The 52,892-nt window shown below is 44.1% G+C and overlaps 2 protein-coding genes across 2 annotated transcripts; both read right to left on the reverse strand.

Moving 5' to 3' along the window:
- Positions 1-564: 564 nt before the first annotated feature.
- LOC119709400 (myosin-13) lies at positions 565-30,773 on the reverse strand. Its single transcript, XM_038157116.1, has 41 exons — positions 30,669-30,773; positions 30,065-30,100; positions 27,678-27,894; positions 27,440-27,583; positions 27,192-27,348; positions 26,621-26,648; positions 26,418-26,529; positions 23,001-23,093; positions 22,841-22,904; positions 22,652-22,750; positions 22,453-22,556; positions 22,093-22,231; positions 21,564-21,682; positions 21,314-21,463; positions 21,054-21,224; positions 20,502-20,811; positions 19,433-19,512; positions 18,806-18,893; positions 18,008-18,125; positions 17,262-17,385; positions 16,682-16,818; positions 15,742-15,997; positions 14,927-15,169; positions 14,062-14,238; positions 13,314-13,459; positions 13,137-13,227; positions 11,603-11,992; positions 11,387-11,513; positions 10,872-10,990; positions 10,118-10,314; positions 9,448-9,631; positions 8,412-8,577; positions 7,525-7,649; positions 5,707-6,015; positions 5,418-5,621; positions 4,908-5,033; positions 3,681-3,851; positions 2,456-2,560; positions 2,281-2,376; positions 1,770-1,904; positions 565-766 (listed from the first exon to the last, which is right to left on the reverse strand). The coding sequence occupies exons 3-41, from the start codon at positions 27,879-27,881 to the stop codon at positions 752-754; spliced, it is 5,823 nt and encodes a 1,940-aa protein (XP_038013044.1). The 5' UTR covers positions 27,882-27,894; positions 30,065-30,100; positions 30,669-30,773; the 3' UTR covers positions 565-751.
- Positions 30,774-37,044: 6,271 nt separating this feature from the next.
- LOC119709397 (myosin-1B) lies at positions 37,045-52,384 on the reverse strand. Its single transcript, XM_038157112.1, has 38 exons — positions 52,126-52,384; positions 51,895-52,038; positions 51,647-51,803; positions 51,302-51,329; positions 51,089-51,203; positions 50,917-51,009; positions 50,755-50,818; positions 50,564-50,662; positions 50,355-50,458; positions 50,130-50,268; positions 48,859-48,977; positions 48,609-48,758; positions 47,809-47,979; positions 47,257-47,566; positions 46,551-46,627; positions 46,165-46,252; positions 45,961-46,078; positions 45,618-45,741; positions 45,398-45,534; positions 44,382-44,637; positions 43,622-43,864; positions 43,351-43,527; positions 43,122-43,267; positions 42,944-43,034; positions 42,466-42,855; positions 41,970-42,096; positions 41,310-41,428; positions 40,790-40,986; positions 40,216-40,399; positions 39,964-40,129; positions 39,669-39,793; positions 39,198-39,506; positions 38,892-39,095; positions 38,352-38,477; positions 38,086-38,256; positions 37,890-37,994; positions 37,531-37,626; positions 37,045-37,343 (listed from the first exon to the last, which is right to left on the reverse strand). The coding sequence occupies exons 1-38, from the start codon at positions 52,327-52,329 to the stop codon at positions 37,191-37,193; spliced, it is 5,826 nt and encodes a 1,941-aa protein (XP_038013040.1). The 5' UTR covers positions 52,330-52,384; the 3' UTR covers positions 37,045-37,190.
- Positions 52,385-52,892: the final 508 nt, after the last annotated feature.

Consider the following 52,892-nt stretch of genomic DNA (forward strand, 5'->3'; position numbering starts at 1 on the left):
CGCCAGCCCGCGGGCACGGAGCGGGACACGGACACACGGACACACGGACACACGGACAGCGGGACAGACGGACACACGGACAGCGGGACACACGGACAGCGGGACACGGACACACGGACACACGGACACACGGACAGCAGGACACGGACACACGGACACACGGACAGCAGGACACGGACACACAGACACACGGACACACGGACACATGGACAGCGGGACACGGACACACGGACACACGGACACACGGACAGCAGGACACGGACACACGGACACACAGACAGACAGACTGAGACAGACACAGACAGACTGAAGGACACAGACAGGTGGACATGGGGGCACGGACAGACAGACACGGACAGACGGTCTGTGAGACAGGCGTGGACACACAGACAGGAACAGACAGACTGAGATACGGGCACGGATGCAGAGACACAGACAGACACAGGGACACACGGACACACACAGATACACAGACAGACTCTTGTCAACCTCATAGTGAATCAACAGTTCATATAGTCACTAAAGCATCACCCAGGTTTATTTTTATATTTTTATATATACATATATATATATATATATATATATATATATATATATATATGTAAGATTTCTCACAGCTTCACCTTAAGGCTGGCTAAATATATCAGTTACACACAAGCACACCGTGTTACTTGAAGAAAGTAATGGAAATCTGCTGGATGCACAGAAGTCTTTATCAGGAGGGAGCCTGCTGCAGCTCGGGTCAGGAACCTCATTTCTCTGATTTCTGAGTACAGAAAAAGGAAGGTAATGTAGAGGGTATTGGAGCAACTGAGTTATTTGTGGTCTTGTTTCAAGTCTGTGGCTGTTGCAATTGTTCTGCCATTTTATAATGAAGAAGTAATATCTCCCAATTGGGCAGAAAGACCTGGATTCTTAGAGTTGATTGTATTTGGTCTGGTTCCAAAAGAACTTGCAAAGTGCAGTGGTTTGAGAAAGTGACTGCCCCAGACTGCAAGGCAAGATGTATTCTATTTGCCACCTGCATGGCAGCTGTCTCCTGTTCAGTGGGCAGTTTTCCTTATCTCTTCCACACCCAATCCTCTCTCAGGGCAGACATCTGCTGATAACAGGCCATTGAATGTCACTGCAGGGCTGATAAGAACTGCAGCATCCCACTGGGAGATGTGAGCCCAGAGGGAGGAGCCAAGCATTCCTACCTGGATAGAATCTGAGCTTCTGGAACACCAGCACAGCTTCTCCACTGGATTTCCAGAGGAACAGCAGCTGCCTCTTCCACTGGATCTTCAGAAGAAGACTACACCTTTCTCCAGGATCCCTGCTCCAGCAGAACCAGCCCTGACACTCCAGGAGGGCTGCAGCCACAATTCCCATGGGACTGCTGCCAGCACCCTGACCCACAGGGTGTCAGGCTGTGTTCTGACTCTGTCAGTGCTGTTTTGGTTTACTGCATTGTTTATTTTATCCTTTTATTCTCTTCCCTCATAAAGAACTGTTATTCTTGCTCCCTTATTTTTGCCTGAGAGTCCCTTAATTTAAAATTTATAGCAATTCAGAGGGAGGGGGTTTACATTTTCCATTTCAGGGGAGGCTCCTGCCTTCCTTAGCAGGCACCTGTCTGTCCAAACCAAGACAGTGACAATTCCTGGCCTTTCTTTGGGAGGACACTCCAGTGAAAGAGTGGGAGAAACGCAGATGTGGCTGTTTGGGCAGTGACCTTTGTGCCACCACCTGCACAGGCACGTCCCTCTCTGCAGCCTGCAACTCACCTGGCCTTCCATGTCCCTGCTTTTGGCTCGCAGCTTGTTCACCTGCCCTTCAGCAATGTCAGCTCGTTCCTTCGCCTCCTCCAGCTCGTGCTGCGCCTTGCGGCACCGCGAGAGGTTGATGTTTGCCTGCTCCTCCTGAAAATCAGACAGCATGGGCACAAATGACACTGCTCTGCCACCACTGACCCCTGTGCTGGCCTCACAGGTACAGCCCTGCATTGCCAGTGCTCTGTTTGTACCCAGTACCATCCACAGCACGGCCACTCGGGGGGCAGAGCAATTGTCCCACTCTGTTCCAGGTGGGAAAATTGGCTTGTGTGGCTCCAAAAGTGCACCAGTTCCAGGATAGCTACAGCTACACCTGCTCTGTTGTGAGCCATAATTAAGAATATTCAAAGGCAGTGACCTTAGCTGCCCTGTCCAGCTCAATATTCAATTATTTTAATGATCTAGGGAGCCCACCTTTCAGACATCTCCACCCAGGCCCCACTGAAAAGAGTCCTCCACTCACAGCTTCCTCAGCCTGTTTCTTGTATGCTTTCACTTTTAACTGCAGCTTGTCCACCAGGTCCTGGAGCCGAAGAATATTTTTCTTGTCTTCTTCAGACTGTAGGAAGTGAAAATGGAGTCAGCCTTGGCAGATGAGCTGCGGTGACCCACGTAGGAGGGTGGAGGATGTGCAGTACCTGGTAAGTGAGCTCCTTCAGCCTCCGTTCGTACTTGCGAGCTCCTTTCAGGGATTCTATTCCTCGTTTCTGCTCAGAATGAAGCTCATTTTCCAACTCGTTAATCTGAAACACAGAATCATGGTGAAAATGGCAAGAATGGCTGCAGATCCTGCTGCCCTGCAGAGCAGGGCACTGTCCTGCACCTGCTTCTTGGGTCTAGACTAGCTAAAATATGCTTCCCATGTTATGTTGGTGAGGGCACAGTGTGTGAATCCCCAGTTGTTTATAAAAGGAACTTAGCTGTGCATACCTAGAGCATTTGTGGTCAAAATTAGACTTAAGTCTGTCAGTGAAGAGGAAACTGAAACAGTGAAGGGTGGCTTCTATGAATGTTCACGAGGTAAATGGGAAAAATCTCTTTTACTTTTTGTCTTTCATTTGTTATCTTTGGGAGTGGCAGTGGCAAATACAGTTTAGGGACAGCATGGAAACCTGGCTGCTGTCTATTCCCTTTCCACTTGTCCAGCTTCCACAGACATTGAACTAGAGATGTAAGGTGGCATATCCTGTGTCCCTCTGTAAACCTGCTGATTTCTACTCCCTTTTTGAACCTTTTACCAGCTGCCTCTGCAGCCTTCCATGGTGGCAGGTTTCCAAATTTCACTGCCCACTCTGCAAAGCATTTCTTTTTACTTATTTTAAAGGTGAAGATGGGCTGGTCTCTTCCAATGGTAGAGTCCTAGCCTTGTTTGTCAATACTTATAAAGCTTTATCTTGCAGATCCTTCTTGAGCTGCAGAGACCAGAACTGTGTGTTATACTTAATATAGGGGCAAGAATGTGTTGCCATACAGCTCTCTCATGTTCTCAGTGTCTTTCCTAATGAAGCCCACATTTTTTTCTGTTTTAGGTTTTCATTTCTATTGCACATTCAACAGCTTCTGAAGTGTGTCCATTACCAGTTCCAATTTCATCTCCAAGTAAATACAACTTATTTTTCCCTAGACAAAATCACCATCTATGTCTCCCTGATGTCCATCTGCCCCCATTTTTGCCCACTCAGTTTTTTTGAGGTTGCTCTCAGGTTCATCACCCACAGTGCAATATTTGGCTACTCAGCACAGCTCTCATCAAACCTGCCGGGAATACCTGGGGCCCTCTCTGTTTTCAGCCTCCCAAGAGGTTCCAGCAACCAAGGGCCCAGTCAGAAACTTAACATCAATCTACCCAAATCTTCACCATACCCTGGCCTCCAGCTTCTGGAGTTGTTTCTTCCCTCCCTTCAGTGCCAGCTGCTCGGCCTCATCCAGACGAAGCTGCAGGTCCTTCACTGTCTGTTCCAGGTTCTTCTTCATCCTCTCCAGGTGGGCACTGGTGTCCTGCTCCTTCTTCAGCTCCTCTGCCATCATGGCTGCCTGGTTGTGGTCACAGCTATGTTACAAATGTCCCCATCCCAGCAGTTCTGGGTGCCTGAGAAAAACCCCCAGCTTCACATTGCCTCTGCACATTCTCAGTGCCCATAGCTGTGCCAAGGCTCTGTCACACAAACAGGATCACTCTTTCTCAAAGTCTGTGTTTCTAGAACTGCTTCACCTCAGAGAACAGACAGGGTTGACGTAAAGAAAAAAATAATCAAGGAGTGCAAATGGATTGGTACCAAAATTCTATGTTTTAAGTCAGTCAAAATTAAGGTATTACCAGCTAGCACTCTGCATCTCTGGGCTTTCTCATGACTTTGAGTATCTGGCTATCTGAAATTTGCCAGAGTCAGACTTCTTAGTTTCTACCAGTGAGATGGCCCTGAGTACCTCAAACTGCACCGAAAAGCTTTTGCCTGCTGAGGTGCTCAGAAGCTGGATTGATAGCTGTCACCAACGTGGCACAGCAGAGAGGTCAGGGATCCTGCAGCACTGCTGCTGGTGGGCAGGCAGGACCAAACACTGGAGCACCAGGACTTGATGCAATAGAGTCACCATTCTCTGTTTAATTTTTCTGTGCCTTTCGTAGATGGTCCCAGGTGTTGTTATTTCTGATGATGTGGAACCTGTAGCCTCATTTAAATGAACCATTTATATTCTCTCTTTTTCTTCCTTACATGTCTAGCATTTGTATAGAATTGTGTATGATTTTAGCCTTAATTTCTGCTTTTCTGTGCTGTGTCTACACAGGTTTTTGTTTCAAACTACTCTTTTTCTATTACAATTTTGCCACCATCTGTTCTATCTGGAAGCAAAAGTGAATGTGTATGGAGAAGGGGAGAGAGAATTCCTCTTCCATACAGACAGCTAGCAGGACATGAGGACCCTTTCTGGAGAGGTCTTCTGTGACAAGTGCTGGGGCAATGGCTGCATGAGGCCCACGTGGCACAGATATTTTCTGTTGGAGAATTGGTTCTCCTCCATCTGGCTGCTGCCTTTCTCAAGTGGGAAAGTGACTGTGGTAGTACAAAAAGGAAGAGCAAGAGGACTCACATCTGTGATTGCTTTCTTTGCTTTCTCCTCTGCATTTCTGGCTTCCTGAATGCTGTCCTCAACCTCAGTCTGTAAATGAGTTATGTCCACTTCCAGTCTCTTCTTGGTGTTGAGGAGGCTCGTGTTCTGTGGGGGCAGTCAGCAGACAGGTCATGCCCACCCCGTTTGCACTAATTACTGTAGGACGAGCTGCTGCCTGAAAATTCAGGATTCTAGAATATTCAATTGATCCTAGTCCCTGTGAATTCCACATTTGAGGAACCAGAAGCAGAGAGCCACGTGAGCATGGCTCATACAGGGGCTGCATTTCTGGTACCCCCTGAGCCCAGAATGAGGGTGGTAGCCCCGCCAGGCACCTGCTGGTCCCTGACCCAGCTGATCCAGCCCCACCTCACCCTCCAGCTCCCCACCCAGCCCCAGCTCCCACTGTCCTCACACAGCAGGTGAGTGTGTTTGTGCCACTCCCACAGGCCTGTAGTAATCTCTGTGGTGCCAGGAGATGCCAAATACCTGTGAGTGGAGCAGCTGCACCCTCTCGCTGGCGTCTGTCAGCTCCTGCTCAGACACCCTGCGGGCTCGCTCGGTCTGCTCCATGGCAGCTCTCATCTCCTCCATCTCTGTTGTCATCAGACCATTCCTGCGCTCTACTATAGCCAGCTGCTCTTTCAGGTCATCGTTCTCCCTCAAGGCATCGTCTAAATGGAGCTGGGAGTCCTTAAAAAAGGTGAGAGCAGCTGTTGTGGGAAGCGAGCAGAGGGAATGGCAAAGGTTCAGGGGACAGCAGCCTTGTGGTCCCTACCTTGAGCTGCCCTTGCACAGCTTTAAGGTGCTTCTGTGTCTCTGCTACCTGGCAGTTGGCATGGCTCAGCTGGATTTCCATGTCATTCAGGTCTCCTTCCATCTTCTTTTTCAGCCTCAGAGCATCATTTCTGCTTCTGACCTCGGCATCCAGCATGGTTTGCATAGACTCTAATACCCTCTGGTGATTTCTCTTCAGCTGTTGAATTTCCTCATCTTTCTCTGCAGTCCTTCTGTCAACATCTGACTTCACCTGGTTCAGCTCCAGCTGAACACGTAAGATTTTCCCCTCTTCGTGCTCTAAAGAGCCCTGTGAGGGTTGAAATATTACAATTTGTCTCTGTAGTGCCCGTCGCTGGGAAATGCCCATGCAGAAATGTGACCCTTGGCAACTGGGAGGGACCCTAACGTGGACCTTTAAAGACCAAGCACAGAAAAAGCTGACTGCTATCCCATACTCACTGTACCCCAGCTGGATATTCAATGGTGATTAAGCAATAATATTCCTTAGGAAAATGCCTCAGATACCACAAGGTCTGGGCACTGAAGGCTGTGGTGACACTGGAGTGACAACAGATCATGTGGAAATATAAAATAGGACAGCCAAGCCTCCTGCTCAGAAGCAGCTTGCCTCCTCTTGAATCTCCGTGCTGATTTCTGCTTTGTCCCACCCCAGAGACTGTGTGGGCAAGTTGCCCTTCCACACAACCTTTCCCTCTGGTACTCATTTCCTTCCCTCTGGTGTCATCCAGCTCCAGCTGTTGTAGCAGTGAAAAGCCTGAGGCTGGGTCATTCCACCCACTGGACAGAAATGAGCACATGCAGAGAATAAAGCAGTTGAGGCAGCCCTGGCATCCCTTTTAAGAACATATTTTGCAGAGATGCCTGATTCTCCTTTTGGATTCTCGAATGAGCCTATGGTGACTAATTGAGGATTGGACTGATGATATTTAGATGCATAAATTGGAGGAGATGGATTACATGACCACAATAACTCTTGCTCCTACTGCCCACTCATTTAGTGAGATCTAGAGATTGTTTTATACTACTTTTTCTACCTAAGAGGAGTTAAAGAGAAAATAAAGTGAAGTTCTTCTTGGTGGTGGACAACAAAAAGACAAAAGGTCTTTTAAAAGTCAATACAAGGGAAATCCTGGCTGCACAAAGGGATAAAAATGTTTAACCCTGAGAATGATGTTGTACTGGAAAAGATTGTCCAGCAATACTCTGAAACCTCCATCCCTGAAAATTATAAAAACCAATTAGACAAGGCTTTGAGCAACCTAATGTAAGTTCAGAGTTGGCCCTTCCTTGACCAGGAAGTTGACTAAAGACTTCCAGGGATCTTGTACAAGCCAGGTTAACTCTGTGTCTCTCTGTTTGAGGTGTGCTCTAGGTACATCATGGGCAGCTCGTGAAGTGCTCACAAAGACATTTTGTGGAGAATCAGATGTGGTTATACAGAAGGAATAAAATATTTTCCAAGAGGCAGTCAGGGAAGATACAGAACAGAAGGCTAGAAAGAAAACTGCTAGGAGTTTTGAAATGCTAGACTTTTCTTCAGCATTCCATGGCAGCAAATTCAAAGAGATGGTGCAAAATGAGCTCAGTTTCAGACTGGGACTGAAGGGGTTTTTTACATGATAGCACAGCAAGGAATGCCACACTGGTATGGCAGTCCCTGTGCTTTTTGGTCTGTCTGTGCTGCCCTACTGCACTTCTGGGACAATTTCAGGCTAAGCAGGAATATAAAATATATACCCAAATTTTCTCTGTTCTCCATTTCTCTAAAAGCAAGCCCCTGACTGAGGACACTTGCCTCTGCTTCTTCTAATGCTGCTTGTAGGTCACACTTTTCTTGCTCAATTTGCTTCCTTGCTTTCTCCAGCCCGTGATTTGCTTTTCCAGACTCAGCAATCTGTTCAGTCAGATCAGAAATTTCCTCTGCAACCAGAAAACACATACTCAGCTCCTCTCAGACAGTGTGATCAGTGGCACCTGCAATTGCTCTTTGGCAACAGGAGTGACAAAAGCGACTCTGGTGTAATGGGATGTAACACTGAGAAGAAATAATACATCTTGTCTTGTGTGCAATCTTTATTTCTGATAACCTGCACATCCCAGCTCAATTTGAAAATGAGAAGGACCGACTGAGGGAGCTCAGAAAATAATGTCAACTTCCTCTGGGTAGTGAAATTACATCTCCAGAGACAGTCATGTTTGATTGATCTCTTTATGCTCAGATAATTCCCAGTGATCATTCAGTTCACAAAAAGGATCTGAGTTGTATTTCCTTTCTATAATTAGTTTGCTTATTAAATGCCAACCCATTGTGCCACAGCTGCGTGATCCTCCAATAATCAGGACACAGATAACAGCCCACCAGATTTTTTTCTAGTAGCAATCTGGAAAAAACTGAGTATCATCATAATTTCTTTATATTCAGTTAACTTGGTCCTTATCCATGCATAGGATTACGGTGGTGTGAAGAAGGGGGAACATCCTGAGGGAGCAGGATGCTGTAGAGATGGAAGTGTGTGCTTGCAGGTGACTTTATGATCAGCTGAGCATGAAAGGAAGTCACCCCCTTTGTGGGAAAATCACAAAGAACAAAACCCTGGGAAGAAGCAGAGCTCCGGCAGTCCAGAAATGTGGGAGCATCTGAGGGCTCACAGTGAATCCAAGGTGACAGACACGGGAACTTACGCTGGAGGTTCTTGTTCTCCCGCCTGACAGTCTCGGCCTGGTCGAGCATTTCCTCGTAGGCATTCTTCATCCGGAAGATCTCGGTGCTGAGGGAGCGAGACTCCTTCTGGGCAGCCTCCAGCTCAGTCTGGCTCTCCTGGTACTTCTGCTTCCATTCAGCCAGGATCTGGAGTGACAGGAGAAGGATGACCCATGCTGACACACTCCATCTCTGCACCTTTATGTGACAAGAACCCAGGAGGCCTGGCCTATCTGAACGGTCTTTTGCTTTGGACTGCTCACTGCCTGTGACAATAACTCCCTGTGATGCATGCTCTGGTTGTTTTGCTGAGAACTACTTAAATTTGCCTCTTCAACCAACACTAGTTCATGCCCCAAGCTGTCAGGAGGGAGTTTGGCTTGACATCAACCGGAATATAATGTAGTTAGTCTGAAAAACGATGTGTGAGGCTTGATAGTGTTGCAGGAGCCAGTGGTTCTGGACTAAGCCCACCAAGAAAGGTGGGCTCATTCTCTCATTCTCTACCAATTCTCTCCTCACTTTGATACCACAGACCTGTAAGTTCCTCTTTTGGCACAGTGTTTTCACTCACACAAGGGTAAGCCAAGACACAGGGCTGTGCAGCATCACTTGGTCCAACAGCGCAGATTCTTCTAAATGTTAGTAAGGGCAGTGAAGGCTGGAACTTTCCATGAGTCTGAGGCTCTGCCTAACCCCAAGGTTAGGCTGGCAGAGTAGCACCAGGGCTTCTTAGCTTGCATGTGAGTACTGAGTCTGCTTGACTAGTCTCCCTTGTGAAGATTTCATGTTTTTTGAAATTATCAGAAGGCTGATTTACTATTTGCTGTGGTCACCTGGGGTTACTCACACAGTGACTTAACCAGATGTCCCACTATGGGGTCCTTACCATAATTTTGCTTTGGGTAAGATGCAATTTCTTTTACTGTGAGTGCAGAACTTTGATAATTTCAGAATCTGTCTTGTCCTATCAAACATCTGATGATGTTTAGATCTGGCCTGGCCTTTTGAACAAACCTTATCAAAATTCCTCTGCTTTTTATCGAATGCTGCACAGACTGCGTGTGACCTCTCCACGTCAATCATGAGATCATCCACTTCCCCCTGCAGCTTCTGCTTTGTCTTCTCCAGTGAAGCACACTTTGCATTGACAGCCTCAATCTGCTCCTCTGATTCCTGCAGGCGCTGGGCCAGCTTCTTCCTGCAGGATGGGACATTCAGCACCGAGAAAAAGAAAATTCTGACCTTCTCAGAAGATGGACGAGAAAGGAGTTTGGAATGGGGAAGATGGGCACAGGGAGCAATATATAATGCTGTGGTGCCAGGAGCCTGGGGGGCACAGCACTCCGAAGTGGTGCATAGACTGGGAGAGTATGCACCCAAGTATGAACTGTACCAATGTGGAGAGGGACCAAAAATATGCTTTCAATACTGACAGTGTAAAGAATGTGCTCTTTCAACTACTATGATTAACTCAATGCACTGGAATCTCCTTTATGTAGATACCCCTAAGCCTCCACCCTAACTTCTCCTTTAAATATCCACTCACCCCACTTTTCACTTCCAATACATTAAAAAGCACACTGCTCTGCATATTACCACTACAAATATATTCTGGTTTCCTTCAGCTCTACCCTCATTATGCTTAAATATCCCTCTACTTGCTCCAAGCCATCCCTCCACGTACTTGGCCTCCTCGAGCTCCTCCGTGCGCTGAATCGCGTCCGTCTCGTATTTGGTTCTCCACTGGGCCACTTCGCTGTTGGCCTTGGACAGGGCTCGCTGCAGCTCCCCCTTGGCCTCCTGCTCCTCCTCATATTGTTCCCGGAGCAAGTCACAGTCGTGGCGAGCGGACTGCAGGGCGTGGGCCAGGGCGTTCTTGGCCTTGGCAGTTAAAATGAAACAAGTTGTCAGAACGTGAATAATTTGACTGGTGACTGGATATTTTTCCTCTAGTCTGATAAAATATTCATCTTTCCCTCTCCATGTGCTGCAGTTGCTAGAGAAACAGAGGGAGCAAAATAACATTAAGGATTCTGTGTTTTGGGCTTGATGTTGTTAAACAGGGTTGGGTGCTTGCCCATCTTGTCTGGGAGGATAACACCTCTCGAACACATCTGCACCAGGTGTTTCAGGCAGAGGCAAAATAAATCCACCAACAGACAAAGTGGAAGTGCTCCTGCTCTATTTCCTTTTTTTGGCCTCCGCTATTTGCTTTGCCTATGGGCACAGAGCTGATTTCCTTCATTTCTCTCATTTTTTTGATCTTCAGAATGCATGATGAGAAGGGCTTAAACTGTCTTGCTTATTTAATTTTTAATGTCTCCTCTGCATATTGTATTCCAGGGCAAAGTTCAAAATTTTCCCTACTCTGATGTCCCTTCTCTGAGGAGAAATCTCATTTATTTTAAAATTGGTTGTTTCAAATGAAAGAAAGTCACCTTATTTTCTTCCTCTAGCTGTCTCTTCAGCTCTTCAGTCTGCTGAGTGAAAGTATGTTTGCCTCGAGTTAACTGAGAAATCAAGGCCTCCTTCTCCTCCAGTTGCCGAGTAAGTTCACCTAAGAGGAAAAAGTTGGGGTTTTTTTTGACAGAGATACGAAACATAAAACAAATGAATGAGAGCAGCCAGCCATGTGGAAAGTGATTGCAAGATATAACGGGGTAAATTGAAGGGAAGAGTAGTAATTGCATTCCCACTGATAGGAAAAGCTGTGCTGGCACCAAAGAAAAGATGAACTGACCACAAACTCACATTTTCATTTTGACTGACAGTACTCCTGGTTTGGTTTTGTGTTTCCCTGGGTTGGTTTCTATGACTGCCACCAAGAGGAGATTCTACATTCTGAATTTTGTTCAGATCCCCAAGTGATGAATATGTTACAAAACAAACGGGCATTCAGGCAGCATATTTAAGTAGTTGACACTGGAATATTACATTTCATCAAGGGACGTACCATTCTCAGTCTGTAGGCGTGTTTTCTGTGTGTTCAGATCATTAATGAGCCTCACATGTTCATCATCTTTGGCTCTGACTTCACTGAACTGGTCTTCAAGAGCTCGGCACATCTTCTCCAGATTACTCTGTGAAGAGGTAGAAAACAAACCCCTCAGCTCATCCAGTTGTTCAGAAGCACAACGCTAACAATGACAAATACTTCCTGTGCAGCGACCTTGGCTTTGGAGACAGACTCCATGTTGCTGGCCAAGTCGTCAATCTCCATCTTCAGCTCACTCTTCTCCTTCTCCAGCTTCTGCTTCACGCGTTGCAGGTTGTCGATCTGCTCGCCCAGCTCAGCTGTGCTGTCCGCGTGCTTCTTGCGCAGGGCGGCAGCCGTGGCTTCGTGCTGCAGCGTGGCCTCTTCTAGGTCACGGCGCATCTTCTGGAACTCTGCCTCACGCTTCTTGTTCATCTCCACCTGGGCTGCTGTGGCCCCTCCTGCTTCTTCCAGGCGCGCGCTGATCTCCTCCAGCTCCCTGGACAGGTCGACTCTCTGCTTTTCAGACTTGGCACGGATAGCACGTTCGGCCTCGATTTCCTCCTCCAGTTCCTCTATCCGAGCCTATGAGAGTAAATTGGTTAAAAGAGGACTTTTGGATGGACAGATGTAAAATTATCACTAAGGAATAAAGAGCAAACATTCACATCCATTAATACTTCTCTTTCTAAAGAGAAGTACTGTGGTTTTTTTTGGGGTTTCCCGTGGCAGGAAGGAAAGATGAATCTGACTCTATGTTGTTAGAAGATTAATTTATTATATTATGTTACTGTATTATATAAAAGAATGCTATACCAAAACTATACTAAAGAATAGAGAAAGGATGCAGACAGAAGGCTACAAAGAATGATCATGAAAACTCATGACCCTCTCCAGAGTCCCAACACAGCCTGACCATGATTGGTCATTAAGTCAAAACAATTCACATTTGGATAAACAATCTCCAATCACATTCCAAAGCAGCAAAACACAGGAGAAGCAAATGAGATAATATTGTTTTCCTTTTTCTCTGAGGCTTCTCAGCTTCCCAGGAGAAGAATCCTGAGCAAGGGGATTTTTCAAAAAATATGACAGTGAGAAAGTACTGCTATAAATTTCACTGTATTGTGTCCTGGGACAGGTAATACTCAGTTTTGGAATCTGATACTTTATGTTATAGCTCAGAATGGATTTATTATTTTCTGAAAGCTTTAGAATTGCATTTTCCTGAAGAAATTGAAGGGGTCTCACTGGAAAATGTAAAGAAATGTGAATTTCTTAGACATTTCCAAGAAGTCAGGTCAGAACAAAGCAGTGTCCTTTCTCCAGCAGCAAACAGGATGGAAGGAACTTCGACATGAACAATCACGGGATAAGAGCACTGAAGAGAGCTGTCTTCCTGGTTCTGCATTTAGAAGGTGATCTTTGTCCTGATCATGACATATTGAGTCACATCCTATTGTTTTCTTAGAAAAGTGATTCTCAGTGGCTGCACATCTGTGGCATTCTCAAAGCTGGCCATAATGTTCATGTAAGAAATTTCCTATGTAGTCATGTACAGAGTTTCTGTAAAAGTGCCATGAGATAGGAACAGCACCCAGAGTCCCATATCAGTGCTTTTATTCATGTGAGGGAAAATATTTTTGTAGAATGGTCTAAGAATAAATACGAATTAATTCTAAGAAATTTGTGCTTGCCACTAAAATTATTAATAACTCCTAGACTTTACCTGAATCTCCTTAATTTTCTTTTGCAGCTGAGAACTTTGAGCCTGCTCATCTTCAATTTTACTTTGTAACTGGCTAATTTCAAAATCCTTTCTATTAAAGAACAAGAAGGCAAATTCAGTGTGGTTAAGATAAAACATGAATTTCAGAATTCAGAGCATAATAAGTCAATGTAATACTTTTTTAGCCTTTCATCCATTTGTTGCTTATCATTTTCCAGATCCATGATGGAATCCTGAGACATTTTCAGATCACCCTCCAGTTTTCTCTTTGCTCTCTCAAGGTCCATTCTCAGCTTCTTTTCTTGTTCCAGAGATGCTTCAAGCTAAGACATATAAAACATACTTTGAAATACATAAATTGTACTTTGAAAGTAACTATTCTTGATTTAAAAATCTAACTAAGTTGGAAACTGATGAATAGAGAAAATATTCAGGGCATCTCCATGTGTGCTGCACTCTCACTATGAGAGAGGTGTCAACAACCTGACTGTGCACATATGAAATATGAAATATTGAAACACCAGTTTTTGAAAAAACAGAAATTAAATTTTTCCAGTAGCTGCAGTTTCTACCATATAGACTGCTAAATATACACAAATTACCAGTATTTACAACTTCCTGGAGTATATGTGCACACAAATAACTCTGCAGCAACCTTCAAAGTGTCACAGGTCTCCTGCTTCAGCTAACGGGTTAAATCAGATCACAAAAGTCTACAGTGCTGAAATACCCTGTGATGAACAGGAAAGATCTGCTGGATTCCACAATTTCCTGTAAATTAGCAGTGTTTTAGTGGCTGAAATTATTAGAGCTGGCTTGTCTGCTTTAGGTGTTGCTTATACTCCAAACTACAGACCTCTAGTCTATTGAGTCCATTGTAATCTGTCACAGTGTATATATACACAATCCAAAAACTTCTACTCACATCATCCACTTGCTGCTCCAGTTTGGTCTTGGCTTTGGTGAGGGTGCTGACTTTGTCCTCCTCAACTTGCAAATCATCCAGTGTCTGCTGGTGGGCTTCCTGGAGGGCCTTTTTCTCCTTGGTGAGTTTAGAAATGTTTTCATCCAGAGCTGCCATCTCTTCGGTGAGGTTCTTTACCTGTCAGACAGCCAGCATCCATCCCATGAGGGGATGCCTTGAGACATAGCAGACTGAGAGCACAGTGACTGCACCCTTGCAAAACCTTTCCTATCCTTGCAAACCCTCTCCCATCATCCTACTTGGATGAAGTCAAAATGCTCTCTGCAGAATGTTCCTATTGATTGCCATGAGGGCAGCAGCATATATCATACCTGAGAGTCTCATCCCTCTGCTTCTGCAGTGATAGGAATTCTTGCTTTAGTTGTTTTTGATCCCCACCCCTATCCTACTAAATTTTATAGTGAAACCTGCTAGATCTTCCCTTGCCTCTGAAGGTTTTTCCCATTGGGATTTACAAAAGCCCTCTGAGTTGCTCTTGCTCAAGGAATGTCTTTCCTGCATATAATTGCTGTGAAAACAGCTGTAATTTCTCAGCTAGTCATGTTCTTTAAAAAGAGATGATCAAGTGTTAAGCACAGCCAAAAATATGTTAGAAGTGAAACAAACCATGATAATATGACAAAGAAACTTAATAGAAAAAAAAATCTGTCAGCTGATTGATTAAGTGAAAATACTTCTCTCCTATGCATTGGATACATCTCACCTCTAATCATAGAACTTACAAGTGACTAGATTTTCCCACAAAACTGGCAAGCTGTATGGGAGCACAGTCTAGGAAAGAATACTTCCCTGATTCCTCTGTCACCTTATTCTCTGTTGCATGCTTCTCCTTTTCCACTTTGGCCAGAGTCATTTCAAGATCATCAATATCTTTTTTCAGCTCCGAGCACTCATCTTCAAGTTTCCTCTTCTTTGCTGTCAGTTCAGCATTTGTCTCCTCTTCATCCTCCAGTCTTTCGTTTAGTTCTTTAATTTTAGCTTCTAGCTGGATTTTACTCTTAATGAGTCCTTCACATCTCTCTTCAGCATCAGCTAGATTTTCACTCTCCTACCAGAACACATTGAAGGCATAATATATTTATCATAAAAATGACAAAATACAGTTAAGACCCTTGGTGAGTGAAATAATACGTGTTTTTTTTGAAACTGAACTGATTTGAAAGCACATGGCAACAAGTGACAAGTCCACTTGCACAAAACTGCTTTCGGCCATGCAATATTTTATTACCTTTTAGAACCTGACAAATGCAATTTCAGCCTCTGTTCAGCAGTATTCCAGGGAAAAGCAGTTTGTGTCCTGCCTCTGACAGAAAAGCTATAGTGGCAGCAGATGTGGAAACAGCCTATATTCCATCCAGACTCAGACACCACTGTGAGGAGCACAGTAGATACACTGTGGAATGTCTGATTCTTCCACTGGTGATAGCGTTGGAACCTCCTCTATTTTACTGGTGTTAGTGTTTGGTATATGCTTTGCACCTTGCTCAGGTGTAAGGGACAAGATCAGACAAAAGCTTTGTCCCCGTGACATGCCTGTTTATAGAGGACAATGGAAAAGAGGAGAAAAAGAGCAGCAGAGTAAGAGGAAGTGGAGTGAATCTGGAAAAGGAGGTTACTCACAGACTGGACCTGGAGCTGCAGGTCATTTTTCTCCTGCAACAGGGTCACCATCTTCTCCTCCAGCTCCTTCCGCTTTGCCTCAGACTTCGCAAGCTCCTCCTTGGTTTTCTCAAACTCTTCCTTCATGTTTGCCATTTCCTTCTCAGACTCTGCACTCTTCAGCAAGGGCTTGATTTTGAAGTACAGCTTCATCCATGGCCAGTGTTTGACATTCATGAATGCACGAATGTTGTACTGGATGATGTAGATAGATTCTCTGAAAACCCATGAAACCAGTCAATGAGGGTGGTGAGACTCAAGCTGGAAACATACTCTGGTTATTTTCCACACATCATCAGGATTTACCCCAAGAACTTTTGCATGAGACTTTTTCCACTCATCTCTCTTGCTTTAAAGAGTAATTTTGAGGCCCTTACTGCAGAATGGCTGGTTCAGTAGCTTGAATAATATCTGTTGTCTGAATATATGAGAAAAAATATTACAAAACAGACAGACTTCTCTGGAATATTGACTGGGGATCTCTGAGGCTTTCCTCAGTCTCAAGGAAAACACAAGTGCTCAGGTAAATACCAGAGTGAAAACTGATATTGAAGTACTGCTGCTAAGACTACAAATCTGGCAGTTCCTGTCAATTGTGGAAACAGCAGCTTGGTGCTCTTTGGGTCACTCAAAATAGCAAATACCGTATTAGAAATTTTTAAGACAGAAACTGAAAAAAAGTTTCTGAAAAATATGGAAACATTTTAATGGAATTGAATGCTAAACAGCTGCTGCCAGAATTTGTGAGACTGTCAGGAGGAAGCTGATTGTTTGTACTTGCTCTGCTCCCCAATAATTTCTAAGGTTCTTTCCCAAGGACAGCTTTTTGCCTGAGACAATATATTACATTGATGGACCTTTGGTCTGACACAGTACAATTGCTGGCATTTTCTTACACTACCTTCTTTCATTCATCTTTTTGAATTCAGTTCTCATGAGGTACCCTCTGCACATAGCTTGTGTATGAGTGATGAGGCTGACAAGCTTTTCATCCCTCATCTCTTCTAGGAGTCCCAGGAGACCTGCCTTGAAGAACACCTGGAACATAAAAAAGGGTCAAACAGCTTGAGGCTTGGGCAGATACATGGCCACTGACAGCTGATGCAGGGCAGTACAAGGGGGTTTAAGAAAAATGCCTGCAGGGGAAGGGTTTGAGAGATAGAGAAATTTTCTGTCAGCATTCAAACCCTCAATGTTCCTGTGATTCATGACAAGTCACTCTGTGTATGAGCTTCATATTATTGCAGTGTTTGATGTCTGCTCCACTGTAGTTTATAGAAAATTTAGCTCATCTCTGGAAGTGTCCAAGGCCAGGTTGGATGGGGCTTGGAGCAGCCTGGGATAGTGGAAGGTGTCCCTGCCCAGGGCAGAGTGGTTGGACTATTTATAATCATCATGAAGGCTAATTTAGTATGCAAGAAATACTTTCAACAAACAAAATATTTTGCTTAATTATACCTACTCTTCCACAAGGACTTTACCTTGGTGTGTCCAAATTTATACTGGTTGTGGTCAACATCAATGGAGGAAAGAAGCTTTTCTGAAGCCTTTTTGCTGTCAATGAATTGGCCTTCTGGAATGGCTGAGGCATTAAGGATCTTGTACCTGTGGTGAGACAGGTTGGAAGAACTGGTTGCAAAAAGGGTGAGGAAGATAGGATTAATTGTATATCATGGGTCAGTTTCACACCCGTGCAGCATGGAAGATGCTGTATTTAACTATAACAGCAGACAGTTTGATTTAGCACTCTGTGGCAACTGAGCCCCTGTGAACCAGTTTAGTTGTCTCCATTTTTAAGATGAGGAAAAGGCACACGATGCAGGCCACAGACAGAGCACTGTGAGGAGGCTCGTGTGGATTGACTTTGTATCTGAACTCTGGAAGACTTCAAGGAGTACTCTATAATGGCACCTTACTCCTTACACTGCAAGTGTTTTGCATCTCTTTGAATCATCAGGCATTGGCTTCAGTTTAGAACTTATCCTGGTTCTGATGTTTAGAGAAATCTCTGGTCTGCTCAGAGAGGGAAACCCTGGGGTAACCTAAAAACAGAATTAATGCCTTGGTTCCCTCCAATGCCACTAATCTGGTCTGGCTGGGAAAGTGTCACCAGACATGTCACCTGAGCTGTGTGCTTACTGGGAAAGTGTCACCAGACATGTCACCTGAGCTGTGTGCTTACTGAGGCCTTTTCCTAACAGAGAGTGAGTTATAACTGAGGACCTACCGTTGCTTAAAATCTGCATAAAGGATTCTGCTTGGAAAGCCCTTCCTGCAAATTCGGATGCCTTCCAGAACCCCATTGCACCGCAGCTGATGCATCACCAGGTAATGGTCCATTGCACCTTAAACAAAATACATCCATCATGATCCCGTTTTATGCCAAGAAATCGTCATGGGTATTAGCATTAGAGAATTATCTCCTTTTTTTTTTTCTTTTAAAATTCAAGCAGCTCTTGATTAAAGATGCAGGAAGAGCAGACAGAACTTGCCTTTAATTCATATAGGTTGTGGAGAGTTGCATCAGTGAGCTTTACTGAGAACACAAGGGCTAGCAGTGCTTGTGCAAAGGTATCAGGCCACATTTCTCAAAAAATGGCAGGATGGTGCTCTAGGAGACCAACTGAAAAATCTTCAACAGCATCAGCCTCCTCAGTGGATGTAGGCAAAGGTGGCACAGTGTAGTGCAGTGCCATCCAGACAAGGGATTTTCTAATGCTGTTACCCACAACAGGCAATTTTATCCACTGTAAGCAAACCCATTCTTTTCACCCTCAGTTCTGTACACACATTAAACAAAGATGCAGATACACACATAGGCAAAACTGAGCAACTGGGCCATGTAATGCTCAAATTTTTTCAGTCACAGTAGAAAACACAAAAAAAGCTCCCCTTGTTACTGTCTTGCAGGCCAACCCCCAAAAGGACTTCACATGCAGAAGGAGCTATTTGGGAAGCTGGTGTGGAAGCTTAACAGGCCAATTCCTGCCACTCCCATGTCTTCAGAAAAGAAGGGTGGGCTTACCAGGTGTCTTGGTCTCGTTAGGAATCAGACAACGCACAAAGTGAGGATGGGTGCTTCTCAGGTTAGTCATCAACTTGTTCAGGTTTTCCTGTGATAGAACGAAACCAGGGCTTCAGCTTCAAGCAACAAAGCTTTTGCATTCTTACTAAATTCAGGGAGTTATTTAAGTTCAGGGAATCGCAGAATGTTGGTTTGGAAGAGTCCTTCAAAGGTCATCAAGCCCAGCATTCCTGTCCCACTGTCCCAGGCTGCTCCAAGCCCCATCCAACCTGGCCATGAACACTTCCAGGGATGGGGAAACCACAGCTTCTCTGGGCACCCTGTGCCAGGGCTTCCCCACCCTCAGAGTGATTTTATTTTTTTTTTCTTATATCCAGTTTAAATCTACCCTCTTCCAGTTTAAAATCGTTGTCTTTTGTCCTGTCACTACAGACTCTGGTAAAAAGTATTTTTCTTTCTGATAAGCCCCCCTTTATATACTGAAAACCCAGAATAAGGTGTGCCAGGAATCTTCTCTTCCCCAGCCTGAGCAGCCCCAGCTCTCTCAGCTGTTTTTCCAGGTTAGCTGTTCCAGCCCTCAGATCATTTTGTGGAAGCATGGCTCATGTGAAAAAAAAATTCACATACCCTGAACACAGCAGACACTGTCTGGAAAGAGCCCCCCTTCTTCTTAGCACCCTTCTTGCCACCACCACCAGCACTATCACCTTGGAAGAAGATGGGAGGTGAACAGTTACAATATGCAGTACATTTTGGAGGATTCATCTTCCTTTAGCCATGGACTAATAAAATACTTCATTTTAAATACAGACACGCTGCTCCCTGAGAGTTTAGTGAACTGCTGCTAGGTACGTGTTGATCAGTGTGTGGGATATTTGATCTCAAATGCAAGATTTAGGTTGCTGGTATAGAACAGTGTGGCCTGACCTAAGTTTCCTAACAGTGTACTCTGTGCTTCTGGTCACATATTGCTTTCACTATTACACAAACCCCCATTTAAATGTTTTTTTTTTTTTTAATTAGGTGAAGACCTCAAAAATGTGACTCAGCACTGGGCATCCACTTAGTGCAGGGAGGTCTTCTATAGAAAAATCTCCTAATCCAATATTCCAGGTGAAGAATACAGTTCTATTCTGAGTTACAACAGGAAGCAAATTTTAGTCTCAGAAATGCAAGTCCAAGCAGCTCAGTATCTTTTCATAGTTGCTATACTGTGAAGCCAATTCAATGGAGACTTATAGAAGACTTCTAAATTTATTCTCTGTCTCTTTTTCCGTCACAACACCAGGACTGCTCAGCTGGGTATGAAATTGTCCCATGGTCTCCTTTCTGTTCTTCCAGTTCCCCTCAAGAAACAAAACTCTGTCTACAAAGACTGAAGTGCTTGCTCTTTGCACATTCATTTGGCCCCTGTCTAGTGGCTGAGTGAGCAAGCAGGTGATTCTCAGCACAGTCAGGAAACATACACCTCCTATCACTTGGGGTTGGACTTGCTGTGCTTTACTTCTCTGCAGCACATAAATGTGGTGTTTCCAACAGTTCTGCATGTTGGTGTCCTAGTTTTGGAACATCTGGATGCACACAAGAACAAGGTCACCTTAGGGGCTGGTAGCCTTGAGTAAACCACTGAGAGGAGAAGCAGAAGTAGGCTTTAGTTGATTTTTGCCTTATTTGCCACCACTGAAAAGGCACTTACCAGTTTCTGCACCAGCGTAGTTAGAAAAGAGGAAGGACAGCAGCTTCAAGGATGATTTCTGGTACAACCCCACGACAGTTTCATTCAGAGGGTCCTTGTTTTTGTCAAGCCAGCCAGAGATGTTGTAGTCCACTGTGCCAGCATAGTGCACCAGGGAGAAGTGGGCCTCAGCCTTGCCCTTGCCAGGCTTGGGCTTCTGGAAGCTGCTGCACTTGCCCAGGTGCTGGTCATAGAGCTTGTTCTTGAAAGAGGTGTCAGTTGCCTTGGGGAACATGCACTCCTCTTCCAGGATGGAGAAAATGCCCATGGGCTGGCAGAAGCACAAGGAAGGACAGGGAACAAGGTGAAAAGGCAGAAAGACTCAGAGATGAAATAATTTCCTGAGTGGGACAATATTACTGCTCTCAGGAATTCTTCTGTTTAGCAAATAAAAAAATAATACAAACTGATGTATCTGCAGTATCATATTTATCATTTCAAGCTGCATTTAAAAATATATATGAAAGGAATGCATTTCTGAAAATTTCCTCACATTGTGAATTACAGAAATACCTTCTCAATGAGCTCAATGCAGGCAGCCAGGTCCATGCCAAAGTCAATGAACTCCCATTCAATGCCCTCCTTCTTGTACTCCTCCTGCTCCAGCACGAACATGTGGTGGTTGAAGAACTGTTGCAGTTTCTCATTGGTGAAGTTGATGCACAGCTGCTCCAGGCTGTTGAACTGGAAATTCAAAATAAAAAAAAAAAAAAAAAAAAAGCCATTTATTTTCAAGCAGCCCTCAGTGGGCAAGCAGACCTCCAGTGACTCACATCAAAGATCTCAAAGCCAGCAATGTCCAGGACGCCAATGAAATGCTGCCTGGGCTGTTTTGTATCCAGCTGTTGGTTGATGCGAACAACCATCCACAGGAACATCTTCTCATAGACTGATTTAGCCAATGCCCCCACTGAATTGTACACCTGTAAGAAGCACAGCCATGGCAGTAACAAATGTTGAGTTAGGTTTAAATTTGAAAGAACATTCTGACGAAATTGAAAAGCTGATGGGCTGTTTATATACCTGTTGGACATTTTGTCCTTTGGTTACATATTCATTCCCAACTTTCACCCTGGGATAGCATAAAGCCTTGAGCAAATCAGCAGAATTCAGACCCATCAGGTAGCCAGCCTTGTCAGCCACTAGGATCAGAAACAGCAAATTAGTTCAGGAGGGACAAAGAGAAGTGTCCTGGTGCTCTGGGATGCCTCTGTTACAAGGAGCCTACTTTTGGCACAATTCAGATGCATGTGTTATCAAGAGAAGCTACTCTCTAATCCTATGGAGAATATTTCCCTTGCTCCAAAGGCAACATCTCAGCTGCAAGACAATCCTGTGTCCATGCCTGAAGGGGTGCAGCAATGCTTAAGTTGTATGCCTTTTTGTTTCCTTGTAGAGCAAAAATTAAAGACTTTGTGAGACTTAAAACTATCTTTATAAAAATTAATTTCTGGAAAGGAAAATAATTTTCAAAGTGTTGGGCACTCTGTGGGGTTGGGCTGCTGGCTCTCTGCTGGTGCTGTTCATAGGCAAACTCTGCAATCAGCCCTACCTTCTGTGCCATCAGGCTCCGCCTGCTCCTCCCGCTGCTTCTGCTTGAATTTCATGTTCCCATAGTGCATGACAGCCCCTGTCAGCTTGTATATCCCCACCTTCTCATCGGGGCTGAAGCCCAGGATGTCCACAGCATTCTGCAGGGGCAACAGGCAGGTTGGGAAAGCACAAAGGGTGAAGCACAAGGGGCAGGTGGGATTTCTGTCCCTGCTTGTGCTGTGTCCAGCACCATCCCAGTCCCATGGCACTGGGCCAGCAGTGCTGGGTCTGGCTGGCCAGGCCCCTCTGGAGCTCTCTGGCCCCCCAGCTACAGCTGGACTGGCTGCAGGGCTGCTCTGCTCTGCTCTGCTCTACTCACATCTGTCGCCAGCAGCTCCTCGCTGTCATCGATGCTGGCAACCGTGACTTCTCCTTGGCTCACGTAGAGGAAGTCATAGGGGTTGGTGGAGATCAGGAGGAGATCTGCAGGTATGTGTGTCACCCTTAGTGGCACTGGGGAGGTCACAGTGGGAAGAGAAAGCACTCACTGAGCCAAGCCCAGCACTGCTGGCACTCACCAATGAGCTCTGGCTTCTTGTTGGACATTATCTGGTAAAAAATGTGATAGCTCCTTTCGCTGGACAGCTGAAAAGTGACTCTGGATTTCTCCAGGAGATCTAACAAAAAAAAAAGGTGCTGTTACTCTCCTGATAAATTTGTGGTTGCAAATGCATAAATTCTGCTTGCACTGAGTTGCTCCCACTCACAGGTTTCAATGTCTGCTGAGGCCAGCTTGCCAGTTGGTCCAAAGTGAATCCGGATGAATTTTCCCTATCAAGCAGTGCAGATCAAACCATTGGTTATGACAATCAATGAATGAAACTTGCATTAAATTCCTTCTTTCCAACAGATCTGAAAAGAACTCACAAAGCGTGAGGAGTTGTCGTTCCTCACAGTCTTAGCATTGCCAAAAGCCTCCAGCAGTGGGTTGGCCTGGATGATCTGATCCTCCAGAGTTCCCTAGTCACAGAAGAAAATGCTTCTTTGTCACTTAACTACTTAGTAGTTAACAAATATTGCAAAAAGGATATTACAGATAATTTTTACATCTCACATGTGATTTAAACCTAAAAATCAACAGAGTTCTTACTCATCAGCCAACACTCATGGATATTGCCATGGGTTTCAAAGGGAAGGGTGCTGAAAGACAGATCTGTGTTTTGCTTGTTTCTTGTACCTGATACCACATGTTGGGTATCACACACAAAGTCACTGCAGTGCACCTCAGGGCTTTTGAAACTTGTGTGAGAAGTGTTTCTTCATTCCTGTTCACAAAAGTCTTGACAGCTAAAGAAAATGTGAGAAATCTGGAAAGTTTTTTGAAGGTTGCTCAAGCTCGACAAGTACAGACTTTGGTAGGAAACACCAGCCAATGGAGAATGTAAAATTTTGCAGTTGCATTCAAACAACAGCAGCCTTTCAGGATGCAGGAATACAACTCTTGACATTCTTTGAAAACTGAGACATGGACAAGTCTGACACTCAAATGCCAGACTTAGACAAGCACAGAACAGAGACTCTTCAATTTTACTTTTTTTTTCCCCTGTGCATTACTGCAGAAAGAATGATCAACATGTAAAGTTTTGATACTGCGCTGTATCTCTCTTGGTAAGTGCAAAAAAGGAAGGAAAGGAATGGAAGGAAAAAAGCTTCTGTGACATTATTCTCTCCTTTTTGGTGCAATACAGTCCAGGAAGCAGAGTCACTAGTGTGACTCTAGCAAACTCATGACTGGTCCTACATAACCTGGGCAGGAAAGTGTTGCCAGGGATAATTTCCAAGACAAATGGAAAACCAAGAATAAGAAAAAAAATGTTAAATTGGTTTATATCAGATGAAAGCTGAGCAGGACTGTTTCAGTTACTGCATCTCTGTGCATGCAGCAGTGCAGCCTTGAGCACAGGGCAGAGGCACTGCCGTTCCCAGCACTGTCTGCAGATGGCACAGCAGCTTTAAATTCATAAAAGAAGGACCTCTAAAATTAAAGCAACGTAGTACCATAGGAAGCTCTAAATATCTTTTTAAAATAAAATATCCTATCCATTGAATAATGTCCTCTCACATGTATGAGGAGAGGAGAGGAGAGGAGAGGAGAGGAGAGGAGAGGAGAGGAGAGGAGAGGAGAGGAGAGGAGAGGAGAGGAGAGGAGAGGAGAGGAGAGGAGAGGAGAGGAGAGGAGAGGAGAGGAGAGGAGAGGAGAGGAGAGGAGAGGAGAGGAGAGGAGAGGAGAGGAGAGGAGAGGAGAGGAGAGGAGAGGAGAGGAGAGGAGAGGAGAGGAGAGGAGAGGGATGTGTGTGTCAGTGCAGCTGACTACACCAACACCGAGCCTCTTTTGAATGCACAGCTGTAACCAGAGAACTAAAACAGGAACGTTGTGCATGGATAACAGTGTGGAAGAACATGGCAATTCTTTGCACAAGTTCATTTTGGAGTCCTGTTTACAGGCTGGGTGACAAAGTGCTGGAGGCCAAGACCATATTCTGGGGAAATGCTGTTACACACTTCCCTTATTCCTGTACCATTGTCTGGCATCTGACTTTAGCTTGTATCTGCCATTGAAAGCTGTGCTACACAGAACCATAACCTGTTTTATTTAATGTTCTTATAAAGAGGAGCATACTATTGTCACAGAGATTGGAATGCTAAAAATATGGAGTATTCTGTGAATACTCAGAAGAGGGCAGAACAGATTACTGTCAGTCTGAGAGCCAGGTGATTTTCCTTCTGTCACACATGATCTGCACATGTCTCAGCTGTCTTGAAGCTTTTCTGAATTCAGTCCGGGCATAGTGAGCAGCTGATGAAAGCTGAGCCCAGGAGATTCTAACATGGTGCTGATGGAAAGAGTGCCCGTGATGAACTTGCCTCGGCCATAACAACCCATCAATCACAGACACCTGCCTCTGAGTGAAAGAATATTCAGCCTTGGAATCTCCTTAAGCTCCACTATGCCCTTGGGTACTCAAATAACATGCTGACACATGTCACACGCTTTGATGAGCATCTCACAGGCTGTGGTGGCACACACTTGTGCCACAAGGGTGTTTGCTGCTTGCTCTGTGCTGGGGAATGAAGCCTGTGCCTTGCAAATGCACCAGTGGGCTCAGATTGCAACAGCTGTGCTGCTCAGCAAAGGGACATCGAGGCAGGCACTTTCTTTCCTGCAAGGATCCTTTCTGAGGTTACTTTCTGACTGTCTGGGAAGCAGTCCCAGCTGCCCCAAATCCAGCCCTTTTCTCATGCTGTCCCTCTGGGCTGTTCTATTGACCACAGACAGAAAAACCAGCCAGTGGAAGCTACTGCCTGATACAAGTGAAATGATGCTCAACTTCAGCAGAGCCATTCTGGAGTGCAGAGTTCCTGCACTTCCCTTGCCAACAGGAATGAGCCAAGGACCAGGAATGGCACAGCCATGTGCCAGGGGGAACAGACTGCTTGTCACAGCATGTGTTATAGTTGAGATGGCCACGATACACAGAGTGTCACCACACTGTTTCAGAAGGCTTTAAGCATTTGACCATACAGAGTAACATCAAATCATTTCAGAAGGCTTCAAGTATCTGCCCTTCTTGCTCTTTAGCTCAACCTTTTGCACCCCTCATGTCCATGCAGTGCCCCTGTGTGCCCTCTGCTCCCTTTGGTGGCTGCTCAGCACACCTGGGCACTCCATGGCTCACTGCTGTCAGTGCTGCTCACCTGCTTTGCACAGCTGCACCCACTGGGGATGAGGCTGGGCCACAGCCCCACTGCCAGGGACCCCAAACTGTGTGCCACACACAGCACCACTGCCAGGGACCCCAAACTGTGTGCCACACACAGCCCCAGTGACCCCAAACTGTGTGCCACACACAGCCCCAGTGACCCCAAACTGTGTGCCACACACTGCCCCAACCCCAATTCCCACAAATTGTGTGCCTACAACTGCTCTCTTTTCACTGCAGCACTCAGGTGCTGTGGATCTCAGAGGACACTGAAGAATAGGCATGTAGATGGACAACCAGCAGATAAAGCTGCTGTCTAACATTATCTCCCCCTCCCTGATAAAGACTCCCCTGTGTAAATGGAGGCTTTCCTACCCTGACAAAATGGTTTTATAAGAGTTCAGCAGATTTGAGCCTGGGCATCAGGGGTAGAGGAGCATAGGTGTGCTTGGGTTGTGCATCCTGACTGTCCTCTCAGCTGTGTAACACTTTCTGCCTTTAGATATCCCTGCACTCCCAAAATACACATTGGTACTTTCTCCTCAGTGTGGGCAAATGCTAGAAGGGGCAGCTGATGTCATACCTGCATTTTGCCGGGCTGTGGATCTTTCTTCTTCTCACCAGTGACTGCAATTGTTGCAAAGTACTGGATGACACGCTTGGTGTTCACAGTCTTCCCTGCCCCGGATTCTCCGCTGTTGAAACAAAAGTATTAATTATTGCAGGGAACAGGAAACATCATCAATTTTTCTGTCAGCTTTGTTCCTCATACCAAAACATACTCACGTGATAAGGATTGACTGGTTGTGACGATCTGAAAAGGAAATTACAGAAAGAGCTGTTCAAATGAGATGTGGAGGGTGTCAGTTCCTCAGACACAACTGACTTCAAGGGAAAGAACTGTGTTATATCAGTATTCATCACCTTCGCACAAGCTAAGGTAAGTGATGCATTAATACACATTAATTTGCATCTGGACTTTTTTTTTTTTATACAGACAGGGATGAAATAGCCCAAAATTTAACTTCAAGCAGTTATTCTTTACAAGGCTTCCCACTTACCGTTTGTTTTCTTTTATGTATAGATCTTGGCTTAAATACTGTCTAATTATAATCAGATTATTTGCTGTGTTTCTCCTTTAAATTCCTTACAAAGAGAGGAAGCATGAAGCTGGCACATACAGCCAGCTACTGCTTTTCCTTCATTATCTGACAGCCCACAGACCATCAAGATTTTCACGGTCTGATCTTGCCTTGTGCTGTAGGACTATGGGACCACTGAGTAGAACCTGAAATTCCCTGACCAAATATCCAGCCCTGCACATATCAGGGTTTTCCACTCTTGCCGGGTAACTCACCAGTCAGCATGAACTGATAGGCGTTGTCAGAGATGGAGAAGATGTGTGGCGGGGCCTCCTGGCGCTTCTTGCCTCGGTAGCCAGTCACCACCTCGGGGTTGTACACCGGCAGCCACTTGTAGGGGTTGACAGTGACGCAGAAGAGACCCGAGTAGGTCTGCAAGGAAGGGACACAGCACGTTGGCTCCCCCTGAGCCTGGCCCAGCAGCCCCTGAGGCTGCCCAGAGGAAGCTGCTGCTGCCACTTACGTAGATCATCCAGGCTGCGTAACGCTCTTTGAGGTTGTACAGCACAGCGGGTTCGTGCAGGTGGGTCATCATGGCCATGTCCTCGATTTTGTCAAATTTGGGAGGGTTCATGGGAAAGACTTCATCATCCTTTACAGTCACAGTCTAGCAAGAAAAAGAGAAGGGAACAACAGCAGAAATCTGAAACAGGGAACTGCCTGAACTGGATGATCCCATAGGAGTAACAGTGGTCACTTACTGTGTCATCATATTTTTTAACGGTGACTTTGTCACCTTCTTTGCTCTGTATGGTACCTTTCACATACATTTGCTTGTCATCTACCACAAAACAGGCTGTCTTAGCATCAAATGGGCGATTCTGGGCTTCAATTCTCTCCTTCTCTGGCTTCCGTAGGTAGGGAGCAGCTTCTCCAAAGATTGCCATCTCTGCATCTGAGCTCATGGCTGCAGTTGCTCTGGAGGAATGCAGAAAAAATGCAGAAAGTCTGTGCATTTGTAATTTACATTTATCCAGACAGTGGTCATGCTCAATGACTTACAGGAAGAGGAGGTCTAATCAGCCACTAAACTTCTGCCTCAGCTTTATTTACCCACTGAAGAAGTGCTAATAAAGAAAGTTCCTTTTGTAGCCAGATTGTCTTTGAAGACATCACCCTTAAATAGGCCTATGTGACCAAGTGAGGGCAGAGAAAATATCAAGCTAGAAGTCTTCAAAAGCTGGTCCTGCTCTATCTTCACCTTCTATTCACAGAGCTGCATAGCCACATCCTTCTCAAAGCCACATACACAAAGCCACTGAGTTTATGTGATTGGACATCTAAAAATTTAGACAAAGTAAGCTCTGTGAGTCATGTAGAGTGGCTCTCATATGTGATTTCCAGGTGGAGGTATGTTCAACACCCTCTGGTTTTGATATTTAATACCAAGAAGGGGAAGTTCAACTAGGTTCTGTCTACACCAAGCACTGGAACAAATTCTGAATGTCAGTCATGACTATCTTAAGCCAAACCTGATTATTGTGTGAACCAAATATAAAACATCTTTTCCAGTTATGTTGCAAAATTGGCCAATAAAGGAATATCATGTATTTTATAGGTAATAATTGAGAACATAGTATTAGCTAAATAACATAGTATTTAGGTAAATAAGTATGTGATATGACATCTCAAAGAATCTCAGTTATAGCTTGAACTTATTATATTAGTTGTGAATCATTAAAAGACAATTCATATTTACCAGAAATTTTTAAGGATTTTTCTAGTAGAAATATTTCAGAAAACTGATTTATGCTCAGTTTTAATTTGCATTTTTTTAAATATCAAGTGAAATTCTTCAACACATTTGTAATGATATTTCTGGATTTGTTGTTGGAGAGGTGCAGATCTCTCTCAGCAAAAGCTGTCTGCTATGGGATCTGCACCCTGCAGGACTTGGAGGGACTGCCTCATGCAAGAGCTTTTAACAGCCAGGAATTTCAAAAGCATAAAATCCAGAACCTTTAGCTTACTTTGAAAGTAGTATTCTGTGTATACAGAGCCCAGAGTTTGTGCCTATGTGATCTTGTGTCTGAGGAGCTCAAGAGAACCAACAGGAAAGAAAGAAAGAAAGAAAGAAAGAAAGAAAGAAAGAAAGAAAGAAAGAAAGAAAGAAAGAAAGAAAGAAAGAAAGAAAGAAAGAAAGAAAGAAAGAAAGAAAGAAAGAAAGAAAGAGAGAGAAAGAAAGAAAGAAAGAAAGAAAGAAAGAAAGAAAGAAAGAAAGAAAGAAAGAAAGAAAGAAAGAAAGAAAGAAAGAAAGAAGGTATTTCACAGCGTCCATGAAAAAATGAAATCAGAAAATGCCATCAGACAAGGCACATCAGAAAATTCCTCAAGGGGCACAGCCTGTTAAACTACTAAATATCTTTGATAGGAAATAGTGTAAAATTTAGACATTTACACATTCCTGAGCAGAGATGGTTACATCCTCTAGGAGAATAATCTCTGCTTCCATCCCTTTCAGCTGCGATTTCAGTGAGCACTTTTTGGTTTTAGGATAGAGGGCAGATGTGTGGAAGGTTCCTCCTGAGCTCTGCTGCACATTCCCAGTCAGTAAATCACTAACCTTCCCCAGAAAACCTGGAAGGGAGTGGTGCACACGAGTTCTCTGTAAAGGTTACTCTTTGGACATGAACAGATCTGCCTATCTGGCAGGAGACAAGATCATTCTGAACTTTTTCTGGGTTTCAGTGCCTGTGTGATAAACCAAAGTCAGTAAATAATTTTCTAGACTTTACCCCAGAGGAAACTAACACTTGAATGCTACTTTGAGCCTCCTCTCTGAACAGAGATGAATTTTAATAATCTACAAATCCCAGAATTCAAGGTTACACCACAAAAAGCCTTTACTGTCTCTGTCTATCATGCCCTCTTGACTAAGTTTGAGCATCTGTAACTTTTCTTTCCCAATACACGGAATATTCCTGCCAAGAACTGTGACTATTGCTCACGTTGATTAAAATACCATTTATCCTTTCCAGTGATCCTGGTTCTACTGTCTTTTGCACCTGCCCTTTCCATTGTCTGGGTGAGCTTTACTTATTGCTCAGGATCAAGTAGCAGAGGTATGTGTTATTGGTTAAACCCCTACCTTCAGAGATCCCACGAGGAAATCTGTTTTCAGAACCTGTGTGGAATGGTTAAAGAAAGGACAGAGAGAGTTACATCAAAACCAGTCCATTGTCCATCAAAACCAGTCCATTTTCCTAATCATATGCCACATCAAACATTCTTACACCCTGTGTAGCCTCTCCAGACATCTGAACTGCACACAGTGCCTTAAAACTCCTGACCTAGAGCAAAATTCCACAGAGAGTCTGGTGTTGCTTCCCACATTTCTGTGAGCTGCTTGAAACAAATCTAATGTCCTAAGGAAATAAGGAAAAATTAGCTGCTTTACATATTTAATCCCAGTCAATTCAACTGCTTTCAGAGTTAGTCTTCCCGTGCCTTCCACAGGACTTGGAGGTAGCAAAGTTGGTGGAAGGCCCTTCCAAGGACTGGCATGCTGTGACTCTCCTGCTTGTGCACCACTTTGGAGTGGTTTGGGTGGTATCACCTTGGCTCTGCATGTAAAGCATGACCTGGAATGTTAGAGGTGGGGAATGACAAGAAAACACCCCTTCATACTCCACCTTTCTGGGGATCTGTTGAGATGTCATGCTCAGAGCACGAAGCAAGTGGACGGCACTTACCGTGAGATGCTGAGGTTACAAATCACAAAGTTGCCTTCAGCTGCAGCTCTTTATACCTTACCTTCTGCCCACACAGCACTCCAGAGCTCTATTTTTGGTCAATAATAATTTACTCTTTAGTTGCAAACGTGTTGTAGCTCTGATCTCTCTGCTAATTACTGAGGGACAGGATTGGTTTAAGGTTGTATGGAGTCAGCTGCACTGACCTGTCCTTTTCACATTGATCTGTGCCAGGATGGAGGATGGAGGAACCCAAAGACACCTCTGATAAAGCCAAATAAGGCAACACTTGGCTCTGCACTGCAAGGGTTTGCCTTAGTCAGCAGGATGGGTTTTTGCTAATTGTGCACAATTCCTTTTTTAAGGGTATAATACTGATGGATGCCCTCCTATCCTCCCTGTTTGTCCACACATGCTGCTAGATAAGAAGAAAGATTTATTGAGGCAAATCTTTTATACCATTCTGTGGGGTGCTGGCAAGCCTGAAGCCAGCCTCTGTTCTGGGATAGAGCGAGCCAAGTGCCAGCTCATGGACCACAAGAGAGACTTGCATTCCTGACCTGTGGGTTTGCAAGGCATGCTCAAGGTCAGCCTGCAGAAAGGTGCCTGATTTTTGTGCCACTCCACCACCCTGCAGAGGCTGTCATGGAGCAGGCTGGATGTCAAACCACGACGACTGTAAGTTGCTCTGTAAAGGAAGGTGGAAGGGGATTGTCTGCTTCTTTCAGATTAGCTGCTTAAGGACTGGGTTTGACACTGCAAGGGGCAGTAAGAAAGGGAGGAATAATTGAGAACATGCTGGGACAAAACCCTGCCTGACAAACGGTAAGGGAGGAGGTGGTGTGAACCAAACCTGCTCAGCCACACTGCTTGCTGAAGGCATTTAAAAGTGTAAAAAGTAACAGCCTTGAGGGTCTCTCAGATCTTTGCAAAATACTCTTACCACAAGATGGTTTTGTGCGGTGGCAAAGTAGATTTGTCATCATTATCCCATTTTCATTTATTTTAAGGCAGAAGAAACGTTCATCAAAAAATTATTTAAACTTTGGAGGCCGTGAAATCTAACCACCTCTTTGTGGAATGACTCAGCTTCCTCTATGGGAAGAGATGGATTGTCAGAGGCATTGTTGTCATTGCTTCACATTGGCTCAGTCTGGGGAACATCCTTGGTGCATTTACACAGCTCCCCTTGGCCGTTTGTTTTGGATTATCCTCAGGGTGTCCATGATTTAGTTACATTGAGAACAAAAGGCATCTGTATTGGATTCTGCAATAGAAAATTGATTCCTGCAGAGTTGAGAGAAATCCTACTTAGGCCTTTTCTCTTGGATTTTTTTTTTTTTTTAGTCCTTTCTAAAATGTCTTTTAGTGGTTTTATTACTAATTTTTTACATCAGGGTCTTTTCCAGTCTGACCTGAAGTGTGAGCACAGAGGCTCTCTGAAAAGGCAATGACACCACGCAGATGTGGAGATAATATTATTATTGTATTTTTCTTCTGCCAATTGATGGGTATCAAACCTTTCAATTAGCTTTTAAATTTGGTTGCAACAGCAGAATTGCAGGCACTTTTTACATTTGAACAGTCTCAAGATCTGGTTTGGGTCCTCCACATTACAGCAATTTATCTGTCAAGGAAAGGACCACACATTTATTGTGTGAGTCTCTAAACATGTGTTTTACCAGCAGATTCTTCTGCATGGTTTCTGTAAATTGTTATTCCTGGAATTCTATAAACTCTCCTATTTGCTAATGTTGGTCAGTCACAAACATCTTCAGGAGCTCTCATAATTCTGGCTTTGTTAAACTGTGTGATACATAAAGGTCAGCCTGACTTGGGAGCTGGAAGGTCAGACAGCATGCCAAGCACAACCTGGCAGATTTGCTCTTTTGGTTATCTAAGGAATTCTTTGCTCTTTGTGGATGGCAGAGCGTTTGTTTTCTGGCAAGACTCGGGCTACACACCACACCTGTTCCAGCACTAAATAGCTCTGATCCTATGACAGTCACCCAGCAGTTTTTCCAGTGGATGCTCATGAAGAGATAATTTTCCCAGTACAGGTGGCTAGGAAAGCAAGGCCCAAACCACTGACAGATAAGCTGCTGTATCTGCAACTATCTGATACTTTGGGGACAGACAGACATTTTGGTCTAAACTAGTACGGCTATTCTCACATTTCATACCCAGCCCCCTTTCCCTGGGCCTTCAGGCACATATGTATTTCTTCCTGATACCATCACCTTTCAGACCTTTTATCACTTCATCTTGACAGGTTATTGTGTGGCTTTTGCTACAGCACACCAGGTAGACTGAAAGGGGAAGAGGGCCAACCATCTTCTTCTTGTCCCCCATCAATTCAAAAAGCTTTTGAAAATTAATTTTTTTTTGTGGATTTAGCCTCCATGTAGGAGCCTTCCATTACATCTGAGGCAAAGTTGCCTGGCCTTTAAAATCAATAATCTGCATTAGCAATTCTGTAAGTTTGGATTTTATCCTTCACTGTTCATGCAGGTCTCTGAAAACCACAAAAATACTTTATAATAAGCATTATCAGTGCTTATTCATGGGATAAAGCCTGTTCCTTGGGATTTAAATTATGTATTTGCAAAGTTGGAGGGGACTGGTTCTGGAGGAAAGGAGAAAATACACCATTCCCAAGACACATAACTGTCACATCAATCACTGAGATTTATTGCCATGGTAAATTTTTTTGGTGGTGTCCTGTTTTATTGAAAGCTTTTTGGTCTTCTGTCCAAAGGGACAAAGAGCAAGAATTCCTCCACAGCTCTTCTCAGGTTAGACATGATGACTTTCAGGCTCAAATGATCAGTGTTGCCAGAAAAACTGTATTTACACAGAGAGATGTTCACCTTCAAACAAACTTTTGTTTCAGCAAATGTTCCTGCATTTAATAGAAACAAATGTATTGAGGGTTGAGAAGATGTACTTTGATCTTTTGAGCCTCTCTCTAAATGATACTGTTTTCTACTGAAAGTAAAAAGATTAATTTATGTAAAGGGAACAGAAAAATAGCCCAAACTTGTCAAAAGAGTGTGATATTTCATGCTGATTTCTGCACCACTGAACATGGGTTTGGCACTGCACCAAGACCAAATAGAATTAATGACAATCTTTGAGGGATTCCTTTCTAAAAATATATTTGCAAGCTTTTTTTTTTTCACAGCTGTCACTTACCCCCAGCCTAGAAAAGCTTCTGTTATAATACTGGAACATGGGCACTGAAGATATCTTTCAGCTCACTACTGAACACTGCAAAATAACCAATTATATACTGTATATTTTAGGGGAAAGTGGATGTCTGTCTTAAATTTATCTTTTTTTCTTCCCCCAGCACAAACCAGTGGCATGATCACATCTTCAGTTTGTTTCAGCAGTTGCAAAGTTGGCAGCAATCCATATTCTGTGCAAGTTACTGACAAGAACTATTTATTACCCTGTGGATTTCAGGGCTATTTCACCTTAAATGACAGATCTTCTTCTTCCTTATTCCCTTTTGGAGGCAACCAAACTGAAAAAAAATATTACCAGGCTATTATTTGTACCTTGCCATTGTGAAGCTAACAAAACACTTCTTTTTTTTTAAATCCGAGCCATTCTGGTAGCAAAAACAGAAGTAGAGGCAGAAGCAATTAAAATAATACATATTGTTTGCTCCCACTTGCAGCTGATCTCATATCTGTACTGTCTCCCTGCACAAGAACAGATTATACTGCATATTTGGGATTTTATCTAGTAGCAGCAGAAAAAAACCTGTGTTGAGATAAAAATGGCTTGATTTCCATGCCAGAACTTTTCAGCTAATAAAAAGGTGAGGATTGTACCTCCTGCCAGTTGCCAAATGGACAACACAAATGGTCAGTTACAGGTGGCCAAGAGCAGAGGGTACTTGCCCAAGGTTCTCCTAAAAGCATGGGGATGTAACATCTGGGCTATTGGCTGTAGTGTGTGAGCTCTTGCTAAAGCTGCCTTGCTCTTGGAGATGTGGAATCTCCAAAAATTCTGATTTTTTGGAGAAAGAAATAGTAAAATTCTGATTTTTTAAAAGTGTTTCAGGGAATGGTGGCCCAGTGGACCTAATGCATATTCTAGGAAAAGTAAAAGCTAATAATGATTGGAATTTGAGGACATAGTGATAAATAAACATTGAGCAAAACAGCATTTGTAAAGGGAAGTATTCCACAAACATAGTGGAGAATCAAAGATACGTGGACAGGTGGGAGAAGCAGATGGTACTCTCTTAATGAATATCTATGAGCCATGTGAGAAGGTATAGCTAAGTCTGTGTCTGTGATGTTATTTAAGATAATTTTGAGAAGTGGTCCTGGACAAGGACAGGCTGATAATCCTGCTGCAGACATGTGAGTCTCCCTGGGGATGGTGTCTGAGTGTCCAAAGTGGCTTGATCTGGAGCAAATCACAGAAGCAGCTTGGGGGAAGCTCAGTCCAGCAGCTCTATTTATGTATTTATTGCATTAGGGCCCTCCTGGGATGCTCTTTGTCCTTGATGAACCTCACAGCCCTACTCAGTAACATCCCCTATACCCTTCTGTCCTGCAGAGCCTGCTAGCAGGGTATGAAACAGCCCTCAGCAGGGATTACCAGGGCATCAGGAGGGCCTTGCCTGCTGCTGAGGACTCCTCTGCTTTCTGTAAAAAATATTCTGTGTCTGGGACATCAACACTGTGCTTTGCTGGAGCTGTTCCAAAGCAGGCAGTAAATGCAGTGTGGAGGAGGGAACTTCTGTCACAGCAAGGCTGCTCCTCCCTGCTGCCCTCTGACTGCCCACATCAGCCTCACCTTTCAGTCCTGCCAGCAGCCAGGTGCAGAGCTGGGTCACTGGGCACATATAAATATGTATATATGTATATATACACACATATATCTATATGAATGCATTGACTGCCTTCCCAGGCATACCTACAGGCTGGGTGAGGAATGAATCAACAGCAGCCCTGAGGAGAAGGACTTGGGAGTATTGGTTGACAAGGAGCTCAACATGGCCATGTGCACTGGAGCCCAGAAACCCCCCCTGTGCTGGCTGAGCCCCCAGCATGGGCATCAGGGATGGGAGGGGGATTCTGCTCCTCTGCCCCTGTGCTCAGGTCAGACCCCACCTGCAGAGCTGCACCAGCCCTGGGGCCCGGCCCTGGAAGGACCTGGAGCTGCTGGAGAGAGCCCAGAGGAGGTCATGGAGCTGCCCCTCTGCTCTGGAGCCAGGCTGGGAGAGCTGAAGTGCTCACCTGGAGTAGGGAATGCTCCAGGGAGACCTGAGAGCCCTTTCCAGGGCCTAAAGGGGCTCCTGAAGAGCTGGAGAGGGACTGGGAAAAGGGATGGAGGGACAGGACACAGGGAATGGCTTCCCACTGAAAGAGAGCAGGTTTAGACAGGATATTGGGAAGCACCTGAGAGTGCTGAGGCCCTGGCACAGGCTGCCCAAAGAAGCTGTGGCTGTCCCATCCCTGGAAGTGTTCAAGGCCAGGTTGGATGAGTTTTAGAGCAACCTGGTCTAGTGGAAGGTGTCCCTGATGGTACAACCCATGCCAGGAGATGAGAGTAATCCAGGCTCTTGTTAATAGATCACTTTGGGGTGCATTAGCATGAAACAACATTGAATGATCAACATGGTTTTTAAGAGGTGACCATGGATTTCTCTGATGTTTGCTGATATCCACAAAGGATGAAAACCCACATTTTGAGTGAGGCCACGTTGGGCAAAGTTATCAGGATTACACTGAAGACTTCATAAGAGGTAAGTGTCTGCCTGACCAGTTTAGAAAATTCAGGGTAGTTTTGGAAACAGAATATTGACAATGACCCACTGACTATATGAGGTTGTTGGCTATGCTGCCCTGGGAATGTTGGTTTGCACATCACTTTCATGAAACAAAGTTGAAAGTATATCTCATTTTAGGTTTAAATGTCCTCTAAATTATGTTCCAAAGTGGCTTGAAGGATTGAAGAAATTTAACTTGAAGTAAGATCTTGCAAAGAAGACAGAAGAATTAAAAGAATAATCAAATATTAAGTGGGAGTAGGAAGGAATGTGCACTAAGTTCTTAGTCTTTGGCCAGAATATTTGAGATGTCTATTTTATTCCTAAAGCAACATTTATAAGGGATAAGTACATACTGTTTCATAGAAAAAAATATTTTCTCAGCTATGGAAATATTAGATGAAATTTCCTGGTGAGAACAAAGCAGGATGTCTGATTGGACCACTTTGAAAGTGGCTGAAAAACTTTGAAATACCTGAAGCAATATTTTTAATTGAATAAATAAGTTTAAAATTAGCAAGGAAAAATGTCAACCTTAGAAGAATTCAGGGTAATGATTAAAATGCAACACTCAACTTCTCATTATTTACATCGCATAAGCTCTACAATTTTTATTATGTAGGCATTACTCATCTACAGATTAATGAAAGACAAAGCAGTGACTACAAATAAAAGTGATAGAATGTTACATTTTGTGCAATTCTCTCACTTTACAGCACTGGAGGTTTTCACTCTTCACTTTCTGCCTTCTTGCTGATCTCCCTGCTCTTGGCTCGGAGCTTGTTGACCTGTGACTCTGCAATGTCAGCCCGCTCCTCGGCTTCCTCCAGCTCGTGCTGGATCTTGCGGAACTTGGAGAGGTTGACATTGGACAGCTCCTCCTGGAGACAGGAGGAAGCATAAAACAGGTTTTAAAACAATTCCACTGTAAAACTGCTCGGTGAAAATATGAAATAAAGAAAGTGAAACGAAGCAGAGACCTACTACCACAATGGGTTCAAACAGGGGAAAACATCAACACAGAATCCCCCTTCCACCTGGCTAAAGACTGAACACAGTGATACTCACAGCCTCCTCAGCTTGTCTCTTGTAAGCTTTCACCTTAGTTTGCAGTTTGTCCACCAGATCCTGCAGCCTGAGAACATTTTTCCTGTCTTCCTCTGACTAAAGAGAATGACAAGACAGACAAGCATCTCTTTTACCCTCCACATGAAATAAAGAGTAACATTTGTATTTGACTTTGCTGCCCAGTAGGACAGAATGATAAGCTGTATATCATTAAAATTACTAGAAAGATAGTAATCTTCTGGTGCTTTCATTATTCTCCTTTTTGTATGTGAGATTTGGGACAGAGAGAAATCTCTCAGAGCTATATTTTGGGTTCCAGGAATAAGAGCGTATCAATATGAAGAAGATTCCTGCCTTACCTGGTAGGTGAGTTCCTTCACCCTCCGCTCGTACTTGCGCACACCCTTCACGGCTTCAGCGCTGCGCTTCTGCTCAGCATCAACCTCCCCTTCCAGCTCCCGCACCTGCAAGGACAAGCCCATCCCTGCAGCTTCCCTGGCAATGCCTCTCCAAGGAGGGACATGCTCACTCAGGCACAGCCCCAGCCCCACACACCCTGGCCTCCAGCTTCTGGATCTGCTTCTTCCCTCCCTTCAGTGCCAGCTGCTCAGCCTCATCCAGACGGTGCTGCAGGTCCTTGACCGTCTGGTCCAGGTTCTTCTTCATCCTCTCCAGGTGGGCACTGGTGTCCTGCTCCTTCTTCAGCTCCTCTGCCATCATGGCCGCCTGATCAGAGCAAAATGTCAAAGCCATTTTGGGATTGGAGATATTTGGGGGAGAGTTACATTCACCATCAGCAATGCCAGGAGCACCCAACTCACATCTGTGATGGCCTTCTTGGCCTTCTCCTCAGCATTGCGGGCCTCCTGGATGGTATCCTCCATTTCACCCTGGATCTGGGCAATGTCTGTTTCCAGCTTCTTCTTGGTGTTGATCAAGCTGGTGTTCTGTTGAGCAGCATCAGAGGTTTGTTTTTGTAAGTTCATTATTTGAAATCAAGAACATTACAGGATTTCCAATAATTTAAGACATAATTATGTGGAAAAGCAATACCAGAGATTTTGCTGGTAAAATTTCTTTTCACTGGGGAAAAGACATTTTGGGTTTTTTTCTCTTTTCGGGTTTTATTAATTTGAAAAAGTGCTCAGAAATATAATCTGTGCCACCTCATCCACCAAGGCAGCAACAGGAAAGTAACAAAAACAGAGTAAGGGAAAAGTCACCAGTGCACTCATGTTTTTTCAGCACAGAACTCTTTTAGTAACATGATGAATATTCCAGAAAAGACGACTGTCTTCCTCCAAGCTGAGCATCCAATGGTGACTGGAGTAAAGCATAAAAGTTTTCACAAATGACCTCACCTGGCTGTGGAGGAGCTGCACACGCTCACTGGCATCCATTAATTCCTGCTCAGCCACTTTCCTCGACCGCTCCGTCTGCTCCAGGGCTGCTCGGAGCTCTTCAACTTCAGCCTGCAGCAGGTTTGCTCTGCGCTCCACCATGGCCACCTGCTCCTTCAGGTCCTCCTGTGTCCTGAGAGCATCGTCCAAGTGCAGCTGAGTATCCTGTAGAGCCATTGAAAGAAATGATAAGCAGATTTAGAGCTCTGCATGGAGTAAAAGTTTTAACCAAGATATTTCTCTGTAGGTGATTTCTGTTCAACAGACCTTGAGCACTCCCTGTGTATTTCTCAGGTTCTTCTGTGCCTCTGCAGCCTGGCGGTTGGCATGGCTCAGCTGGATTTCTATTTCATTTAGGTCTCCCTCCATCTTCTTCTTCAGCCTCAGGGCTTCATTCCTGCTCCTGATCTCAGCATCCAGGGTGCTCTGCATGGAGTCCACGACTCGCAGGTGGTTTCTCTTCATTTGTTCGATCTCCTCGTCTTTCTCTGCTATCTTCCTGTCGATCTCAGATTTCACCTGGTTGAGCTCCAGCTGCAGGCGCAGGATCTTCCCCTCCTCATGTTCCAGGGAGGCCTGGATAAGAAAAAATAGGAATACTTTTTCATCTGACAAGTGTTGAACCTGAAGCTTGGAGTAAAAAGAGTGCTATGACCTCTTCTCTGCTTTTGTCTCAGAATGAGATAAGCAAGATAGGGAATGAAGACATGTAAGACAGCAAGAAATAATGCTGTGTACCTCAGCTTCCTCGAGAGCAGCCTGGATTTCAGATTTCTCCTGCTCAATCTGCTTCTTCACTTTCTCCAGCTCATGAACTGCCTTTCCTCCCTCCGCAATCTGCTCCGTGAGGTCGGAAATCTCCTCTGTGGAACAACGATCAATGGCACGGTCAGGCACAGAGCAGAAAGGGAAGGGCCCTGTCCCACCAAGGTGACAGGCAGCTCTGCAGACCTGCAGGCACAGACCCATGAACAATGGTGATATTGGCTGACAGTGAGAAAGGCCAGGGAGGAGCAGAGGGCCAGGGACTTACGCTGCAAGTTCTTGTTCTCCCGCTTCATTGTTTCCAGGTGGTCCAAGGACTCCTCATAGGCATTCTTCATCTTGAACAGCTCCGTGCTGAGAGAGCGCGACTCCTTCTGAGAGGCCTCCAGCTCAGCCTGCGTTTCCTCATACTTCTGCTTCCATTCTGCCAGGATCTGAAGAGAAACGGGCTGTCAGTAGGGCTGTGGCCATGCCGGGGCCCTGCTCTGGCCAGGAGGGCTGGTGCTGGAGGCCAAGAGACCTTGTCAAAGTTCTTCTGCTTCTTATCCAGAGCAGCACAGGCAGCATTGGATCTCTCCACATCAATCATCAGGTCCTCCACTTCATTCTGCAGCCTCTGCTTTGTCTTTTCCAGGGAGGCACATTTGGCATTGACAGCCTCAACATGTTCCTCTGCGTCCTGCAGGCGCTGGGCCAGCTTCTTCCTGGGAGGAGAGAAGCACAGTGTCGTGTTTGAGCTTGGATGGTAATTAGTTCTTTACTGTCATGAGTTTGTCACTTTGGAAGTTTTGATGGAAATGCTTTCCAGAATATTTTTTATTGTCCACGAGTTCATGCAGCCAAAAACATCTACGACTTTTGTGACTTTTCACTTATGGATGATTAGGCTTGTCTTATTCTTTTTAGCCCTAAAGCCCATGCCTTCCTTTCTGATCTCTCTCTGTTTCTCTCCTTCCCTCTCTCCCCTTTTTTTACAAAGACAGTCTATCCTTGCTTCTCTCCTATTCTTATCTTTACCCACTCTTAGAGATTCCAATTTCTATTGACCAGCCTCCATTTTCTCCCATCATTTGCCATCCTGCTTCCCCACGTACTTGGCCTCCTCGAGCTCCTCCGTGCGCTGAATCGCGTCCGTCTCGTATTTGGTTCTCCACTGGGCCACTTCACCGTTGGCCTTGGACAGGGCTCGCTGCAGCTCCCCCTTGGCCTCCTGCTCCTCCTCATATTGTTCCCGGAGCAAGTCACAGTCGTGGCGAGCGGACTGCAGGGCGTGGGCCAGGGCGTTCTTGGCCTTGGTTAAAAAAAAGCAGTGGCAAAATGAATGGAAATAACCTGGGAGATCTCCTGACAGGAGTGCTGATGGGCACTGATTCTGCTGTGAGTAATGGCAAGCTACTGAATGAAACTGGGAGGTCCAGGAATCTGCAAAACAATTAACATATAGACTGCAGGGAAGGATGAACAGAACTAGTATGGCACGGCTTGTACTGTATTACTTAAGTGGTTTTTTTCCTCCCTTTCATCTTGTTGATTTTGCCATTTCATTTGTATCTAAAGCTCCTCCTAGACAGAAGGAGTCCAATGGACAACTCAGAATTTGGAGAGTCTTCTTACCTTTATCTCTTCCTCTAGATGCCTTTTGAGTTCCTCAATCTGTTGGGTGAAAGCCTGTTTTCCTCTTGACAGCTGAGAAATCAGAGCATCTTTCTCATCTACCTGGCGTGAATATTCACCTGGGAGTGTTCAGATGAGTAAAAAAAAACTTGTTATGACTTATGTAAAAGTATTAATTTTGATAATAAATCCCCATACTCAAATATTTTGAGTTAAACAACCTTTTACTTCTTTCCAGGATTCCTAATCACTGATACCCACATCTCTTAGAGGCTAGGAATGACACGTCATGTAAAATCCCACCAACCCTACTCTATGTTTGAATTAAGCTGTGAGTTTAATGAGTACCACAGTGCCATCCAGAGGATTATGGCCCATGGGAATCTCAGGAGGTTTAACAAGGCCAAGCAATCCAGGCAAGGTCTCATCTGAAGAGCAGGGGGAATGATCACTCGCCGCTAACCTGTTGGCAACGCTTCTCCTAATGCAACTCAGGATTCTCTCAGGGTTCTGTTGGCCAGCTTTATCACAAAACACAATTTTAGCTCAGGTTCCACTTAGTTCATGTTCAATCCTCCAAGACTCCAGGTGAGTTTTACTTATTGTTTTTAAAGGACCCAGGTAATATACAGTATTCCCTTAAAAACACAAATGTCTTACCAGATTCTGTTTGTAGCCGAGCCCTTTGAGCACTAATGTCATTAATTATGCGCTGCTGTTCCTCCTCCTTTGTCTTAATCTCACTGAGTTGATCTTCTAGGGAACGACACATCTTCTCCAGATTTGCCTGTTTGCATGAGGAAGGGAAGAAAAGGGATGTTTAATGAGGGATGTTCAATGTTTCAACTCGTAATTTCTGAGCATATATAGTCTTATAAAGGAAGAAAGAATGACTCAGAAGTCAAAATTTCTCAATTAACTGATATATATTTCTATGAAGTTTGTGTCCCCATTTTCAACACCTGTCTATTCCATGCCCATTGTAAGGCAGATGAAATGGTATGATCAAATGATTTAAATAATAGTGAAATGTTTAAACACACATTGAAATTGCAAAGTGCAATAGTTTATTCTAAAACATGACTAACTAAAATTTCTATGTTAAAATATAAATATGTGATTATGTTTGAATTAATGAGAAAAAAAATTTATGTACCTTGGCTTTGGAGACAGACTCCATGTTGCTGGCCAAGTCGTCAATCTCCATCTTCAGCTCACTCTTCTCCTTCTCCAGCTTCTGCTTCACGCGTTGCAGGTTGTCGATCTGCTCGCCCAGCTCAGCTGTGCTGTCCGCGTGCTTCTTGCGCAGCGCGGCAGCCGTGGCTTCATGCTGCAGCGTGGCCTCTTCCAGGTCACGGCGCATCTTCTGGAACTCTGCCTCACGCTTCTTGTTCATCTCCACCTGGGCTGCTGTGGCCCCTCCTGCTTCTTCCAGGCGCTCGCTGATCTCCTCCAGCTCCCTGGACAGGTCAGCGCGATGCTTCTCTGCTTTAGCGCGAGAGGTTCGCTCTGCCTCAATTTCCTCCTCCAGCTCCTCAATGCGGGCCTGCAGAACAGCAGGGAGCCTTCACAGCCATGCCCCCCTCCTGCCTCAGCTGAGCCTGAGCAAGGCAGGGCAAGGAACAGGGACTTGCCTGCAGCTCCTTGATCTTCTTCTGAAGTTGCATGCCCAGGGCCTGTTCATCCTCAGTTTTACTCTGGATCTGGCTGATTTCAAAGTCTTTCCTTTGGGCCAAGAGAACCGTGTTAGAGCTCCAAGAAAAAAGACAGGTGCTGCAGCCCAGCACTCAGGTGCCCCAGCGATACACTTACTTCTTCAGTTTCTCATCCAGCTGCTGCTTATCATTCTCCAAATCCATGATGCTGTCCTGGGCCAGCTTCAGGTCTCCTTCCAGTTTCCTCTTAGCTCTCTCCAGGTCCATGCGCAGTTTCTTCTCTTGCTCCAGGGACCCTTCCAGCTAAACACAACAACACCATCAGGCCTCTGCCAGCCAGCTCAGGCTCCATACCTGTCCTGTTCCTGCTCTGTCTGTGTGCTTACATCATCCACTTGCTGTTCCAGCTTGGTCTTGGCTTTGGTCAGAGTATTGACTTTGTCTTCCTCTGCCTGCAGATCATCCAGGGTCTGCTGATGGGCCTCTTGGAGGGCTTTCTTCTCTTTTGTCAGCTTGGCAATGGTCTCGTCCAAAGCTGCCATCTCCTCAGTCAGGTTTTTCACCTTTGAGAAGAAGGGAGCAAATATAAATCAAGGAAGTCTATATAGATGTCTTGTAATAGCACACAGCCCATTTTCTGGAGTGCAAGTGACATACCTTGTTTTCAGTGGCATGCTTTTCCTTCTCCACCTTGGCCAGTGTGAGCTCAAGGTCATCAATATCTTTCTTCAGCTCTGAACATTCATCCTCCAGCTTCCTCTTCTTGGCTGTCAGCTCAGCATTCATTTCTTCTTCTTCTTCTGCTCTCTCTGTCAGCTCCTTAATTTTGGCTTCCAGTTGGATTTTGGTTTTGATGAGTTGGTCACACCTTTCCTCAGCATCAGCCAAACCATCAGCTTCCTACATGATTCATTTGAATAAAACAGTTTTCAACCTGGGGCTACTGGCTCTGATGTACTTTTAGCCTGTAGACATCTAAATGCCATCAGATTGCCCAAATACTTGCTTGTAAATACAGTTTTAAGGGCATTATTGTTGCTATATTCTTATTTGCAGGGAAGAAGGCAATCAGTGAGCTTTCATCACCCTTTTTCTTGAATAGACATGGACCACATAAATACCTGACACTCTCAGTCCTTCCTACTCCAGCTGAATTTACTTGGGATTCTCCAAACAAAATGTGGTAATTGGACCTCCAGACAACCTTATTTGGTCAGCTCATAACACATCAAAATTGTAATGTACACAAAATTCTATAAAGATTAAGATAGACATTGTATGTGGTTTTTCTTCACATTTTATAAAATATGCTTATGTTTTAAAAATAATTGTTATTTTGGGATAATATGTCTTTATGAGACATTCGGGATGATTTTATATAGGACATCACAAGTCAGAAAAATATTGCAATACTCACTGCCTGCACTTGGAGCTGCAGGTCATTTTTCTCTTGCACCAGGGCCACCATTTTCTCTTCCAGCTCCTTCCGCTTTGCCTCAGACTTTGCAAGCTCTTCCTTGGTTTTCTCAAACTCTTCCTTCATGTTGGCCATCTCCTTCTCAGACTCTGCACTCTTCAGCAAGGGCTTGATCTTGAAGAACAGCTTCATCCATGGCCAGTGTTTGACATTCATGAATGAACGAACGTTGTACTGGATGCAGAAGATGGACTCCCTGAAAGGTAATAACAAAATATATTTTGGTACATATTTTAAAATCTATAAAACATATTTACCAGTATATATTAATATGTATAATTTCCTTTATATAATATATATAGGAAGTTTGACACATAATACTTTTTAGTTTTATATCTATAAATATATATATATATAATCTATGTATAGTATATATGTATCATATATAGTTCTGTATATCTCTATGTGTAAAATATTTATCATGTATTATTAAATATAAATTTCTTAATAATATTTAGATCAAGTTTTATTTATAATATATATATATATATATTTCCATTGAAATCATTCTAGTGTTATGTAGACTACCAACCTGTATAGACAGTTTTGGAGTCCAGGTGTTTGGCTCATTTTTATGGCCAATGAAAAGGAACACTTCCCTAAGTTGACTCAGTCACTTTTATGAAATTTATCAAAGAGAAGAGGATGCTTCTCTTATGATAGAAATATGTGTTTCTCTCATTTTATTTCGCGGTGGCCTAAAATGATTAGCTTAGACTCAATACTGAGTTTCTTGGCATATATATAATATAGCCATTTAAAGACTTCAGCAACAAAGTATTAAAAAAATTGTTTCCCTAAGTTGAGATTTTATACTACTTCATCTGTTTTCAGGATATACTTTCATACTGACAAACTGAATTAATGAGAAATAAATGAGATTTTTTGTGAAGAAGCCTATTTTCAGTTTGTTCATACCATTAGTATCTGATAAGGATTGGCAAGTAAATATCTACCTCCTCTCCATCATTTTCTTGAACTCCACCCTCATCAGGTAACCCCGACACATGGCCTGGGTGCGGGTGATGAGCTGTGCCAGCTTCTCATCCCTCATCTCCTCCAGGAGTCCCAGCAGCCCAGCTTTGAAGAACACCTTGAGAGAGGGAACGTTGCAGCACATCACTGTCAGGCAGAGAGAGCAAAGCCCAGGCAGGCAGTGAATGGGGGGGTTTGTACCTTGGTGTGTCCAAATTTGTACTGGGTGTGGTCCACATCGATTGACCCAAGGAGCTTCTCAGAAGCCTTCTTGCTATCGATGAACTGTCCCTCAGGGATGGCACTGGCATTAAGCACCTTGTATCTGTGGAATTGGAGGAAGATAGGGAATAAAATGAAAAATGAAAATGAAAATGTCTTTTTTTTTTTTTTCTCAATAGCTATAGAAAGAACCTGGAAGACTCACTTGGACAACTGACTTTTGTATACCTAAAGGTAACTTCCACAGTACTTAAAACAATTAGGAAATGCAAATGATTAAGCATTTGTGGATATGGTGGAGGGTGATGAAATATAATCTGACCTCTGTTTGAAGTCAGCATAGAGGATTCTGCTGGGGAACCCTTTCCTGCAGATCCTGATCCCTTCCAGCACGCCGTTACAGCGCAGCTGGTGCAGCACCAGCTCGTGCTCCATGGCACCTAATAAATCACAGAATGAAATTGTATATCACTTTACTGCACAGAGAAGATCAGATACATCACACCTCTGACCTTTAACAACTTACCAGGTGTTTTTGTTTCATTAGGAATAAGGCACCGCACAAAATGGGGAAGTGTGCTTCTCAAATTGCTCATCAGCTTGTTTAAATTTTCCTTAGGAGCAAGAACAAAGGGTCAGGTTTAAAAGTGTCATTTACACAATCTCAATACTGGGTGGACAGAAAAACACCGCAATAAAACCATGATCAATAATTTTTTTTACAGAACTTTTGGGCAGTTCTGAAAGAATACTTCCCAATTTTCAGTAAGAATTCCTCTTTACTAGAAGCAAACGATTTTATCCTTTATCTGAACACAAAGACATAATAGATAAATCTAAGCCATTTCTGAACTGAATTTTCTGTTTTTCTTTTCATAATGTGGTAATTTTAGAATGGTTATTCTACAGTACCCGGAAGAGAGCTGAGACAGTCTGGAAAGAAGAACCCTTCTTCTTGGCACCCTTCTTGCCACCGCCACCACTGCTCTCTAAAAAGCAATAAATTTTTTATAAAGAAGTGAACAACAAAAGCATATAGAATCTGAAAAAACCTTGTATGTTCATCTTAAAAAATACAGCAAAAATAGTGATATTATCAAAATTTGCAAACTCAGACTGTGGGTGAAGTTACAAAAATAGACTTGAATTTTTTAGATGACAGCAGAAGGAAATCTAATGACTTCAAGGTGAAATTTAGAAAATGCAGTCTGGAAACAAAATGTAATATTTTGCACAGAAAATATTTGAGGAACTACACTAATAGCTAGTAAATACACCAAATGAGTGTTTATGTATCCTTACATCTAAGGGTATGCATAAATTTAACAGCATGTTGATACACTTGATTGTACTCACTGAAGTATTTGAGAATGGCCCATATTGCAGAAATCTGGTTTCTCAGCTAGACTGGGTTAATGCTCTAGTACAGCTGTCTCGTTCTAAAACCTACAGCTCTATTAAGGTCTCTAGGGAGTAGTAATATCCTTTATTAGACTGAGATCCAAACAGTAGATGGGATTTTCAATTTTAGAAATGTACATATCATTGCAAAATATAATTACAGCATTTTAATTTTGTTTACTGTAAATTGTAGTAGAACTGATTTCAAAGAAATCACCTGTTTCTGCCCCACCAGCAGATGCAAAGAGCAAGGCCAGGGTCTTCAAGGATGATTTCTGGTACAACCCCACGACAGTTTCATTCAGAGGGTCCTTGTTTTTCTCCAGCCACCCAGTGATGTTGTAGTCCACTGTGCCAGCATAGTGCACCAGGGAGAAGTGGGCCTCAGCCTTGCCCTTGCCAGGCTTGGGCTTCTGGAAGTTGTTGGACTTGCCCAGGTGCTGGTCATAGAGCTTGTTCTTGAAAGAGGTGTCAGTTGCCTTGGGGAACATGCACTCCTCTTCCAGGATGGAGAAAATGCCCATGGGCTGGCAGAAATCACAAGGAAGGACAGGGAACAAGGTAAAAAGGCAGAAAGACTCAGAGATGAAATAACTTCCTGAATGGGACAATATTACTGCTCTCAGGAATTCTTCTGTTTAGCAAATAAAAAAATAATACAAACTGATGTATCTGCAGTATCATATTTAACATTTCAAGCTGCATTTAAAAATATATCTGAAATGAATGCATTTCTGAAATTTCCTCACATTGTGAATTACAGAAATACCTTCTCAATGAGCTCAATGCAGGCAGCCAGGTCCATGCCAAAGTCAATGAACTCCCATTCAATGCCCTCCTTCTTGTACTCCTCCTGCTCCAGCACGAACATGTGGTGGTTGAAGAACTGTTGCAGTTTCTCATTGGTGAAGTTGATGCACAGCTGCTCCAGGCTGTTGAACTGCAGAAGGCAAAGATTTACTTACTTGTGAATTTCAGTTCCAGGAACACCTTCTCTCTTCCAATAGGCTTTATTCTTATCCCACTAAGATCTCCATGACTGGAATCGTTAATTTCTAGTGCTGAAACTGGACAGGTGACTGGTATATTCCATCCTCTAGTATATCTAACCTTTGAGGCCCTGGCACTGTCTTAACATATTTCTGAGCTCTGAATAGATCTGCAGAGCTTAGTCCAAGTCCAGCTTTTCATTTGAATTTGTGTACATTACCTCTCTATTCCCAAGCATTCAGAGGAAATCTGGCCTCAGCATTAACAAAATCTTCCTTTAAAAAGGCATATTTTAACTTCCTCAGAGTCTCTCTCTCTCTGCTATTCTTTTTCAATTGTTCAGTAGTTTTCAATTAAATTTTCATTTCAGCATGCAACAACAAACATCTACAACTAAATACAGCCCTGTGGGATAATACATGCAATGAGAACCAGAAGAGTACTGTTCCTAGAGGAAAAGCAGGATTATCCAACAAACAGAAATAACCCATAACTGAAATAAAGCACACCCCAACCCCCAAATTATTCCAGTTTCCTCATGCCTCTTCCAGGAAACCTTTATGGAGATCCTCCTCTTACATCAAAGATCTCAAAGCCAGCAATGTCCAGGACACCAATGAAGTACTGCCTGGGCTGCTTCGTGTCCAGCTGTTGGTTGATGCGAACAACCATCCACAGGAACATCTTCTCAAACACAGACTTTGCTAGGGCACCCACTGAGTTGTACACCTAAGAAAAGGTTAAAGGAAAGCTACCATCTGCAGCAGAAGAGGAGATCAAAATTTTTAATTCAAGTAATTTTTTATTTCTATTTTCACTTGTCTCTTACCTGCTGCACAGTTTGGCCCTTGGTGACGTATTCATTCCCCACCTTGACTCGGGGGTAGCAGAGGGCCTTGAGCAGGTCTGCTGAGTTCAGCCCCATCAGGTAGGCAGCCTTGTCAGCAACTAAGGAAACCAAGATCAGATATTAGCTCTCCAGTGAAAAAGTCTTACAGTAATTCAGGTTCCTACAGAAGCCTCATATATGTTACCATGTCCTTTAAAATACTGTACTTTTACTTGACTTGCTAATTTTTTCTGATTTAATCTATATGATTAATAAAGGTAAATATTATTCCAATACTTTTACAGTGAACGTGCAAGAGACTAGACAGACAAAAGGACCAAGGGCCATGAAAATGGCAGATCAGTCACAATTTCTGAATAAACAGAATAGGAAAGTGGTTAGTATTCAAGTACATTGCACTGAAAATTGCAGTCAGTGAAACTCTCTGTCATTGGAGAGAGAGAGGTAGATTAGTGAGGTCTAATGTCAAAAGTATGAATAGGATATCCTGTACAAATTTCATAGTCAGACTATATTGTCCCTAAGGATAAGTATCAAACACATTGTCTTTCCCAGCTCTCATTTTATCTGCAGCTAGGTTAACAAATACAAGCACGACAGCACAGCATATAATCTGTCATCACTTTCCAATTTGCTGCCTGTCTTGTCCCACAATGCAGCTGATAACAAACACCAGTACTATTTACAGGGTTCTTCAATGTGAGAAGGCCAAACCTCATTATGTAAGATTTATACACAGATGCTAATTTCGAGCCGCTCTTATGTGTTATTTCCAACAAGACGTTTAAGGCACATTCATAACTAGAAAGATGAAACAAGAAGAAAATTTCAGTTCTGTAGATTTATAGTATGTATATGCACAGTGGTTGTATATAGGCTACTCTGCTATAATTATGTAATTATTCATTAGTACTTGAGAGCTGTTCCTGGTTCTGTGTCAAGTCTGGGAAGCTTCCATTCAAGACAGCAGCAAAGATTGCTACAATTTTGCCTGACTCCTACTCTGACAGAAGACAGAAGCATGCTTTAGGAGTCAAAGGACTAAATTTTTGCTTTGTTCAAAATAATCCACAGGTTACACTGAGTTGTGTTCCTGCAGAGAAGTCCTCTGGCTAGGACCCACTGCTATTCTACAATACTGGCCCTGGGGAAGCGCACAGGCTGAGTCAATCATTCTGACCCTCACATGCTGCCTTCAACTCAGTGAGTGTTCACTATTTGCCGTGCTCTGGGATGGGTTGTGCTGGTACCTTCTGTGCCATCAGGCTCTGCCTGCTCCTCTCGTTGCTTCTGCTTGAACTTCAGGTTCCCATAGTGCATGACAGCCCCTGTCAGCTTGTAGATGGCTGTTTTCTCGTCAGCACTGAAGCCCAGGATGTCAATGGCACTCTGACAAAAGAGTTGATAAGGTGAGTATCCCAGCTGTTAAAGGTCAGAGAAATGAAACTTCCCATGAGAAAACTTCTGCTACTTACATCAGTGGCCATCAGCTCCTCCTGGTCGTTAATGCTGGGAACTGTGATCTCGCCTTGACTCACGTACAGATAGTCATAGGGGTTGGTGGTGATCAGTAACATCTCTGAAAAGAAGGACAAAACAGAGCCAGGTCAAATGCAATCAACATGGAAAGGAATTCAAAGTTGTTCCATGACCTTTGCCTGGAGGACTTAATGATCTTTCCTACCAATCAGCTCTGGCTTCCTGTTGGACATGATCTGATAAAAGATGTGGTAGCTCCTTTCCGCCTTGAGCTGGAAAGTGACTCTGGACTTCTCCAGCAGATCTGGCAAGGAAGGTAGGACACAGTCAGGTCTGAGAAAGAATACGGAGGTGGAAAGGGAGGAAGGAATGGGATCAGGTCTGGAAGTCACTTACAAGTTTCAATGTCAGCAGAAGCCAGTTTGCCTGTGGCACCAAAATGGATTCTGATGAATTTACCCTGAAAGCAGCAGGAAAGTCAATTGAGATTTATTTTACCAATCTGGACAGCAAGAATATTCAAATTCGTGTTGACAGTTGTGATGAGTAACAACTCACAAAGCGTGAGGAGTTGTCGTTCCTCACGGTCTTGGCATTTCCAAAGGCCTCCAGCAATGGGTTGGCACTGATGATTTGATCCTCAAGTGTCCCCTGCAATAGAAGTCTTCTTGTCATGAGCTAGTTCATCAAGAAATGGGATAGTTGCAGGATTCTACCCCTGGGACCTGACCTGCATTTTGCCTGAGGTCTGCTCCTCCTTTTTCTTGTCTCCACTAGCTGCAATTGTTGCAAAGTACTGGATGACACGCTTGGTGTTCACAGTCTTCCCGGCCCCGGATTCTCCGCTGCCAAAGGCAAGAGAGAAGCAGAGGGTGCGTGGTCAGGCAGGAGGTGCCCTGGCACTGGGCAGCCCCGCAGGGACCCGCGCAGGGGGTGTACGTACGTGATCAGGATGGACTGGTTCTCACGATCTGTGAACAAGGTAGAAACACCGTACTTAAAACTCCGTCAACAACAGAGAAAGAATGAAACATAGTCAGGTAAGTTTAATGTTTTGCCTGATGTCAGCTTGACTTAAATAAGCAAACCTTTCCAAAGCACATCACTGAGTACAGAGGTGCCTTTCATTTGAAAGAGTAGAAACAACACTATGAAGATCGTAAACTCCAACAGATGTGTGTGTCAGATCCAAGAAAGCTTTGAAAAATTCTCTTCACTTTGCTGGGACAGGGTATCCCTTCAGGGAATTTATTGGTCCAATGCCCCTGAGGCAGACAGAGCTACTCACCAGTCAGCATGAACTGATAGGCGTTGTCAGAGATGGAGAAGATGTGTGGCGGGGCCTCCTGGCGCTTCTTGCCTCGGTAGGCCAACACCACCTCGGGGTTGTACACCGGCAGCCACTTGTAGGGGTTGACAGTGACGCAGAAGAGACCCGAGTAGGTCTGCAAGGAAGGGACACAGCACGTTGGCTTCCCCTGAGCCTGGCCCAGCAGCTGCTGAGGCTGCCCAGAGGAAGCTGCTGCTGCCACTTACGTAGATCATCCAGGCTGCGTAACGCTCTTTGAGGTTGTACAGCACAGCGGGTTCGTGCAGGTGGGTCATCATGGCCATGTCCTCGATTTTGTCATACTTGGGAGGGTTCATGGAGAAGATTTGATCTTCTTTCACAGTCAGAGTCTGTCAGAGGGAAGGAAGGTACTTGCGTGTCAGCTAAGAGCCAGAGTGGGAATGAAATGCTGTTCATGAATTTTGTATTTGACTCACCTCTCCCCCTTCAGTCTTGACAGTGATTTTTCCTGGTTCCCTGCTCTGGATTGTGCTCTTCACATAGGACTCCTTTGCGTGTACCACAAAGACAGATGACTTGGCATCAAAAGGTTTGTTCTGGGCCTCAATTCTCTCCTTCTCTGATTTTCGGAGGTAAGGAGCAGCCTCCCCAAAGATGGCCATCTCAGCATCCGTGGACATGGCTGCTGCTTACTACACGTAATGCAGCAAGTGCCTGTGAGGACAGAGATTATATTAAAATAGTGAGTGATGGAACAAACACTCCTATAGCACATTTGACTGCTCTTCTTTAGGTATCAACTAAACTGCCTTTTCTTTTTCTGCTAATTCAGAGTTCTCTTCTGCAATTATTTTCTGTTATTTTAATTTTTTTGTATGGTCAGACTGGTATTCCTACAGGACAGTTGCATTTACAGAAGAATGCTTTCTGTGTTTTTGTATTTGGGGCCCCAGCAGAGGAAGGACATGGAGCTGTTGGAGCGAGTCCAGAGGAGGGCATGGAGATGCTCCAAGAGATAAAGGCCCTCTGCTCTGGGATTTTGCTGGGAGACCTGGGTTGGTTCAGTCTGGAGAAATCTCCAGGAGACCTTCCAGAAACATTTCATTACCCAAAGGAGTTCCAAGAGACTTGAAAGGGAACTTTAGACAAGGGCCTGGAGCAACAGAACAAAGGGGAATGGCTCACAACTGAAATAGAAGGAGTTTAGATTAGATATTAGGAAGAATAATCTTTACAACAAAAA

Source organism: Motacilla alba, chromosome 18, assembly GCF_015832195.1.
Source record: "Motacilla alba alba isolate MOTALB_02 chromosome 18, Motacilla_alba_V1.0_pri, whole genome shotgun sequence".
NCBI lineage: Eukaryota > Metazoa > Chordata > Aves > Passeriformes > Motacillidae > Motacilla > Motacilla alba.

What these genes read in the sequence shown, in the direction of transcription:
- LOC119709400 (XM_038157116.1), bottom strand. Translation starts at nt 27,881, where the DNA reads ATGAGCTCAGATGCAGAGATGGCAATCTTTGGAGAAGCTGCTCCCTAC. An exon ending in TGCAGCTCCAGGTCCAGTCT is followed by an intron (nt 15,170 to 15,741) that starts GTGAGTAACCTC and finishes GTGTTCTGGTAG; the next exon opens with GAGAGTGAAAATCTAGCTGA. An exon ending in TGCAGCTGCTCCACTCACAG is followed by an intron (nt 5,034 to 5,417) that starts GTATTTGGCATC and finishes CTGCCCCCACAG; the next exon opens with AACACGAGCCTCCTCAACAC.
- LOC119709397 (XM_038157112.1), bottom strand. Translation starts at nt 52,329, where the DNA reads ATGTCCACGGATGCTGAGATGGCCATCTTTGGGGAGGCTGCTCCTTAC. An exon ending in ATACACAGGGAGTGCTCAAG is followed by an intron (nt 39,096 to 39,197) that starts GTCTGTTGAACA and finishes ATGGCTCTACAG; the next exon opens with GATACTCAGCTGCACTTGGA. An exon ending in TGCAGCTCCTCCACAGCCAG is followed by an intron (nt 38,478 to 38,891) that starts GTGAGGTCATTT and finishes GCTGCTCAACAG; the next exon opens with AACACCAGCTTGATCAACAC.